This window comes from Dermochelys coriacea, chromosome 4 (assembly GCF_009764565.3).
Source record: "Dermochelys coriacea isolate rDerCor1 chromosome 4, rDerCor1.pri.v4, whole genome shotgun sequence".
Lineage (NCBI taxonomy): Eukaryota > Metazoa > Chordata > Testudines > Dermochelyidae > Dermochelys > Dermochelys coriacea.
Window position 1 is genome coordinate 81,417,926 of NC_050071.1, and position 71,722 is coordinate 81,489,647.

General features: G+C 43.2%; 2 protein-coding genes and 1 long non-coding RNA gene across 19 annotated transcripts; 2 read left to right on the top strand and 1 right to left on the bottom strand.

Annotated features, from left to right (window-relative positions):
* The first annotated feature begins 14,585 nt into the window (after nt 1–14,585).
* LOC119854968 (CDKN2A interacting protein) lies at nt 14,586–19,842 on the top strand. 13 transcript variants are annotated; one of them, XM_043513551.1, is made up of 5 exons: nt 14,586–15,148; nt 15,272–15,402; nt 16,583–16,947; nt 16,981–17,013; nt 17,056–19,842. In XM_043513551.1, exons 1-5 carry the CDS (start codon nt 14,928–14,930, stop codon nt 18,568–18,570), a joined length of 2,265 nt encoding a protein of 754 aa, XP_043369486.1. In that variant the 5' UTR covers nt 14,586–14,927; the 3' UTR covers nt 18,571–19,842. The 13 variants fall into 13 exon arrangements, with proteins under 13 accessions (XP_043369486.1, XP_043369483.1, XP_043369485.1 ...); XM_043513557.1 differs by having other exon boundaries at nt 14,596–15,148; nt 17,827–19,842; XM_043513548.1 differs by having other exon boundaries at nt 16,981–19,842.
* A 15,248-nt stretch (nt 19,843–35,090) lies between these two features.
* On the top strand, nt 35,091–57,315 carry ING2 (inhibitor of growth family member 2). Of its 5 annotated transcripts, none has more exons than XM_043513561.1 (2): nt 35,091–35,110; nt 56,047–57,315. In XM_043513561.1, exon 2 carries the CDS (start codon nt 56,193–56,195, stop codon nt 56,712–56,714), a length of 522 nt encoding a protein of 173 aa, XP_043369496.1. In that variant the 5' UTR covers nt 35,091–35,110; nt 56,047–56,192; the 3' UTR covers nt 56,715–57,315. The 5 variants fall into 5 exon arrangements, with proteins under 5 accessions (XP_043369496.1, XP_043369494.1, XP_038256723.2 ...); XM_043513559.1 differs by lacking the exon at nt 35,091–35,110 and adding an exon at nt 35,262–35,298; XM_038400795.2 differs by lacking the exon at nt 35,091–35,110 and adding an exon at nt 47,644–47,821.
* Nucleotides 44,616–47,605, bottom strand: LOC122459980. The gene is made up of 2 exons (XR_006280976.1): nt 46,809–47,605; nt 44,616–46,039 (listed from the first exon to the last, which is right to left on the bottom strand). It is a non-coding gene; the product is annotated as an uncharacterized LOC122459980 (long non-coding RNA).
* Nucleotides 57,316–71,722: the final 14,407 nt, after the last annotated feature.

The following is a 71,722-nucleotide window of genomic DNA, read 5'->3' on the forward strand; positions in this document are numbered from 1 at the left end:
ATGTCATACAAAAGGATTTGATTAGCTGTGGAGTTTCAAGGAACTGCTTCAAGACCGACTGGAATGGAAGAGAAGGACTCAAAGTGCTAACCCCATATTGATGAGACTAAGGCTAGAAGAAGAAGATGATGTTTATAATACATGTCTGTTATAAGGTTAAAGAGGAGACAACACAGATAAGAACTAGGTGAAAGGAAATCCTGTAGTTGGTGTACTATGTCACTGACGCCCCATTTCCCTGCCCCTTGTATAGTCATTTAAACTTAATCATAAAATCATAGAATCGTAGGCCTGGACACACCTCAAGAGGTCATCTAGTCCAGTCCCCTGCACTCATGGCAGGATTTGTGCAAATTTGGTGCAAGATGCTACCATTTTTTTCTGGTGGCATGTTATGCCCACTTTGCATTGCTGTGAATGACTACATGTGGTGCAAGGCACTGGATAATCAAGCCTGTGATATTCATGAGTGATTTTCTTGGGCAGTTCAATTTCCCACAGTTCCTAGCTTTTGGGAGTGTTTTGTTTCCCAAAGCCCAGATTCTGTATCAATTCATCATTGTATACACATAAACTTGAGGTTTCAAGTTGACACACATAAATATATACACATAAAGGATGCCATTTGTCATAGGTAATATGGTAGAAGTAGGTCATGAGGAGAGATCTGACAGACAGAGTAGTGGAATAGTTCAGTGAGGGCACTGTGTGTGTGAAGGGTGGCCTATTGGGAAGCATGACCATGCTTATGATAAAAGCACAGGCTTGGGAGATGGAGGCTGGCACCATAGGTTGAGAGTGGAGATGACAGATGCTGACACAATAAGATACAAGAATGGATAAGCAGGAAAGGGCTAAATTGTGAAGGGCCTTAAAGGTAAGGACAAGAAACTTGCAGAAAAAGGGGACTACAGGAAGAGATTCAATGGGAGGGAACGTGAGAGGGAGAGAATGATATAGTCACAACAATAGGCCAGGAAGATAATCTTAGCAGTAGTGTTTTAAATTGACTTGAGGGAGTCAGGTGAGTAGGGTAGGACAGAGAAGAGAAGGCTACAAGTACTCAGGGTGGAAGATGATAACGACCTAGATGAGAGTTGTGGTGATGTGGACAGAGATAAAATAGTAGATCATAGAGATGTTATGGAGGAAGATGACATAAGATTTGGCTGAGGTCAGGATGTGCAGGTTAAGAGAGAGGGAGGAGCCAAAGATGACTCCCAGGTTATGGGCCGGAGTGACTGGGAAGGACTGAGTACCTTCAAGGCATGATGTTGCAGTTCCTAAACAGAGAGGCCCTATGTAGGAAATTGTAGGACAAGGTCCCAAATGTGGATGTTCTCCTAAATACTGCACTACTTCTCAGATTGCAGGTCGAAGTTTTTAATTCAAGGAGATTCATAGCTGCAAACTCTTATGTATTTGTGAAAAAGATGTGATTACAAGCTAATATCCTTTAAAATTAGTCCATTTGTAAGTATAAGAGTCACTAATTTTCACATATTTCCTAAGTGTCATGAAAGACATCTTAAGTTTTCAGTGCAAAATCTTGAAATCTGAACCTAGGGGCGGGTCAAAATCAAATCCTTACATCTGCATGCCCATTGGGGAGGAATATGTTTAGATTCAGGGTCCCAGTCTCAGGCTCAACTCTGCAACTTTGCTTCTTCCACAAACTTACTTGTAACTACAGTTAACAATGCTTAAGAGATGGCTTTGATTACAAATATATCAGAACTGAAAACTATGCCACATTTGCCTAATATTTCAGCAGTAGCTTGAACAAGGAAGCCACTGTCATTTTTAAAAGTTATATTGAACTTCTAGAACTGCTTACATGCGATCTTGTCTCCTTCAGTGCCATCCAGTGGAATAAATGTGAAATACCACTGTTAAACGGAAGATAGAAAGAAATATTATAGTATACAAAACAACCCTTTATCTTCAGGATGTTCATGGCAGGTAAATTGCAGGTTGTCAGGGCTATTGGTATAACACTGAAAAACAGAACCATGATTTTCTATAACAATAAATTAAATTATACCTGACATCTTTGCCTGGAGTCCCAATAAAACTCTCTATACCATTTCTAAAGTAGGTATTTGTGTCCACAAAATATGTGGCATATACAAAATTCATGATGGTGCAGTGTGGTATAAAGATTTAATAGCATCCATTTGTGTAATGCAGCCATCCTCAGCTCTTGCCAACAAAATATTAGTTATTTTTCTCTTCCTCCAAGAACTGGGCAGTTTAACTCAAGGAACTAAGGGGTCCAGATTTACAGGTACTCTTAACCTCATACACTATATGTATGAAACAAGTACAAGAAGGTATGGTGTTGTATTACTGTGATAACCAGGGTCCCCATACCCGATGAGGAGAACTTGGAGTCTAAACCCTGAAGTATAAGAAACTGAATCAAGAGATGGTATACAATATTATTGTACTATTAAAATGTATTGAGTAATGTGTCATACAAAAATTGGTAACACGCTGGTCATGAAAATCATTGAGTAATGTAGTAACTCCTTGCTTTACGTTGTAGTTACGTTCCTGAAAAATGCTACTTTAAGTGAAATGATATTAAGCGAATCCAATTTCCCCATAGGAATTAATCTGAATAGGGAAGGTTAGGTTATAGGGAAATGTTTTTCACCAGACAAAAGACATTATATACATATACATTATAAGTTTTAAATAATTTTAAACAAACAATTTAATACTGTACTCACCAATGATGATTGTGAAGCTTGGTTGAGGCAGGGGCATAGTGGGGTCAGGGTACGGGAGCTTGTCCTGCTCTGCCTGCTCGGTGCTCCTGCTGGGGAGAAGAGTGGGGATGTGGGGACTTGCCCCATTCCACCTGCTTGGCACTCCTGTCAGGGAGCAGGGTCAGGGGCTTGTCTGCTCCCCAGCTGGAATGCTGGGTGGGCAGAGTGGGGTAGGCCCCGGGCAGGTGGAATGCGGCAGGGCCCCACTCCCTGACCCTGCTCCCCATCTGGAACACCAGATGGGCGGAGCGGGGCAAGCCCCCGCACCCCAACCCCACTCCACAGCAGGAGCACCGGGCAGGTGGAATGGGGCAGGCCCTCACATCCCAACTCCACTCCCTGGCAGGAGTGCCGGCAGGCGTGCAGAGCGGGGCGAGCCAAACACCCTTATAACAGAACGTTGCACGAATTTAAATGAGTATGTTCTCTAATAGATCAGCAACCTAATAACGAAACAATGTTAACCGGAATGACTTTAAGTGAGGAGTTACTGTATGTATGGGTTGTGAACAAAGAGTTATATATGTTCTTGCAAATATGTTCTTAAAATGTGTTTGGGAGGCCATGCATACATCAAGTCTGCACCAGACAAAGGAAAGTGGATTTCTCTGTCTGACTGGCTTGATTACAGCAGAAGCTAATGAAAATACATGTACATGTAAATTAAACAAAGTAATCAAGTTAAGAAGCAGCAGAGGAAGGAGCTTAGTGAGCTCACTTCAGGGGTCAGAGTCTGCACCCCAGGAAGTCTTCCTGGCTCTTGAGGCAGAGACAATGGGCTTTGGTAACATAAGAGGAGCAAAAAGATGTTTCAGTTATCCATCACTTAGGAGACATTGGGTACAGCACTCCCTGAGCCTGTGAAAGTTGGATCCTCTTGCCTGGAAAGTTAGAGATGCAGATAACTTGCTGTAAGTAAGAAAACTGCTTAAGCAAAGATTGTAACTTGCTAAAATTAAGTTTTAGACACTAGAAAATCTGTTTAATTTTCATTTGTAAGTATCATAAATACCATTTAAGTGATAATTTTCTCTTGCTTATTATCACTTAAATCTCTGGTCTTTGTTAACATACTTATTCTTGTTTTATTACAAAATCTTCTGAGTTCTGTGTATCAAGTTGAAGTGTGAGTCTTCAACTAGCCAACAGGCTGGTGTATATAAAGTCTCTTTGGATGCAGCAGAGAATAATTACTGTGAGTGTCACAGTGAGAGGGACTGGACAATGCAGTCCAGATGTCTCTCGGGAACTAGGGTTCACTGTATGTTACCGGCAATGCAAGGTTTAGCCTGGAAGAGTCTCAAGGAGTTTGTTGGTGATGCAGACAGACTGATGTGGCAGGGAGCTGATGCAATCTAATTATCAGTAAGGCTCTCACCTGCTGAGGCAAAGGTGTGACAGGGATGTATGCCTACACTGCAGTAAAGAAACCTGCTGCACCAAGTCTCAGAGCTCAGGTTAATTGACTCGGTCTTGTGGGGCTTGGGCTGTGGGACTAAAAGTTGCAGTGTAGACATTTGGGCTCAAGCTGGAGCCTGGGCTCTGAGACTCTCCCCCCACCGGGGTTTCACAGCCTGGGCTCAAGCTCAAGCCCGAACACTTACACTGCAATTTTTAGCCCCACAGTCCAAGCCCTGTAAGCCAGAGTCAGCTGACCTGGGCCAGCCACTGCCATGCCGCGGGTCTTTTAATGAGGTGTAGACATACTCACAGTGGTTTATAGTTTTGGGTGTCATGAGTAGACCAACACTCTTTATTCCAATTTTGTCAGAGAGAACCTTCTTGCCCTTGATCTTACTCCTGATTCCTGTTGGGTTACAGTGATCTCATTCTCCCCATTTTAATATTTGCATTAGGAACCTTTGGGCCTTTTCATCTATTTCTTGGATTCTCTGGTTCTGGTATACAGCTGTCATATGAAACCCTAACGTTCTATCCGCAAACCCTTTAAAGGTGACCTGCAAGAAAAAACATTGGGCTTGATGTCTTTTTTGTTTCTTTATGATGTATGAAGACTTTTATAGATAGAATATAAGCTCTTATATAAAAAGTATCTTCTCGTTATTTTTTTACCATTCAGATTCAGGTCTTGTTGACCCTAAAAGAAATTATGGCCCTAAACTCTTTGTATACTTTTGCTAACTCTATTAACTCAAATGCCAAATGAGCACTGGGAAGAAGGGATGTCTTTGTAGATTGAGCTCCCTTTCCCCAACTCACTGGGGAGTGGTACTCTGCCAGGCTCTGTCCACAAATAAGTTATGCATGTGGATTGCCAAGATGAGACTGCTCACAATAGATGGCGCAATGTTCAGAATATGATTGTGCTGCCACTTGGTTCCACTGGGCTCCATTAGCTTGGCTCCCCTTTGATGGGGCTTCAATAAGCCCATGGGCTCAAGTAGGCTTCTTGGGGTTGGCTTTGCCTTGATTGATGAAAAATAAAAGTTGTGGAATTTCCCAAACACCCCTCACTTCAGGCACCAAAATGAGACCTCACTCAGAGTAAACGGGGCAGCTCTATAGCCTCCTTCTGCTAGTAACTTGGCATGTGAGATCACACCTCATTGAGATGAATGGGTACTTCACACCTCTCAAAACTATTGTTCCAGACTTTTTTCATTTTTTATGTTTTTTTCATAACCATAATGGCAACAGACTTCTTTCAAAAACAAAAAACAAACAAAACAAAATCTGAGCTTCTAAAGGACAAGTTCTGGTGCAGTAATGGTCATCTTTGCCATCATTCTTCATATCTGTAAGTTTCTCCATCAGCAGAGACTTAAGAAAAATGTTCTACTTCAGAGAATTCCACAAAGAACTGCCTTTTTTCAAAATGGCCACTATCTCCTATTATTCTCTGTGACACAGAGGCCACAGCTTGTCTTTAGTAAAGATGGCTACTGCTTCCATTTACCTGCTCCTTCCAGTGGCCCCCTCTGACTCCTGACAGCATAGGAGGTCATAATCTTCCCTGAGGGCAGCTTGACTTCACTCTCATTGTAAACAATGGAAGACTGGTCATTTTGAAAGAGGGCATTTTAACTAAGGGCCATCTGTAGATTCAGTCTCATTGAGAATGCATTTTTGGTATGTAATTTCCTAGGTTTTTCAAAAAGAGAAAACTGAAAAAAAGAAAAGAAATGTCATCATGTGGCATCATATTGACACCTACACAGGTCATCAGTAGGGTTGGAACTTTAGATCCACCTCATGGATCTCTGCCACTTGAGCTAGTGGAATAACTGACAGCAATAGTAGGTTGTCATATCTATGTGTTCCAGCACTAGAGGGAGATAGGACACATTTTGCCAGTGAGTTTCACAGATACCTACTGATGGCAGAGGAATGATGAGATTCAGCAATCTTGGGTTCCATTCCATGCTCTGGAGGATATTGTTCTCTAATGGGCATAGACTCTTCTGCCCATTTCCCCCAAAGTTGACACCTGCCCTCTCCACGGCTGGCTCTTCATCCCAGTCACAATCTCCTTGCCAATGCAATACCAGCCATCACTCCTCAGGCTTCTCGCCTCCGTTCCAGACTCCTTGCCCAGCCAGTCCCAGTTCCCCAGTCCCAGCTTCTCATTTGACTTGTCTCGCCTCTCCTCCACTCACTGGCTCCCAGTACCAGTCTCTCTCCACAAGCTCCTCATCCAATCCCGGTCTTCCCTCCCTGACTCTTTGTCCCAGAGCCTTTGCCCAACCAGTCCCAGTTCTCCCCCTACATCCGACCTCCTTGGCAGATCTGGCTCTCCTCCCCCCATTTCATTCATCCCTCCCTTGCTGACTTGTCCAGCCAGCCCCAGTATCCACCCTTTCTACCAGCTCTTCATTCACTGTGTTCCTCTCCTTCAGCGGACCTGCCCCCATGCATTTCCAGTCCAACCTGCCCCCATGCATTTCCTTCACCAGCTGCCAGTCCCAGCCTCCCCTGGCTCACAGTTTCCTTGCTCAGTCAGTTCTAGTTCTCTCCAATTAGCTCTTCATCCAGTCTGTCTCCCTAGTCCCACTCCCACACTGGCTCCAATTCCCAATCTTGTCATTCAATCTCAGTCTCTCTCCTACCCCCCTCTCCCTCTCCCTGCCGGATTCTTCTCACATTCTCTTTGCTCAGCCAGTCCCAGTTCTTCCCCAACATCTCAGCTCCTTGGCAGATCTGTCTCTCCTCTTCTCTTGCCCCAGTTTCCCCCACCCCAGCAATATTAGTTCCTATCTCCAGTCTCTTTCTCCAGTAAGTCCGTCTTCCCCTCCTCTCATGCAATTCCAGTATTCTCCCTGTGACCCAGGGACTTCTTGATGCCAACTGGCAGTGGACATAAGAGATGAATAAGGGTTACAGGATCCCCCTCATAATTACATTCTAGTTCACCAAAAACTGTCATAGGAGACCTCTAATAAAAGCCTGAGTCACACTGGTCATCAATATCATTGCAAAATGCATGTACAGATGTTATCTAAGGAGCTATGTACGTACACTGAAAATTATGTTCTGAAGTCTGTGTCTAGGGTCTGATTACCCACAAAGGTGAAAAACAAGTTTTATTTCAGACAAGAGATGTTTCTGCCATCTGTTTACATGTAAACTGAGTATTTCCTGGTTCACAATGGGCCTCCAGTCTTAGCCGAATGCTAATGAAGAATTGTGAAAACTTCAGTGAGAGGATAACTAACAGGAAGAGATAAACAGCAGCGAGTGGTACCCTGTCCTGAGATGCACATCAAAGGTTTGTTCTGATATATTTATGGGCCAAAGCCTTCAGCTAGGAAATAATTAGATGAGTTTTTTCTTCATGAAAGAAGGATCTCAGCCAGCCTTGACTGAAAATGCTGGAGAGAACTTTGGGAGAGAGAGAAGCTTTTTTAGACAGGAGGATAACTTGTTATTTAAATTAAGTCTCTAGAAAGCATGTTATGATTTTGTGTTATATGTAACCTTTTGTTTCCAATATTCTTAATCGCTGTCACTTCAGTGTCTGTTCTTTGATAATAAACTTATTCTTGTTTTCACTATAAATAATCTAAGTGCTGTGGTGTTAAGCAAAGTGGTGATCTGAGTTGAGTCGTACAAACTGGTGTGTACTGTTCCTTTGGGACTAGTGGATCTAAGAGTTCTGTGAGTGCTCAGTGGCACAGGGACTAAGCACTCTAGAGGGACGTTTGGAGGACTGAGGGGTTGGCATGTACCTATTGCTTATATGGACAGAGTGAGGCCTGTGGAGACCAGGAAGGAAGTGCTTGTGTTGCCAAAGACAGGTGGTTTCAGGGAGCTGATCCACAGCAGGCACATACTAGACTTTTTCACTCCTTCAAGGCAGGCGGTTGTGAGGTGCGTCACAACCCTGGGTGATCCTGGGAAGCATCACACTTCCCCCAACCAACTGCCTCCTAGTCCCCATTTCCCTGGCTGGCTCCTATCCCCAGTCTTCTTGCTCAATGAGTCCCAATCCCAGTTTCCTGGCCCAACCAGCCCCAACTTGTTCTCTCTCCCTGCTCCAGCTCCCAGTCACAGTTTCCCTCCTGTCCCTTCCAGTCTCATTCTCATCAGACTCCTTGTCCCAGTCTAATCCTTTCCTTCCACCTGGTCTGGTTTTTGTCCCCTCCGTATTTGAATCACTCAGCACCCTCCTCTGTTCTATTCAGGTTTATATACTGTTTTCATCACCTCCATGCTGCCTGTGTGCCAGCAACATTGACAGCACAGGAGAGAGAGGCTCCCAAGCTCTCAGTTCCACTGGCTGGCCCCACCATGGCCTGGAACAGTAATTACAGTGAAAGCCCTTCTTAGCCCTATTGCTCTGGAATGGAGCATGCTCTGTAGGGATTGTGCATGTGCAGTCCTGACACATCGGAGTGATGAGGGGATGGTGCATGGACAGTTGTTTTGTGGGGATAGTATGTGCACAATTTGCTCAGCACTAGGAGCTGTGAGAATCTTCAGAGACTTTAGCTACTAATATCAAAGACATGTCTATTGAGAATTTGCAAACTGCAATTTTTCACAGGCTGATATCTTGGCCACATAATGCAGATTTTCACAAGGATGTACAAGGCACATCCCTGAAACAAAGGCCAACCCTCCTGCCAAATGTCAAACCCCAGCTTCAAACCAGGTTGGCAATGGAGCTTTCCAAAGGAAGAGTCTCAAGAATTTAAGATGGGCAAAACATATTTTTCCCGTTTCATTCTCAGAAGCAAACATTTAAAAAAAAATCATACTGAGGCAGACCCCCAGCATGGAAATTTTCAGCCCAAATAGTGGAAATTTAGCAAAGTTATAAACAGCTGGAAACAGGTTCATATAATGGGAAGTGTCAGGTAGCCTTAGTAACAGGTGGTATTACCAGTCCCACGTATAAATTTGTTGTTATTAACAAAAGAATATTTAAAGCAACCATGAAGGTGTTGAGAACACACACATATGCACATAGGGAAGAGATTCAGTTAAGACCTTCATTTCTCTCTGTAATTTTACTCTCTAAGCTTACACTATGTGGTTCTTGATTATGACGAAGCCTCACAACAGAGGGTGATGTTACACTGCAGAGTTGTGTACAGTGGCACAACAGAGGGAAGTAAGAATTTTATAGTAGTCTTCATCCCTAATTTCCATCTGCTGATGGGATTAAATAAAGTCCTTGATGTTATTTTAATAAGCATTTCCTTTTTGTATTGAGGATTCTTTGCGGATGTTCCATGGTCTGAGACAATTAGATTGGGAGAATACAAATTACTGTTTCCATGTTTTCTGGTCCATTGGCTGGAAGACAGTGGGAGGGAGTGTACACCCACACATGCATCAGTAGAATTGAAATACACTGATGTCACTTGCTTGACTGTTAGGATTTTGATGTGCTACGCTAGTGGAACATGAATGCCATCTTGTGTGATGGTGAGATGTCGGTTGCAATTTTGTTTTCCTGGTGATGGTGTCAAGTTGCTTTTTTAACACAATCCAACCTGGATATTTCATTGTAAGTGCCTGATGATAATTACTTCTTCTTTCAAGGACCCACCCATGGATGGCGCTCTGAGAATTTATTACAGTGTGGTGATAAGAGCCCTTAGTTCTCACCCTACTCTGATAATAACTCTGAGCTCTCTTTACTTTGCTGTGCTCTTAGGTGCAGACTGCTCATATTAAGCTGTGTAAATAGTATCACGGCATATTATCCTTATAGCACAAAATATAATTGAACTCAATGGGGAAACTGCCCTGTTCATTTCAGTGGGACTTTGCTTCACAGAAATAATTGAATCTGGCCACACTCGTTTCAAGAGCAGAAATAAACTTTCCTGATATAGCAAGTGAGGGTGCACTGGTGTGACAATAGCCATTGGAGGGTTTCACCTGGAGATTTTAAGTTTTTTTTACCAAGAGAAGCTATTATGGAGCCCCAAATGACTAACAATACCACCATCAATGAGGTGTTTAAAACTGCTTTGCCTAGTGGGAACAAAAACACCTCTCCTTTCTGTTCCTACCTTGAAAATTAAATGCACAGTATTAGCACCATCAATGAGGTGTTTAGCTTCAGAAGTGCCTTCCCTGGTGAGAATGAAACATTGCTTCTTTCTTTCTTTTTTCTTCCTCTTTTTTTTTTTTTAAATTAACAGCACATTCTTTCTTTCTTTTCTCTTCTACGAACACTTCCTTAATCACCCTACCTACACACTTATGTGATGCTGTATGGAATCTGGGGGACACTTTGGGATTTTGAGTACCAATATTGTAAAATTGCAATGAGTTATGCCAGATATGTTATGTAAGGTATCTGCAAAAAATTTATAATTTGCCAGTTATGATAATCTTGTTTATGTGTCTGTGTCACCTTCGTATTGTAAGTTATATGAATGTAACATATACATGTATGTCTGTAGTTCCAAACTTGTGCTATGCATCTGGATGGCATCCCCAGACAGTTTGGCATCAGCACTGCCTAGCCTGCTTGACTTCCCATCCAGAGACATCAGCTATACAACTGACCCATTGGGAGAAGGCAAGGGATACACCTTATGACTCAGCAAGGCATGCAGGGGCATGCCTATGGCCAGAACTCTAAGGCTGCCAGGCCATGTGCTGGGCAGTTTGTTTGGAACAAAGGAAATACAAGCTGCATCTTCTCCATTTTGTCTTCATTCCTGCTTCTACTGGAGTAACCTTTCTACAAACGAACCTCTGAACAAAGGACTGAATGACCCATCCAAGCTGTGGATGTTTTCCAGAGGGACTTTCAAGCCAGCAAACTCACCAATAGGGATAGGAACCTGATATATGGACTTTGAAATCTTTGTATGTATGTGACTGCTTTACCATTTAACATCTCTCTTCTTGTTCTTTCTTTTTTCTCTATAATAAACCTTTAGTTTTAGACACTAAAGGATTGGCTGGCAGCATGGTATTTTGGGTAAGATCCAAACCTATACTGACCTGGTAATGTGGCTGACCCTTTGGGGTCAGAAGAACATTTTGTATTATGTGAGCAGAGTTTTTTAAATAGCGTCTCACTGTACAGGACCTAGGTGCTGATTGGGGACCAGAGAACTGGAATGCAATAAAGTGGGCTATGTCATTACTTTTTTGCTTCTTGATAACCAGTATGGGGGATCAGAAGCACAGTTTGTGACTGGTTGGGGAGTTTAACTTCAGCATTACCCACCAGTCTTGGGAGTATCTGCTCTCCCTTTTGCAGCTTGCCTCTGACCTTGGCATTTCCAATGAGGGCTGCCCCAGGCACACCAGGTCACAAGCTATACAAGGCCCAATTCATCATTACCCTCAGCCACTTTGTACCAAAGAAGAGGCTATGCTCAGTCCTTAATTTGTGCCAGGGCTTCCTATGGCTGAGCCCCAACACCTCTAGGCTTGACAGTTCATAGCCCTGGCACCTCTGGGCTTGTCGCATCAGTTATGAAAGTACAAAAATTGCTTGAGCCCCAGCACAACTTTCATTACGAATTAAGCACGGGCTGTGCTGGTGCAAAGAGACCAGCTACATGCAAAGCCCTTCCCCAGTGGCAACTACCAGCACTCAATCAATATGAGCCTTCAGCACAGTAGATATTCCTGGAGCATGTCAGAGGTGCAAAAGGCAGTCCTGTGCTCTACCTCTTTCCTAGCTGTCACAATGTCTTTGGGGGCCAAGCCAGTCAGTGTGCAATCAGATAAAATGGACAGTATCTCCAGAATTGGGGAAATACAAGCTGTCTCCCTCCAGTTTAGGCATCAGCCTGGTACCAGAGAATGGATGAATTTCCCCAAATAGAGAGTAACAAAGAAGGGATTATAAAGCCATATCTACACTACAAGCTTTGGTCAATGCACGTTACATTGGTGTAGAGCCACCAAAGTTTGTATATCGCTTCTGTGTGTACATACTTGGCTGCTTGTGTCAGCGCTGTGCATGCTCACCAGGAGTGTAGTGTTGATGTGAAATGTGGTACACAATAGGTAGGTATCCCAGTGTGTAGCACGCTGCCCTCTGGAGTTATGTCTTTTGGAACTTTTTTGCAATTTGTTATGGGGTAAAAATGACTCACCCGGGGATCTTGGGACCTAAGATCCTAGTTCCCAGCATGAAACTTTCTCTATACTATAATAGCATCCATATCTCATAATTTTTGCACTTTTTTTTTAAAATCCACAAACCTGCATAGCAGTTTTCAGTTTCCGCCATCTCTGACAGAAGAACGGAGCCTGCAGAGATCTTCAATATTCTCATGAACATCGCAAACACAGGATGCACAATTCTCCTGTGTATGCAGACCCATGGGAAGTACCGCAACAACACGAGACACAAGAATTTCTTGGAGGACAGCTGGCTGAGGGACATAGCAAAAAACAATCAAGATTGTTAGTGGCATTAACAAAGCAGCTACAGATGGTGGAATGCTGAGCAGTGGGTGCAGAACTATCAGACATGAAAGACCACACTCCTGAATCTGTGTGCCCAGCTTGTCCCAGCCCTCCAGCGCAAGGACACCAGAGTAAGAGCAGGTTTCAGAGTAGCAGCCGTGTTAGTCTGTATTCGCAAAAAGAAAAGGAGTACTTGTGGCACCTTAGAGACGAACAAATTTATTAGAGCATAAGCTTTCGTGAGCTACAGCTCACTTCATCGGATGTATTTAGTGGTTTTTTTTCCATTAAATGCATCTGATGAAGTGAGCTGTAGCTCACGAAAGCTTATGCTCTAATAAATTTGTTAGTCTCTAAGGTGCCAGAATAAGAGCTGCATTGACAGTGGAGAAGCAAATGGTGATTGGAAGCTTGCAATGCCAGACTGCTACCAGTCAATGGGGAATCATTTTTTGTTTGGAAAATCTACAGTGGGACCATTGTCATATAAGCGTCTAGAGCCATTAATCAGATCCTGTTACACACAGCTAGGACTACAGGCAATTGCAGGACATAGTGGATGGATCTGCAGCAATGGGATTTCCCAACTCTGGTGGGGCGATAAACAGCATGCACATGAATATTTTGGCAACAGCCTACTTTCCACAGACTTCATCAACAGAAAGGGCTATTTTTCTATGGTTATGCAAGCATTGGTGAATCACTGGGGACGATTCATCAGTATCAGTGTGGCTGGTCAAGAAAGGTGCATGAGGCTTACATCTTTAAGAACACAGGACTGTCCAGAAAGCTGCAAGTAGGGACATTCTTTCCCAACTGATGGATTACCACTGGCAACATTGAAATGCCAATTGTGATTCTAGGGCCCCAACCTAGTCCTTGCTCTCCAGGCTCATAAAACTGAACACTGGTCACCTCAACAGTATGAAGGACAAATTCAACTAGCTGTTCAGCAGGTGCAGAATGACTGAATATGCTTTTGGTAGATTGAAAGGACCCTGGTGGTGTTTACTCATCAGATTGAATCTCAGTGAGAAAATTATCCCTATGTTTATGGCTACCTATTGTGTCCTGCATAATATCTGTGAGGCAAAGGGGAAAAAGCTGCTGCCAGGGCAGAGGTGGAGCTGCTGTCTGCTGACCTTGAAAAGCCAGACAAAAGGGCCATTACAAGAGCTAAGCATGGAGCTATGCCATTGAGGGACATTTCCAAGGGACACTGAGTACATTTCCAAGTACTGTGTGCTATGAGTACGGCTATGCATTCTGCAACATGAGTTGTGAACTAATAAAGATAGTTATTGTCTCCAAAACCAGAAAATTATTGAGTGGCAAAACCAAGGCAGAAAACCAATGTGAAAGACAGGCACTGCAATACAATCTTTTAGCATAGATTAACAGAACTTAGAAAGGCAGCAAACATTTCTGTCCATTTCAGTGCACAAATGTAGGCTGTTGCAGCTACAAATACACCAACCATGGTTCTAAGAGGCCAGTGATCGTGAAGCTGTGGACTTGTCTGCTCTTTCCTTCTCCATGCCATCTGCTATACTAGCCCTCCAAGCCATTTATTTGCAGTCCAACGCAGCACAGAGGGGACCAGGCTCTCAGGGTGCCCCAACAGTGGGAGACCCACGTTTCTATGAGCACCGTGACACAGAAGGACACGAAGGCATCGCCCAGGTTCTTTCCTTGGGGGGTCTCACAAAGGGTCTCGTGCAGTCCCGGTGCCCGGGCAGGGACCCAGGGGCCACGCGGTGGGGCGGGCAAATCCCGATCCCCGGGAAACCTTCTCGCGCTGAACCAGTCCCTGACCCTCCCGCCGGGTATCTTGGGCATGGAGCCTGGACAGCGCCCCCAGCGACGTCATAATCCCTCGTGGAACGGGACGGGACGGACGTTCCTATTTAGGACGGCGGTGCCAGCGGCCGCTTCCCTAAGTGCTCCCGGCTCCTGGTGGGAGGGCCCAGGGGAGACAATAGACACCAGTTCGAACCGCAGAGCCTGCTGGGAAGGCAGCTGCTTGCGGCGGCTCGCTTTCTCTCGCGGAGGAAAAGGGGAGGCCGCACCGGTAGTGAGGTCATAATCGACAGACGGAAGGAAGCGGCGGATTGGCTGCATCCGTTATTCTTGGCTCCGAGAGCGGTCCCCGCGCGCCCGCTGCAGCGGCTCGAGGCGGGAGGGGGTCAGGGCTCGCCGGTGGTCGGGCTCGCGACGCGCGTGCAGGCGGGAAGCCGCTGCCGTAGCGGCCTCGGGCGGGGGCGAGGCGGGCAGGCGCCGCGGGGCCGAGCCGCGAACATGGCGGAGGCCGCGGCCTCGGAGCCGCTGGGCCGGAGCCGGCAGGAGGCGGCCTGGGTGGAGACGCTGCGCGGGGACTGCGAGCCCGAGCACCACTGGCGGCACCGCCGCGAGTTCCTGCTGCGCAACGCGGGGGGCCCGCCGGCCGGGGACAGCGGGGTCCTGCAGCGCCTCGTCTCTCTCTCCATGGTGTGGGCCAACCACGTCTTCCTCGGCTGCCGGTGAGTGGCGGCGGGGGGGGGGCGGGGCTCTGGCAAGGGTCGGGGCGCCCCGTTTGCGGGCTGACGGGCGCGCGTTTCCCTTGGAGACGCGCCGAGCTCGCTCCCGTTGTCTCCCCTGCCCAGGTACCCGCTGTCGGTGATGGAAAAGGTGCTGGAAATGGCTGAAGGCATCAAAGTGACCGATGCGCCCGCCCACACGACGAGAGATGAACTGGTTGCCAAGGTGAAGAAAAGAGGCATATCAAGTAGCAATGGTTAGCAGATCATAGCTGTGACAATTCCTAGGAGTCTAGAAAACGATTTTCAGATGTTGAGAACTTGCCTTTCCCCAACTTTAAGAAAGTAATCGCTGAAATAACCAGGATTTAAAACCTCCCAGGATAATGTCAGTGCAAACTCTCGTTTGTCTGTCTCAGTGTTCAACTTAAACATGAGAGTACGGTATCTTGCTAATTTAAGCAATAGTGTTGCTGTTTGGGCTGCATCAAGTGGGTCTGAATTACTGAGTTAAAAGTTTTCTTTAGATGAGTTTGTTGCAGGCATTTGTGCTCTGACCTTTCACCCCATTATATTGTGCTCACAGTAGGCTTTTCTAATAGAAATGACCAAATGTGAAGCATATGCACCTTTATACTCATATTGGCTGTAAATGTGTCTAGTTTTAAAGAAATTGCCAAAAGAAAACAGTGCTTTGAAGAGCTTTGTAGTAATAGTAAATAAAATAGAGAGGTGTCCAAGTCAAAACCTTGTATTTGAACCCTGGGTCTACGTTTGTATCATAGTACCCAGTTTAGCATATCTCTCTGAGATTGAAATGCCTTGGAATTTCAAGGTAACATTTGGAATCAGATTTCAAACTCTTGAGTTTGTGGGTGTTTTAAACTAGTGGTTCTCAACCTTTCCAGACTATTGTATCCCTTTCAGGAGTCTGATTTGTCTTGCATACCCCAAGCTTCACCTCACTTAAAAACTGCTTGCTTACAAAATCAGACATAAAAATACAAAAGTGTCACAGCACACTATTACTAAAAAATTGCTTATTTTCTCCTTTTGTCTGTATGAAATTTAGTATGTACTGTCTTTTCTAGTTCTTTTTATGTAGCCTGTTGTAAAACTAGGCAAATATCTAGACGAGTTGATATACCCCATGTAAGACTTCTGCCTAGAGGTACACATATCTCTACTTGAGAACCACTGGATGCATCCGATGAAGTGAGATGTAGCTCACGAAAGCTTATGCTCTAATAAATTTGTTAGTCTCTAAGGTGCCACAAGTACTCCTTTTCTTTCTGGTTTAAATTAATCAGTTTTAGGGCCAGGAGAGATTTTTGTTTGGCCTAATCTTTCTAGAAACTTTAAATCAATTGCCAGTAGACAGGGAGCTATGCTTCATTGTTATGGAAGTAAGGACATAACTCTGTTTGTGTTTTTTAGAAGGGGTAGAGGAACCTTGCAAGAAACGAGCTGTTGACAAAAGCAGAGATTCTAAGGATGTTGGAAATGATGCTAAGTTGACAAAGACAGAAGTTTCCAAGGAGACAGAGAGCATGTTGCCGAAGAAAGAGGAAAAAGATGCGGGAAAAGATTCAGAACGTTCACTGCCATCCTCAAGCTCAAACCAAGAAAAGAGCACAGTGCCAGGAACAGAAACAGAAACAAAAGCAGCTAATTATGAAACCACTGCCAAACATAATTCAGCTGCAGCATCTGCTTCATCTGGAACGGAATCAAAAATGAATTATCATTCAAGTATGGAAACTAAACATGAAAAGAAGAGTACATTGCCTGGTGTTCCGCCGGCGGCTACCAAAAGCAGCTCCCAGGCCAGCACTCCGGCGGTGGCAGCTACCAAAAGCGGCTCCCAGGCCAGTGCTCCAGCACCGGTGGCTGCCAGAAGCAGCTCCCAGGCCAGCGCTCCGGTGCCGGCGGCTGCCAAAAGCAGCTCCCAGGCCAGCGCTCTGGCAGCTGCCAAAAGCAGCACCCAGGCCAGCGCTCTGGCGGCGGCAGCGCCGCCAGCGGCTGCCAAAAGCAGCACCCAGGCCAGCGCTCCGGCGGCTGCCAAAAGCAGCACCCAGGCCAGCGCTCCGGCGGCTGCCAAAAGCAGCACCCAGGCCAGCGCTCCGGCGGCTGCCAAAAGCAGCACCCAGGCCAGCGCTCCGGCGGCTGCCAAAAGCAGCACCCAGGCCAGCGCGCCGGCGGCGGCGCCGGCGGCTGCCAAAAGCAGCACCCAGGCCAGCGCGCCGGCGGCGGCGCCGGCGGCTGCCAAAAGCAGCACCCAGGCCAGCGCGCCGGCGCCGGCGGCTGCCAAAAGCAGCACCCAGGCCAGCGCGCCGGCGCCGGCGCCGGCGGCTGCCAAAAGCAGCACCCAGGCCAGCGCGCCGGCGCCGGCGCCGGCGGCTGCCAAAAGCAGCACCCAGGCCAGCGCGCCGGCGCCGGCGGCTGCCAAAAGCAGCACCCAGGCCAGCGCGCCGGCGCCGGCGCCGGCGGCTGCCAAAAGCAGCACCCAGGCCAGCGCGCCGGCGCCGGCGGCTGCCAAAAGCAGCACCCAGGCCAGCGCGCCGGCGCCGGCGCCGGCGGCTGCCAAAAGCAGCACCCAGGCCAGCGCGCCGGCGCCGGCGGCTGCCAAAAGCAGCTCTCAGGCCAGTGCTCCGCCGGCGGCTGCCAAAAGCAGCTCTCAGGCCAGCGCTGCGGCAGCGGTGCCGGCGGCTGCCAAAAGCAGCTCCCAGGCCAGTGCTCCGGCGGCTGCCAAAAGCAGCTCCATGGCCAGCGCTCCAGCGGCGGCTGCCAAAAGCAGCTCGCTGGCCAGTGCTCCGCCAGCGGCGGCGGCTACCAGAAGCAGCTCCCTGGCCAGCGTTCTACTGGTGGCTTCCAAAAGCAGCTCTCAGGCCACCGCTGCACCAGTGGCTTCCAAAAGCAGCTCTCAGGCTAGTGAAAATCCTGCTAAAGTGTCATGGAAGCCATTAACAAGTGAAGATGCAAAAGAAAGACAGCCTTTTTTCAATAGACTGTACAAAGCTGTGGCCTGGAAATTAGTTGCTGTTGGAGGTTTTAGTCCCAACGTGAATCATGCAGAACTTCTAAACTCATCCATTCAGTCTGTGAAAGCCACTTTAGATGTAACTTTTGTTCCACTGAAAGAACTTGCAGACTTACCTCAAAATAAAAGCTCTCATGAAAATATAGTTTGTGAACTGAGGTGCAAGTCTGTTTATTTGGGTACTGGCTGTGGAAAAAGTAAGGAAAATGCCAAAGCTATAGCTTCCAGGGAAGCTTTGAAATTATTTCTCAAGAAGAAAGTTATTGTAAAGATATGTAAAAGAAAGTACAAAGGACGTGAAATTGAAGATTTGGTACTACTTGATGAAGAGTCAAAACCCTCAAATTTACCCCCAGCTTTAAGAAATCCTCAAGAGATCCTGTAGGACACATAGTAACTAAGGGTTACTTTTGTACTCTGAAAATGTAGGCTTCCAGAAATTTTGTATTTCTCAGTTTTGCAGAACAATTACATTATTGTTCCTTTCACGCGGTAGCAATTGTAAAAAACTTCTTATAGATCACAAGAAGTGTGCATTTAAAAGTATGCCTTAATATAGAGCACACTGGCGTGCTGTTTTATTTGCTAAATAGTCTACCTAAGTCTTCTATTTTTAATTAAAAGATTAAGGTACAATCTGATTAAAGTCTAATAATTTTGTAATTCTTACGATTTGGTGGTAGTGTGCTCAGTTGTCTACCATGTCTTTTTAGCTGCATAGGAGTATATATGGGACCATAGTACTTGAATGGTTGAAAGTTGTTACATTTCAAGAAAAAGTTTATCTGTTTGAAATTTGTTGCCCATAATGTTCACTATTCCTGTTGAAAAGAGAGAAAATAGTTGGCTGACTATTTTTATGAAAAGTTGTAACATTTTAAAATTAATCCTAAAATAATGTGATCCTGTTTAACATTATTACAATAGCAAATTGTCAGTAAACAAGCAGGGTGATTTAAACCACCAAAACTCTAAGCAAATTAAACTTACCTTTTATGAAATACCATTTACACTGTTTTTCAGATAAATGTGGATTTCTATATAAGCATATTTTATGACTGCTACTATTAAAAACAATAAACTTCTGGGATGTCCTCACTTTTAATATTTTGTTTTAGCTATTAAATGCTTTGAAAACTGACAATTTTGATAAATGTTAGTAACATCTTTTTTGAAAAAAAATCTTAGACATTAAACTGGGTAAGGAACATCTGTGAAAACGATCAACAGAGCAGTACTTTTTTAATATAAAAAGAAAAATGTACACTGTCTTCAGTGTGGATGGGTTTCAAGGTCTAGTTACTGGTGGTTCTTATTGTTTTATTAAGATGCACAAGAGATACTCATGTAAAACTAGAATAACAATATTTTCCAATAAATAATGGAATGTATAGTATTCCCACTCTGCTATCATCAATTAAATGTGCGGGCAGAGGAAAATGCAGGTGCTTCTGTTGAGTTGAATGTGTCTTCTGAAATGAGTTTACACATATTTTGAGTCTTATTTTACTCTGTTTACACACTCAGTACTCACACTGATATCTGGAAGTTTCATACAAAGATCATGGGAAACCATGGCCCTTTAGGTGCAGCAGTCTGGAAAGAATTATATAAATGTGGTGTATAAAACACTGGGTAATAAAAGTAATGGCTGAGAGCATGTTGTTCATAGTATTTTTTCAATGCAGTGAGAGGAGTTCCCCAAATTTAGAAATAGTGGTAGTTAGGCACTTTTTCTATGTAAAAATGGTGCATTCTTACTCACAGATCTGTTCTATATTGTCAACATCAAATTCTACAACTATTAGCACTGTAGAACTAATAAAAGTTGATGAATAATCTGCATGGTTCTCTTCAGTCCTGTGAATTGACAAAACTGAACTACTTTCTAATTCCTGAATCTCTGATGGTATAGAAGGCAGAATACAGCTTGATGGTGAGTTTGCCGCACCAACAGTTGGAAAAACAACTTGTCATTAGATACATTTTCTTACCTATCAAATTTTATTGGATGGCTGGTGTAGTAGTTAGGGTACTAGCTTAGTCTAGGGGAGACTGGGTTCATTTTCCTGCTCTGCCACAGGCTTGGTGTGTGACCTTGGACAAAGTAGATTTCTAAATACCTTTGAAGATCTGGATCTTAGTCTCTGTCTCAGTTTCCCATTTGTAAAATGGGGATAATAGTGGTTCCCTACTTCAGAGGGTTGTTGTGAGGATAAGCTCTAGACACTTGATTGCAATACGTTAAAGTGATGATTCTATAGCTATTTTGCATAATGAACTAATTGGGGGTAAGGTATGTAGCTTTTGATTTCAACAAGATTTCTGTGTGCAGTGCAGCTGAAGAAGTGGCCCCAACAAACAAGTGCTTGAATAAGTATTAACCAAAGCTACAATATCACTCCACTTTTTAAAAGGTTGTGGGGGGTCAGTCAGAATTTCTCCTAACTCATCATGGAAGGAAATGGTGTTTACTGAACACATCACAGCACTGAGTCAGAAAGTTGTATTTTGTTTCCTGGTGTTCTGATGCCTTTGTAAACTCCCCCAGTTTCCTGATCTGCAATAGATGATAAGGGTATTGAGCCTTGCTTGTTAAACCCTGTGCAATTCTTAAATAAAAACATACAGGACATGAACGATTAATTTAAAAAAAACCCAACCTTCTGTAACCATGGAGTGTATAAAATAGGTGGAGGATCACAAAGTAAAGATCTGTGACTTGTGTGCAGAAATGTGGGAAAGAATATAGTGGGTTAGTTAAATTGCTTTAAATTAAACTAAATCAAATCAAGGACACTAATTCAAAATAAGTGTTTACAAGGGAGTTCATACTTTAAAGCCTTGTCTGCACTTAAAACTTGAAGAGCTTTCCCTGATAGTGTACAGCCCCTGACGTTGGACGCACTCAGTTAATGACCAAATTTGTTACTCCCAAGGGAATAGTGTGTACACATTAGCTTGTTTGATTGAACTGGGTATCAGGTCCATACAATAACTGAGCACTGTAATTTATAGTGAAAACAAATACAAGTTTATTAACAAAAGTTAACTTAGTGAGCAAGGGTGATAAGAATCACGGGTTACAAATAAAACAAAAGTATAATGCTTTCTAGAGACTAAAACAACAGACTGTATTCCTTGTCTAAAGCAGTCTTATCACATCTAACTAAGGGCATGGCTACACTTGCAGATGTAGAGCACTTTGAGTTAAACCTGCCTTCGGAGAGCGCAATAGAGAAAGCGCTGGTGTCTGTCCACACTGACAGCTGCAAGCACACTGGCATGGCCACATTTGCAGCACTTGCTGCAGCATTGGGAGCAGTGCATTATGCGCGGCTATCCCACAGAGCACCTCTCCCCTTTCTGGTGCTGTGGCTTGTGGGAAAGGGGCGGGGGAGCAGTCCATTCTGGGTCCTGTCCCAACGCCCCATGATGCATCGGTTCACATTCCAGCAACCCCTGTGCTTCCATCCATGTTTGGCACCGCCTTTCAACGTTTTTTTGTACTTCGTGCTCTGTCTTCCCTTTCGGTCTGCGGGAATGGAGCCCGAACTACTGAGGAGTATGCGTTGTGTTTGGCAGTTGAGTTATTCCTTATGATCCAAAGTGACAGTGAGGGCTCCGACGATATCAACTTGAGTAACTCATATGACACGAGTTTGCTTGTGGCATTCACAGACATGCTCACCACCGTGGAACGCCGCTTTTGGGCTCGGGGAAACAAGCACTGAGTGGTGGGATCACATAGTCATGCAAGTCTGGGATGACAAGCAGTGGCTGCAGAACTTTTGGATGAGAAAAGCCATTTTCATTGGACTGTGTGAGGAGCTCGCCCCCACCCTGTGGCGCAAGGACATGAGATTGAGAGCTGCCCTGACAGTGGAGGAGTGGGTGGCTGTTGCAATCTGGAAGCTGGCAACTCCAAACAGCTACCGATCGGTCGCTAACCAGTTTGGAGTGGGGAAGTCAACCGTTGGAATTGTGTTGATGCAAGTTTGCAGGGCCATTAATCGCATCCGGCTCGGAAGAATCGTGACTCTGGATAACGTGCATGACATTGTGGATGGCTTTCCACAAATGGGTTTTCCTAACTGCGGAGGGGTGATAGATGGCATACACATTCCAATTCTGCCACCAGCCCATCTAGCTTCCGAGTAGGTTAATCGGAAGGGGTATTTCTCTATGGTTCTGCAGGCGCTTGTGGATCACCGTGGGCGTTTCATTGACATTAACGCAGGCTGGCCCGGAAACATGCATGACGCACGCATCTTTCGGAACACTGGCCTGTTCAGAAAGCTGCAAGCCGGGACTTTTTTCCCAGACCAGAAGATCACCGTAGGGAAAATCGAAATGCCCATTTTGATCCTTGCAGGACCCCGCTTACCCTTTAATGCTGTGGCTTATGAAACCCTACACAGGAAGCCTTGACAGCAGCAAGGAGTGGTTCAACAACAGGCTGAGCCGGTGCAGAATGACTATGGAGTGTGCGCTTGGCTGTTTAAAGGGCCACTGGCGCTCTCTGTATGGGAAGCTGGACCTGGCCAATGACAGCATCCCCGTGGTTATATCCGTGTGCTGTACCCTCCATAACATTTGTGAAGGGAAGGGTGAACGATTCACTCAGGCATGGAACTCGAAGGTTCAATACCTGGAGGCTGAATTTGAACAGCCAGAGAGCAGGACTGTTAGAGGGACCCAGAGTGGGGCTGCAAGGATTAGGGATGCCTTGAGGTAGCAATTTGAGGCTGAAAGCCACCAGTAATGTCTGGTGCCCTGCACAGGAGTGAAGTGCAGTGGTTCCAATGTTAGTAGGAATCTGTGTTTGCTATGCTAACTTGCAGTGCCTATTTCTTTCCTGGGCTAAACTATCTTTTACTTTATGCAATAATAAAGAATGTTTGCAAAGCCAAAAAATCCATTTATTGAAAAGAAAATTCATTTATTGAAAAGAAACACAACTGCTTGGGAAACAGAAAGGGCAAGGGGGTGGGGTGAGGAGTGATTTGCTTATGTCCTGTTATCGTACTCAACCTTCCTGGCTGGAGTGCTGTGCAATGAGTGCTGCACTTTAGGATGGCTGTACTGCATGGTGATGGGGGTTGAGTGCAGTGGGCAACGGTTGTAGTTTTCAGGGCTGGGTGGTGAAGCTACGTATGTTGGAGGCAGCTGGTGGCGGTAAGAACCCGGATGTTGGGGAAAGTGGGTTGGAGGTAACATGGGGGCACAAGAGAAAGAGTTTTTTGGGACAAGGGCTGCGGGGGGTAGCGGAGGTAATGGTCCGTGTGCATTGCTACGAGCACCTGGATAGAGTCCGCTTGGCGCTCTATTATGCTTATCAGCCAATCCATGCTTTGCTGTCAGAGCACCGCGCTTTTGTGCCGGTGCTCCTCATTCTGCTGGCAGATCCTCCTTTCACTGTCCTGCCACTCCTACACTTTCTGATTTTCATTACTTGAATGCTACATTACTTCACACAACATGTCTTCCTTGTTTCTACGTGGCTTCTTCCTGATTCTTTGCAGTCTCTTGGCCTGTGATAACATGGACGGCTGAGATCTCAAGGTTGCATCTGTAAAGGCAAAATGCAACCCTGAACAGAAGCACCATTGTTCACACCAGACAGAGCAATAAATCCCCCATGCTTTAGGGCAAGCACAGTCTACACAATAGCATAATTTTCCCGTCCCAAAGCGAGCGCATATAACCCACAGGAGCCCCAAAATGGTGAGTAAGCAGAGGATCAAGTGTGCCTGATTGTTTCATGGCTGTACCGTCCTCCGGATTTCTGTGCCCGCGGGAGAGCCAAAGCTGCAGGGGGCCCCTATACTGAACACTGTCCCCACATTTTCCACAGGAGTTCATCTTGGAAGATATCTCGCTACTGAGGGTGACCTGGGAAGCAAGGGAGGGTCTTCTACAATGCGGCTTCAGCCCTGGCCTATATGCAGCTTGCCTGTGTGCAGCAATGATCCCCTCACGGCACAGTGGTACGGACAAGTTATCCTTACTGCGACAAGGACCACAGTGGCTCTCCCGAGAAACTTGCGCAAGTGCATTGCCCAAGTTCTGGATGAGACCTTTGAAGAGATCACTGAGGCCAATTACTGTGATGTGAGAGAGCACATCAACGCCCTATTCCACATGTAGGCATGCGTGCAGCTCTAACCCTCCTCCCCACAAGAGCCCGCACCCAAATAAACTTCCTTCCCAAGTAAAAGCCGCTTATTGGGAACCGTCTCTGGTGTTTGTCCTTCCCCAAGTACCAGCTGCTGCAACTGGCTACCTTCCTCCTGGCTTGAGAACAGCTCTGGGCTGCATGCATCTAGGGAGTCCGGGGTGTCTTCCTCTGCCTCAGCATCCTCGCTCCTGCTTTCCTCCTCCTCCTCCAGCCTTGTTTAACTGGGCTCTGAAGTGTCCATGGTGGTCCTCGGAATGGAGGTGGGGGTCACCCCCAAGTATTGCGTCCAGCTCTTTGTAGAAACAGAAGATCACAGGGGCAGCAGGCCTGGCGGGCTTTGCGGTAGACATTCTGCAGCTCCTTCACTTTAACCCTGCACTGCATGGCGTCCTGGTCGTGGCCCTCGATATCTGCCTGAAGGTATTGTAATTCCTACATCTGGAGCGCAACTGGGACTAGACAGCTTCTTCCCCACAAACACTGATGAGGTCCAGCACCTTGCCGTTGCTCCATACTGGGGCTCGCCTGGCGCGTGGAGGCATGGTCACCCGGAAAGATTCGCTGAGAGCACTCCATGCCTGGCTGAGTCAGGCTGAGCAAACAGGAAGGGGATTTTCAAAATTCCTAGAGAATTTAAAGGGCGGGTCTGACAGTTGGTCACCTGAGGGCAGGGCAGTAGAGTTCAAAGTGATGACCAGAGTGGCTAGAACAGGCATTGTGGGACACTTCTGGAGGCCAGTCAGAGCGCACCAAGAGACTAGGGTGTCCACACTGGTGCTGCGGCACTCCAGCAGGGGTGCACAAAAAGGTGGAGGACCTGGAGCGCTCTAGCTGCAGAGTCAGAGTCCTCCACGTGCCTTGCCAATGTGGATAGGTAGTGAGCTAGTGTGCCCAGGGCTCCTTTAATGCGCTCTAACTCGCAAGTGTAGCCAAGCCCCAAGTCTTTTGTGAAGCATTTCAACGCAGGATTGTTGAGAACTTGTTTTCATGGATGTTACTACACTACCTGATTACCACTTCAAGTGCAGGATAAACAATGTGTCCTTTTGCCTTTATACCCCAAAGTTCATTATCTTTGCACCCTAGAGATGACATCTCCCTGTGGTTTAGTTTCTGGTGTCTTCCCATCCCGTTTATGCGATAATGGCTTACAATGCTTAATTTATATTTCACAGATCCACATCTTATTTCCTTTCTGGAAGAAATCTTTTCAACTGTCCCTGGTTACAGACTTTAAACGTAATTCTAGTAAGTCACATAATCACCAGTACATACCTTTCACAATAATATTAATGATCTGTGTGATCCCAGCTTCCATTTGATACCTTACAAGACACTATTTATGGATAAATACTATGAAAGAAATGTTTGGTGTAGTGAGTTTGTCAGGCCTGTTAAGAATTGCTGATACAGAGTAGTGAAGCCTTTGCCAGCTGGCACCAATGGTTGTGTCACACTTATGTAACTCAATCTAACGTATTCTACAAAACTAAGACTAAGGAAACCAGACTCCAACATGAAGTTGTAAAGTTCATTGGCTGAATAGTGAGGCAGTGCTGATAAAAAGGATCTGGACTTGATGTCTTCAAACCCTAACATTAAACCTTTCTTTGTTTTTAAATAGTTGTTTTGAGTTAAATTTGTCACAGTCTATTCTTATGTGCTTGTAGCATGTGGCCTCAAGCTTTTCTGCAATATCACAGATGGGAAATGACTGCCTCTGCAGGAGTGGTCTAGATAATACTTAGTCCTGCCATGAGTGCAGGGACCTCTTAAGGTCCCTTCCAGTCCTATGATTCTATGAAATGTGTGATGTTACGTTTAGGTAGGTGGCTCAATTGAACATCACAAATTTAAGTCTTAGGCTATGTCTCTACTGCAAAAGGTGTGTTTTTAACTTGAGATAGATATCTTGATGTAAAATCCTAGTGAAAACAAGGCTCTATAACTTTTATCTCAATTTAACTACTTGAGGCTAACCCCCCCCCCAGGTATGTGGGAGGGATGGGGGGGGAATAGGGGTTGAACTTGACTATATCAAGGTAAAAACTACTGGTGCCATGTATCCACTAGAATTTTACATCAAGATAGCTGTCTCAGGTTAGCTATCTCTATGTAAAATCACATCTTTTTTGCAGTGAATGAATACCCTTGGTCTAGACAAGGTTCTAGTGATTAGATGTTCTAGTCCTGTCATATGTTACATGGCTATATATTCCGGTTGTTTATCCTATTTAAAATTTTACTGGACTCTTTCCTTTACAGAGTTGTCAGATTTCAGCAAATGGTTTGAAGGAGGCTGTACAGGACCAGGGACCTACCTAGGCAGGTGATAGCATGAGGCTTGTGGATGAATGGAAGGTAGATCCCCGATGCAGGGTACTACTTCTTCAGGTGGGAGCCTTGACACCTAGTTAAACATAGACCTAGTAGATAATCAAGTCTATTCCTTTGCCAGGGCAGGATATTGTTCCTCTCAAACCTTCAAGGTAATTGCCCCATATTCCCATTCCGTGATGCACTCTAGGAGTTAACAATCAGGTCTCAAGTCTTCTGGCCATTACTTGTTTAGGGACAGGGACCCATGTCCTACTCACTTCTTACCAAAGTTTTAAGGCTACACAGTCCCCAGCCATACATTTTTATATCCCCAGAAATCAGTGTGCCTAACGGCCAGTACCTGTGCTGTGCTGTTGCCTCCAAGGTGAATAACAGTGATGATTTACCAGTGACCATACAACTCTTTCTCAGCAGAGTACGTTTATTCTTAGGACAAGAGCATCACAGAAAAAAACATACAAAAAAACAAAACAAAAGGACTTAAATACACACTAAACATACCATGAAACACCCATCTTCTATACGGGAAGTCTGGAAGACCAATATAATTTCAACTCTTCAGCACAATTGGGGCCTCCTTGGATAAAAGTTCATTTCTGTTTCCTGGATCAGAAGGAAAGCGCTGAGTCTGTTTAAATACAGCCTTTTATACCAAAGCCTCTTTCTTTGTCTCCTAGTCTTTGGAAAACCCAGTTTTAACCCATATATGCAAAGGGCTCATATACCGTATACTGTTCACATACACACGTACTGTTGTTCATATACTATATAGTTCTTTATTAATTAATAACTGTTCCACAGTCTGATATCTTTCAAATAGGAGACTCTAAGTCTAGATGGAATTATTGGTTACAGTGCAGGATTGTTTGAATGTAGAATGTCTGTTTGGAATGGGTAATATGAAAAATGTATTTTAAAAAATTAACTATTTTGAGCATCAGGCAGCAGAAACCATTTCTAAACCCATAATTCATGGCATTCATGGCCTCGCTACTAAAAAACCCAGTATGTGGTGTATAATATGCATAACATTGCTAAGCTGTTTAGCAAACACAAGTAAAACTTGATAAATTAATTGCAACAAATAAAAAAAAGGTAAAGGAAAATCAGAAAGGTAAATAACTTATTTGTATATGTTACATGTTAACTACCACAACCAGCTCATTGGGGAACATTAAAAAAGGAATATTGCTTGCCCTTATTAGCAATAAACTTAGCTAAATCATATTGTCCTCCTTGTATAGGAGAAACAGTGGTAAATTGGCAATATGTTAAATTGTGTAGGCAAATTCCCTTTAGCACAATTTGTAATTTGGGGTCAGTGACACCGTATCCTACTCAAGGCACATATTATTCAAATCAATTTTACTCAGTGTCTGGTCCCATATATATCAATATTGGATCACAACACAGCAATATTTGACAAATAAGCTACTGTCTGTTCAGTAGGTTATCTGGAAAACAGCAACTACAAAGAATGACTGGCTCTACCTCAACTAGAGGTGTAACATGCAGCATGCAAACTTGAAGAGCACTGCATATAATTTGTTGTGCCAGGAATGTTTTAGTATTGCAACTTCAGTGTGTGGCCATGATGGCTTGAATCAAGAGCTAAGCTGCTCCTGTCTCCTGCCCACTAAAGTTTACCACATAGTGACAACCAGTAGGAAGGGTAACCTATCATATGGATGGACAGGACTGTGTAGTAACTAATTACAAGGAATTTATAAATGGAGGCCTCATTTGTAATGTCATTATTCCATATTTTTGTTTTACGCCTCATGTTCATAGCACAGTGGGGCACACTGTAATAATGCCTATTCCAGTTTTCAAAATTAATCTATGATAGGAAGTGCAGCCCAATAACAGGATGAAGTTGAAACTTACCTATCAGTTTTTAATGGGCATATTGATCCCTCACTTTACATTTAAAATTATTACTAGACAGAAAAGACACACATTATTCAGATTAGCAATGATATGCACAAGGCAGAACAAGCCTTAAATGACCTTATCCATAACGGGGAATCTTGAAATACTGATTTCCCACACTTTGCTTGTGTTATAAGGTGTATTCATTTTAGTTGTGTTAATTATGTGTTGTCACTTACGCAGTTTGGTAAAACAAGTTACATATAAAGGCCCTCACCACTGTTTTACATATTAATTTAGCAAAGGTATTGCCTTAACTATAACAATTATCAAGGCAACAAGCAAGGATATGTTGACTAATATATGCTGGCTAACATGCATCTATCTATCTATCATATTAATATGTCCACACCTTATATATCTATTCGTATGGAGTAAGCACAAACAGCATAAACACAAATATTATAGCAGTTATATAGGTTAAATTGACCTATACTTTTACTACTAACCAATTCACTTATGCTGAGTATCCCATAACACCTTGTTTTAGCTGAAGTAGATTGGAAAAATGTCAGAATCAGGACATACGATGATTTTACCAAAGCAATAGGCAGGGAGTTATTCTCACAGGCCTGTACTGGAATGTCCCAAAGGAAGAGGACAAAACATATGATTGTTCTACCGTAGTACAGACTTAGGAGGTGCCTTCACACTCTGTAGTACCTGGAACGCATCTGTTCAGAACAAAGAGATAAGATGTACACCATGGTACCCAAAAACCAAAGTAGAAAAATGACTGGTTAAATCTAATTTTGGAAGATGTACGCAGTATCTTTCACTTGTAAACAGGGTACAAGAAGATAACTTTAAGGGTATAACTTTGGGTGCACACCTTTTGAGTAAAGCAAATGTATAGGGCCCTACCAAATTCATGGCCATGAACAATGCGTCACTGACTGTGAAATCTGGTCTTCCCCCATGATATCTGGTCTTTTGTGTGCTTTTAACCTATGTTATACAGATTTCACAGGGGAGACCAGCATTTCTCAAATTGAGGGTCCTGATCCAAAAGGGAGTTGCAAGGGGGGTCACAAGGTTATTTTAGGGGAAGTCACAGTGTTGCCACCCTTACTTCTGCACTGCCTTCAGATCTGGGTCGCGGGAGAGCGGTGGCTGTTAGCTAGTAACCCTGTTCTGAAGGCTGTGCCCCTCTAGTAGCAGAGCAGAAGTAAGGGTGGCAATACCATACCATGCCACCCTTACTTCTGCGCTGCTGTCTTCAGAACTGGGCAGCTGGAGAGTAGCGGCTGTTGACTGAGGGCCCAGCTCTGCAGGCAGCAACACAGAAGTAAGGGAGGCAATACCATACCATGCCATCCTTCTGTGCTGCTGCTGGTGGCGGCACTGCCTTCAGAGCTGGTCTCCCAGCTAGCAGCCACTAATCTCCAGCTGGCCAGCTCTGAAGACAGTGCCACTGCCATCAGCAGTGTAAAAGTAGGGATAGTACCACAGCCCCCTCTACAATAACCTCCCCCCCCCAACTGCTTTATGGATCAGGACACCTAAAATTACAACACTGTGAAATTTCAGATTTAAGCAGCTGAAATCATTAAAATTACTATTTTAAAAATCCTATGACCATGAAATTGACCAAAATGGACCATGAGTTTGGTAGGGCTCTATGAATATAACAACACTGCACGAGATGGCTTCCCAGAAACTGGTATCACATAGAACCTGTACTACACTATTATTGACATATAATAATAAGCCTGACTAACATTGGTTATTTGGTCTCTTACGTTTATTTCATAATCAACCAAAGTGTGGTCATGCAATTGACTATACCATTTACCAATACACCCAAGTGGGTGACATCTCTCTGGAGATGTTGGCACTCCTTAATCACCCTCCACTATTTTTAGTTCCTGGAGGAGCTGTAGTAACCCATTTCCACCATGAAGCAGAACACAATCATATATAAACCATTCATAAATTTAGTGGTCCCCAAAGATACTGCATGGGATATCAATATCTGTCATAGTCCCCAGATATCACATCAGACAATATACTGATACTAGAGATTTGTACATATTTTAGCTTTTGCAGGTCAAAGTCACTGCATGTACCAGGGGCTCCCTGTATTCATCCATTTCCCTTCAAAAACTCCCGGGGTGTAACCATCCATTCCCTTTATTTCAGGTACTCTCTAGAACACCACTTCCTCACTTCATGCCAGGGGCCCTGTGTCCCCTATTCCCCCAATCCCTCCATACCAAAATCCCCCATTTTCCTTCCATCCATGCTTAGGCTGTGTAAAGCTTCCTACTACCACCATTCCTCTTCCCTTTCCTCCCATGCTTCCTCCCCTGTGCCCACCTTTTTCCCCTTCTACAAATGCAAGGGTCCCCTTTTTGCATCCCGCCTCCCGCGCCAGCAGAGGTTCTGTATGTATCCCCCAACCCTCTACGCCAGGGGCTCTGTGTGCCCTCATTCCCCTTCTCCCCATCCCAGGGGCTCCCATTCTGCCTCATATGACAGGAGCTCTGTGTGCCCTTCCCCACCCCATCCCACCAGGATTCCCCATTCTCTGACTTACACAGCTGGCACATGATGGCATATATCACATTGGTAAATGTGCAGGTGAATGAGCCCCTGATGGTGTGGCTGATGTGATGTGATCATAGGATCTAACCAGATCAGCCACACCATCAGGGGCTCATTCACCTGCATATCTATCAATAAAAAGAAAAGGAGTACTTGTGGCACCTTAGAGACTAACAAATTTATTTTAGCATAAGCTTTCGTGAGCTACAGCTCACTTCATCGGATGCATTTAATGGAATGTGATATATGCCATCATGTGCTAGCAATGCCCCTCTGCCATGTACATTGGCCAAACCGGACAGTCTCTACGCAAAAGAATAAATGGACACAAATCTGACATCAGGAATTATAACATTCAAAAACCAGTAGGAGAACACTTCAATCTCTCCGGTCACTCAATAACAGACTTAAAAGTGGCAATTCTTCAACAAAAAATACTTCAAAAACAGACTCCAACGAGAAACTGCAGAACTGGAATTAATTTGCAAACTGGACACCATCAAATTAGGCCTGAATAAAGACTGGGAATGGATAGGTAACTACAAAAACTAATTTCCCCCTTCTGATACTCACACCTTCTTGTCAACTGTTTAAAATGGGCCACCTTGTTTACATTGGCCTCATTCGCACTACAAAACTGATTTCCACCCCTTGTCAACTGTTGAGAATAGCACACTTCCACCTTAATTAAATTGGATCCTTAGCACTGACCCCCCACTTGGTAAGGCAACTCCCATCTTTTCATATGTCATGTATTTATACCTCCCTACTGTATGTTCCACTCACGCATCTGATGAAGTGGGTTTTAGCCCATAAAAGCTTATGCCCAAATAAATTTGTTAGTCAGTGGCCCAAGGCAGGTGCAGCTGGGCCCTCTGGGCGCCCACGTTTCAAGGAGGGAAGGCTGACACATAGAATCATAGGTTTCAGAGTAGCAGCCGTGTTAATCTGTATCCGCAAAAAGAACAGGAGTACTTGTGGCACCTTAGAGACTAACAAATTTATTTGAGCATAAGCTTTCGTGGGCTACAGCCCACTTTGTCGGATGCAAAGAATGGAACATATAGTAAGAAGATATATATATACATACAGAGAATATGAAAAGGTGGAGTCAGAGGCTAATTAATTAAGATGAGCTATTATCAGTAGGAGAAAAAAACTTTTGTAGTGATAATCAAGATGGCCCATTTAGACAGTTGACAAGAAAGTGTGAGGATACTTAACGTAGGGAAATAGATTCAATATGTGTAATGACCCAGCCACTCCCAGTCTCTATTCAAACCCAAGTTAATGGTATCTAGTTTGCAAATTAATTCAAGCTCAGCAGTTTCTCATTGGAATCTGTTTTTGAAGCTTTCTGTTGCAAAATTGCCACCCTTAAATCTGTTACTGAGTGGCCAGAGAGGTTACAGTGTTCTCCTCCCGGTTTTTGAATGTTATGAGTCCTGATGTCAGATTTGTGTCCATTTATTCTTTTGCGTAGACTGTCCAGTTTGGCCAATGTACATGGCAGAAGGACATTGCTGGCACATGATGGCATAGATCACATTGGTAGATGTGCAGGTGAACTGATGCCGTGGCTAATGTGATTAGGTCCTATGATGGTGGAATAAATATGTGGACAGAGTTGGTATCCGGCTTTGTTGCAAGGATAGGTTCCTGGGTTAGTGTTTTTGATGTGTGGTGTGTGGTTGCTGGAGAGTATTTGCTTCAGGTTGGGGGGCTGTCTGTAAGTGAGGACTGGTCTGTCTCCCAAGATCTGTGACAGTGAGGGATCATTTTTCAGGATAGGTTGTAGATCTTTGATGATGCACTCGAGAGGTTTTAGTTGGGGGCTGAAGGTGACAGCATTCTGTTATTTTCTTTGTTGGGCCTGTCCTGTAGTAGGTGACTTCTGGGTACTCTTCTGGCTCTGTCAATCTGTTTCTTCACTTCAGCAGGTGGGTATCGTAGTTGTAAGAATGCTTGATAGAGATCTTGTAGGTGTTTGTCTCTGTCTGAGGGATTGGAGCAAATGCGGTTGTATCTTAGACCTTGGCTGTAGACAATGGATCGTGTGGTGTGTCCTGGATGGAAGCTGGAGGCATGTAGATAAGTATAGCGGTCAGTAGGTTCCGGTATAGGATGGTGTTTATGTGACCATAGCTTATTAGCACAGTAGTGTCCAGGAAATGGACCGGTTGTGTGGATTGGTCTAGACTGAGGTTGATGGTGGGATGGAAATTGTTGAAATCAAGGTGGAATTCCTCAAGGGCTTCTTTTCCTTGGGTCTAGACGATGAAGATATCACCAATGTAGCGCAAGTAGAGTACGAGCGTTAGGGGACGAGAACTAAGGAAGCGTTGTTTTAAGTCAGCCATAAAAATGTTGGCATACTGTGAGGCCATACCCATAGCAGTGCTGCTGACTTGATGGTATATATTGTCCCCAAATGTGAAATAGTTGTGGGTGAGGACAAAGTCACAAAGGTCAGCCACCAGGTTTGCCGTGACATTATCGTGGATACTGTTCCTGATAGCCTGTAGTCCATCTTTGTGTGGAATGTTGGTGTAGAGGGCTTCTCCATCCATAGGTTTCAGAGTAGCAGCCGTGTTAGTCTGTATCCGCAAAAAGAAAAGGAGGACTTGTGGCACCTTAGAGACTAACAAATTTATTTGAGCATAAGCTTTGGTGAGCTACAGCTCACTTCATCGGATGCATTCAGTGGAAAATACTACATCCATAGTGGCCAGAATGGTGTTTTCTGGAAGATCACCAGTGGATTGTAGTTTCTTTAGGAAGTCAGTGGCGTCTCGAAGATAGCTGGGAGTGCTGGTAGCGTAGGGCCTGAGGGGGGAGTGTACATAGCCAGACAATGCTGCTGTCAGGGTGCCAGTGCTTGAGATGATGGGGCATCCAGGATTTCCAGGTTTATGGGTCTTGGGTAGCAAATAGAATACCCCTGCTCGGGGTTCTGGGCATGTGGTTAGAAAGGACCATTATAATCACCTAGTCTGTCCTCCTGCACATCATTATGGTTCCCGCAGAAGAAGGATTCTGAGTGATGTGTAGGAGAAGGCAGAGGGTCTGACGACAAGGGACAGAGGGGAGAGGACACCTGCATTGCTACCAGAGCACACCACAGTGCCCTGCATCCCCGAGTTGAGCAGAATTACGAAGCTGTGCTGCAGCCCCGACCGCTCTGACGTAACTCGACCGCACTGGGAGACCAAAAACGTCCCGTCCCCGCCCCCTCCATTGCAGACTCTACTCTGCAGCTCCGCCCCATTGGGAAGGGAGGGGGCAACGGCGACGTTAATCTGCATAATATATTCATACATGATGTGCACAACAAGCTCTGAGGTAAATGTTCGTCTGTAGCGGAGGCAGTGGCTTGTCGTTTAAGCAGGGCGCGGAGCAGGTGGAGCCCCGCTCTCTGTGTGGGTCTCTGGGGAGTGTACGATAAACCATCTCCCTGTGTGGGGTTGTGGCCCGTTGCCGCACTGCTCACTGTGAGTCGGAAGTGCTGGTACATGCAGGGCGATATAAGGGAGCCCGCCGGAGCTAGACAGCAGGGCGTTCTGAAGACCTGCTCTCTAGGCCACGTGCGGAGGACACGGTTCCTCAAGGGCTCCCGAGCCCGCCTAGGGGAAAGTCCCCGGACCCCGGGCAGAGAGTGCCGCGCGCTCCGCAGCGCGCAGTGACCCGCCTCGCCGGCTCACGTTCTCCCCGCCAAGAAGCCCCCCGGGCTGAGCGGGTGGGCGCGGGATGGGCTGCCCGTCACTCCCACAGGAACGCAGGTAGTGCGCAGGCGTGTTTCCCCCTGGGGGCTCCCGCTGCTGCACCAACAGAACGGGGCTCATTCTCAGAACGCCCAGCCTTTTGCCAGCCCCCCTCCCGAGCACGAGCCGCGAGCAGAGATCGGAAGCAACTAAATCTAATAATAGTAGGTGACCGCGCAGTGCTGCACGAAAACAGGTTGTCTGTCGCGATTTTTTTGGCACACACTTGTGATAGCAAAAGTGAAAGCTTAGTGTAAAGAGGACACAGGTGGTTTTATCGGGGCTAGATGACAAGGTGGTGAAAACCCCATGGGCTTTCTATTAATTTGAATGGACACGGGATTTGGACAAGGTACTAGGTTGATCTAGTATCAGAGGGGTAGCTTCAAGGTATTAGGTTGATCTAGGTTTTATCTTTAATTATAATGGCTTTCTTTACCTTAGACTACTAACAAGTAACTGAACTGCTCCCTTTTCTCTGTGCCAAACTTCAATGCTGTCCAAATTCCCTTGTGCTTTCTCTGGTTCTGACTTTTTCTCTGGGGTAGCACTCAGAATGTGGGAAGAAAAGTGGTGATACTGTTCCAAGCTAGATCCACAAAATAAGTCCCACCCGTGTGAATCTCCAAAATGAGACACCACTCACAATTAATTGTATAGGTGATCAAAATATGATAGTGTTGCTATTTGATTCCCCTTTGGTGGGGCTTCTATATGCTCATGGACCCTGCCAGACTCCTTGGACTGCGGTCCTTCCTGATAGGGGAAAAACAAAAGCTAGTGAATCTCCCAAACATCACCTAGCACCAAAATGATACTTTACACCCAGTAAATTATGCAGACGTGTGATCTGTCCTCTTCTAGGTTACACTATCTTACACCAGGAATAAAATAGTTAACAATGTTAACACTTAGATGATCATCATGACTTACCAAGATTAAAAAAAGGAATGGATATTTATATGGATATCCATATAAGCAGAATATCCAGAGTTATAATTACTTATGACAAATTCTGGAGGGGATATTAAACCTGTGCATTAGGGCTTAAATCAATCTATTAACTATTGTAGTATGAGACCCAAGGGGGGCAGACTACTTCTACTTCTGCCTACTATAGGTTTTTACACATTCCTCTTAAGCATCTGGTATTTACCACTGTCCAAGATACTGGATCAGATGGACCTTGGGTCTGATCTAGTATTGCAATTTCTGTGTTCCTATCATGGGGCATCTGCCTTAGTTTCTCACTGAGATGAATAGGGCAGTTCAGATCTCTAAAAGCTGTTGTTCCAGGCTCTCTGCTGACTCATCTCTGCACTGAAAGATTTGCATTCTGAGGTTTTTCACTTCAACCATAACAGATAGAGATTTTCTTTAAAAAATTAAGAAAACAAGCTGAAATTCTGAAGGTCAAGATAATATCTTCAGATAATTTCTGGCTGTTCCTGAGCCTTGGTCTGGGCCTGGGGCCTCTCTGAGATGGAGCTTGTTGAGCTTCTAAACCAATAGTATATGTAGCAGACATTTTTATTACAATCTGGAAACTCATCCACCATTTTATACTGTTTCTTTCTTTACCTCTTTTCTCTTCTGATTTGTCATACTGAACCGCCATATGTTAGTGTAGCTATGTTAAATGAATCAAATAACAAAATTCTGTCAAAGAACCATTCATAAAGAAAGCACTGAGGGACGACATGGATCTGTGAAGTTATTTTGGGAGAAACTGTAATGAAAACTCAGTATTTAGATGGCTTTGTTATTTGCTACAACTACAGAGGATGTGTTCCCCTTTTCTAGGTTTCCCTTGAAATGTATTCTAGTCATTTAAAATTGTTTTCATATTTCATGTAATATTTTGTAATCTGGTTTCAGATTGTATAGATTTATCTAGAAAAAAAATATTATTCCCCTCCCTTGTAGGAATAAAAGACTGAATTGACTGAAGACCTATGGTGACATTAGGAAAATGAAGAGTTTATTCTGAGTGATCTAGGATTATGAATAACGTACTGCTTGCACATGACTAATCAGACACACTCAGTTCTACCTGCATTTAAGATAACTCCATGTTTGAAAATAACTGCTACCTGGTAATATTTTCATCATTTATAAAAATCAGTGAGAGAGGAGTGGAAATATTATACTGAGTGCTGTTCCAGATAGATGACATGAAAATGGTGTGCGAGGATTTGCAAGTACCACATATAGTTGTCTATAAATAAGGCCAATACATAGGTGACTTTCAATGAGTCCAGTTAAATATTTGTCCCCCATCAGCAATGTTCCTGTTACAGAAAATGTATTTCAGCTCTGACATCTGAAACTAGAGCCTTTTAAAGAATTGGAGTACTTGTGGCACCTTAGAGACTAACAAATTTATTTGAGCATAAGCATAAGCTGTAGCTCACGAAAGCTTATGCTCAAATAAATTTGTTAGTCTCTAAGGTGCCACAAATCCTCCTTTTCTTTTTGTGGATACAGACTAACATGGCTGCTACTCTGAAACCTTTTAAAGAATTGCCGCCGCTTGCAGTCGACTGAGTGTGGCTCTAGTAGGCTGTGCTCAAATAGGCTGCAAAGTTACTTACTGTGCTGTTATCTTAGATGAGTTCACTTTGAACAAAAATATTTGTTACATAAGAAGAAAAACAGATTTAACCACCTTCTCCCACTTTTCTAACTCTTTTTGTGTTTTTAACATTAATTGTGTTTTAAGAGATGTAATGATGCTGAGAAACTCAGTGTGGTGTTGCCAATGTTTTAATAATCTTCTGCAAAAAAATTCCCTCCTTGATCTGTGAGGAATATCATGCCTTGGATTAATATGTTTGGGTAAAGGAGGGATGAAGGGCTGAGGAATTATTATTATTTATTATGATGATTTGTATTACCTTAGTGCCAAGGAGCTATAGTCATGGACCAGGACCCCATCATGCTGGATTTCGTACAAATACAAAACAAAAAGAGAGTCCCTACTCCAAAGAGCTTAAAATCTAAAAAAGAAAAGAGACAACAGAAGGATATAGACACAGTCTGGAGAGTACAAGGAAACAATGAGACAATAAGGTCAGCATGCTAGGCCGTGGTCTCACACCAACAGCCTAACAATTGTTGAGCAGTTTGTAGGCGTCATGGAAAAGGAGAATTTAAGGATAGTATTGAAGGAGGATAATGAGGTAGGTTTTGCAGATGTTTACAAGCAGCTCCTCCCAAGAGTGAAGGGAAGCATGGAAGAAAGCACAAAAGTGCTTGTTTGAAAGTTGAACAAGTGTGTGGTGGAGGCTGACATCTTGACAGAGAATCAGAGATGAAAGCCAGGGTGGGGGGTTGACTGTGAAGGGCCTCCAAAGTGAAAACAAGTTGCTTATGTTAAATGTGACCGAGAAGGGGGAGCCAGTGGAGGGATCAAAGGTGACATGGTCAAAGTGATGGGCTAGGAAAATTATCTTTGCATCAGTATTTGGAATTGACATGTGTAGGGCAAGATTGCATTTTTCAAGGCCGGAGAGGAAGATGTCAAAGTAATCGAGATTAGAGATAACGAGAGCTTGGACAAGAGTTTTAGCTGTGTGGATGGATAGCAAAGGCCACATCTTAGAGATGTTATGCAGAAAGAATCATCAAGATTTAGATGTAGCCTGGATGTGAGGACCTAGAGAGGTCCAAGTTGAAGATGATGCTCAAGTTACAGGCTTAAAGTGGTAGACAGAATAGTGGTGGTGTCCACAGTGACAGAGAAAGAAGGTGGCAGGAAGGTTTGAGGGGAAGCTTATGAACTCTCTTTTAGCTATTTAGCGCTTGATCTGACAGTTAGACATCCAGGAAGAGATATCAGAGAGATTTTTAGTTTGGACAGAAGGAAACAGGTCTGGAAAAGAGAGATTTGTGAGTCATCAGCATAAAGTTGATGGTTGAAGGAAGTTGTGTTTACAGAAGAGATTACCCAGAGATAAGGTGTAGAGGGAAAAAAGAAAGGGACCAAGGGCAAAGCTGTGTGGAACCTCCACAGACAGGTGGAAGAGGGGAAAAAGAGGATCCTCCAAAAGACACCTGAAGAAGTGATTGGACTGGTATTAGGAGGAGAACCAGGACACAACAGTCACAGAAGCCAAGGGAGGACAAGATTTCAGGAAGAGCATGTCTGATTGTGTTGAAGGTGGCTGACAGGTCAAGGAGGATGAGGATGGAGTACAAATTCTGAGATTTTGCTATGAAGAGGTCATTCCATTAATTGTTTTCTTGTTTAAACAAAAATGTTTTGTCATAACTAGAACCCAAAGAATAAGACAAAGCTATACTTTATTGAAAATACTAATAAATTTTTTTTTGAAAAACATGCATATTGGTAATATAGCACAGTGTTCCACTTGGGTAATTTGAAGTGGTGGTAGCAGTGAATGCCTCCCTGGGAACTATTTAAAGATACCTGCCAGTGAGGGCTACTTGATTATTTCATTAGTAAAAAGTGCTCTTCAACAGTACTTTTAGTTACTCTCTTTTTCATCCTCATCAGGGATGAGTCATCTCTGGAAGGGATGGTTCAGCATTTTCCAGAAGGACAATGAATTGTGAAAGTTAAGGAAATTGCCTCAAGTTTCATTTCAAATTGGTGGCAAAATTTTAACAAGAGTTCCTGGGAACTTCCAAGAATCTTTAACTCATCAGTGGAGTGACTGTAATATTTGAATTTAGTAAATGCTGACCATTGACTCAAAATAGTACTCAAATTTCAGGATACTTATTGCCTGACCTGGAGGGAAAATGAACAGAAGCACATGCAAATATCATTATACGGGTCCAGAATAATCAGTCATTGAGTCTTCCTGAAGTTGCACAGCATACTTCTTACCAACTTGTTGAGTTTCCCTTTGTTGCAGAGGTGTGGTTCTTTGTATACGTCTTTGTTCCCCTCAAAAAGGGACTGCTACTGTAGAAACATGTCAGCAAGATCCTTTTTTTCTTGAGCAAAAATGGCTTGCTCCTTTTCCATATGAAGCCTTCTGTCTCAGGAATCCAACCTAGTCAAAACCATAACCTACCCAGACTGAGTATTGAGACTCCTTTTGTAATAATCTGGTAACAGCTTTAAGTTTAAATTGGTTCTTCCTTTAAATCAAGTACGTAGTAGCAGTTAAGGCAGAAACATTTCTATATGAGATGATGTTCAAACTTTCCCCATCTGCCATTATACCAGTATCCATATATTCCATGCTGTTATCAATCATCCAAAAGTGTGTTATAAGACACATAAGACACAGAAAGAGTCAATCTCTGCCTCAGATAAATTACAATCTACATTTTAAACATGACAAGCTTAACAAAATTGGCAAATAGTAGGAGGTGATCAGGCAAGGAAGGCCAAGGGTTGTATCAATACAGTTGCATAATTATTTGATTTAGGTATATTCATCTCTTAGTGGTTAAAATTAAACATAAATAAATATAGTTAATATTATTTACTCTCTTATAGTCATTGCAGATTAAATAAATTTGCAGGATGGATTTAGATTGGGACAGAGAATTGTCTTAGCAAACAAGAGTGGAGGAGGGCATTTCATGTACAGGATGGCCTGAACAAAGGCATGGAAATGCTCATGGCAGAAATAGCAACCGTCGTTTATGGGGCTCCTGAGATGATGGATTTAATCAGTTCATCATTTGCTGCTTTGGCAGTGCCTCTTCTCCAGACAGCACTATGCAGTTTTGGGGTTGCACTGGTCCTCTGGTACACTCCTATCAGAAAGGATGTTGTGGTTGTTGCTGTCATCATAGCTTTCCCCTTGGTGGATTTTCTCCCAGATGGCCTTGTGTTTGGTCTTCTACTCATGGAAGTCAGTATAAACCTAGGCTGAGGCTGGTCCAATGTCTTGAAACATCAGTTCAATGGTAAAAAGTGAACTAGAGTGAATCTTGCAAAAGGTTTCATCCTGATTCAAGCTTCAGTCTATGAGAAACTAGCTTCATTTTCCCTTCAATATGAGCTGTGTTTACCATCACAAAGTACCCAGGCACATTGGAATTTCCAGAAAAGTGAAACTCCCACAACTCTCCTCCTGCTAATTTGAACACATTTTAGAACCACATTTGTCATCTAAAGGATGAAACATGAAACTAAAACAGCTAACACAGATACAGATGTCTTCTTAGCTTTACAAATCAGGCTCAGGTATGAGCCAGGGACAACCTGGCAAATAATTCTGACAGTTACTATAATCCATTTGTTAAGATCACCCAAGAATACTCAAGTTAAACATTTTAGCCTGGTTTCCCATTTGTTTTACAGGAAAACAGGTTTACAGAAAAAAAGGTTTACATTTGTTTTACCCAAACTTTCATTTTGAAAACATGGCTGGCCGGTGTTTATTCATCAGTTTTAGCCTCTGATCAATCCCCTGGAGCCTACCCCACAGAAACTTCCATTTTTAGTTCACTGTGGTTGCGTGGCTTCACAGAATATCATCTGCAATTCTATTCCGTATGGCATTACCAGCTTTAGAGCCCAAAAGCAAGGCTCTTAACTCGTGTTCTTTGAAATAGCAGGTGAGGAAGGACTAGAGTCCCATTTTGAAAATCACTTATATATAAAATAATGATAGATTCCTTAATGTAGTTCAACCTACATTTGGAATCTCTGAAAACACTGGAGCACCTTGACAAATGCAATCAAGCCAGAACATAGAACTAATGTCAAAAGAACTACAGTATTCAAATAGAATAAGCAGTTATTGGGAGACGGAGCATCACATAAATATGATTTACTGCCATATTTCCACACAATCAGTTTTTAATTCTGTCCCAGAGAATACAGACAGAATTCACTTAACCAGTATCTGAGGAAAAAATGGACAATTACTTGGATATTAATCATGGATTTCTCCTCTCATGAATATGAACTCAGGAAGGAATTTTTACCTAAGGCATTGTGATGAGATATATCTATGCCAAACTAGCCCAGCTGAGATTAACCACACAATGTTGGCTGAAGAGGCCAGCAGCCATTCCCCCTTGCCTCTGCTGGGCATGCTCCAAATAGAGACGGGATATAAAAGGGAGCAGCTCATCTCAGTCAGGGCTGACTGAGGAGGAGAGCAATTGCATGCTGCAGACATTTGCCAGGGAATTGCTGGAGTTCCAAATGGCGGGGACTGAATGAGCTAGAATCAATGGTGGAACCCCAACCAACCATGGAGGAGGGAGTTTGAAGAACATCACTCCCAGAGGAACTGGCAGAGCAGGAAACAAAGGTAGGAAGCAGCCCAGAGAACGCAATTGTTGAATCAGAAACCCAAACCTGAGTCAAGAATTACCGATTTCCCAGGGTCTTGGGTTGGGACCTGATGGAGTAGATTGGGCTCAGGACCCCTTATCCTGACCTGCACCTACTGCTGGGTGTGGATACTGCTGGGAGAGTTGGGCACAACTGTCCATAGGGCAGCTTTAAGGACTCTGACCACTAGGTTATGCTACCCTGAAGCTAATGTAGCCATTATGACTCTAGCAATTAGGCCCAGTTGCCCTGCAGATGGGTGGCTCCAGCGACAATTGCCACACTGAAGCAGTTGCTTCCCAATTTTTGGTCTTCCTTGACCCAACACCCCATGATAGGGTGTCTCTATCCCATGACAAGCATATTGGTAGACACCTTGGAGATCAAATTCCTGAAACGGTAGGAGACAGGCATTGGTAGCTTTTTTTGCAAGAGTGTTACAGAAGCAAAGGGTGCCCTCAACCTCTGCTCCACTACTCGGTACTGTGGAATTGGATGGTAGGGCTGACTAAGAAGGGCACCTGGCTGGCTACCCAGAAGAAGTGCTGATGTAGCACATCTCTTGGGCAGCTTCATCAAGGGGTTCTTTTGGTGTCCCACATATAATTTTAAAGCTGCCCTCTACATGTGGAACCCCAGAAGAAGGTGATGATATTTGCTGAGCACCTGCCTTTGTGGATGAATCCCTTTGTGCCACCCAGATGAATCAAGCCCATTATGATGTTTAAAAAGAAGATATCCATTTTTGAAGTTACAGGCAAGCATGTTTTTGGCTGACTCCATATTGAAAAAGTTGTTCAAGAACAGCGATCAGTAGTAAAATAATAGCCCTGTTGCACTGCAAAGGAAAACATCTTGGATTGTCAGCTAAGTGCCAAGTATATAAATTACATCTGCCTGGGGGCTAATCTATCTTGATATACTGGACTCTTGAGTACAAAATTTAGGATTTTTTTTTAATTAATAGGCAAAACTTGTTTGTGCAGATTCTTTGTTTTTGTTTTTATGGTCATTTTTTGGTTGCATGGCAGCCTTCTGGATTTCTTCACCAATGATGTATTGGCATATAAAAAGTCCTAGACTTTAAGCCAGAAGGATCCACTAGATTATCTAGTGTAACCTCCTGTATATTGTAGGCCACCAATACCACCCAGCACCTGCATACTAAACCCAGCAACTGAAATGAAACCAAAGTATTATAGCCCACGGTAGACTAGACTGTTATGTGTCACAGGAAGAGAATCGAAAGGAGGAAGATGTGACCAAGAAATCTGTGTAGCTATTAATTTCTTTTCACTTGCTTGGAAAAAGCATATTATGTGATCCTTGGGACACTTCCATTTAATGCTAAACATGTCTTTCGTGACTGGAGCCACTTATGCACTTCTTCTAACCGATGATCTTGCTTTTGGTTAACCTGTCGCATATTGCGACTTTTTAGAGGATTAGAGAAAGGGCTGCATTCATCAATAAAAAATCCTTAACGGATTATTGCACTACTTAGTAACAGAAGTCCATCATTAGATAGAACATGATAACTGTCTACTTGTATTTGGAGGGTGTAAGAAAGTGATTGTTTAAGGATTGTTTACAGTGGGATAAAACTGGTAATGAGATGCAAATGAGAAAAGGAAAATTTAGGACTGTAGACCTGGAACAATTTTATCATTGTGAGGTCTACTAGACAGTGGGATAATCTCCCTCGAGAAAGGATGGATGCAGTGCTTGAGACTCTTAAGACTAAACTGGACAATGACTGAACAAATATACTGTTGGGAACAATCCTGCGCTAACAATCCTGGGGGTGGGCTGGGTGACTTAGTACCTCTTCTCCAAATCTAAAATTCTCTGATTTCTACTATGTATTATTTCAGTACATAAGATAAACATTTAATTAGGTTTGATTACTGCAGTGCATCCTACATGGGGTCATGCGTGAAAATCACTTTCAGTGTTCAACTTGTACAGCATGTGATGACTTGTCATCTGCTTAATGGAGTGAATCAGTGTGAATGCATTACAGCTGTGCTCTGTAAGATGTATTAGTATCTAATGTGCTTCGAGAGTATCTACAGGATTTTAGTTCTAATCTTGAATCAGATATAGTTTGGGACCTGTCTTCCTTCGTTACTGGTAACTCAGCATTCTCAAAGTCAATGTAAGCTAGGGGGCTCAGCATCTTTAGGGACTGCTTTTCTCCTTCTGCACTAAATGGACCTCTAAAAGACATTTGACTTAGTACTACATGACATTATGATTAAAAAAGTTAGCAAAAATCAATATGGGACATATTAAGGATGACTATTAGCTCTCAAAATATAATTATTAATACAGAATCATCATTAAATGGATTTATTTCTACTGTAGTTCTGCAGAGATCAGTTCTTGGCCCAGTTATATTTAATATTTTTATCAATGATCTTGAAAAAATATAAAATCATTGCTTATAAAAATTTACGGATGACACAACGATTAGTGATGTAGAAAATATAATCCTGAGGACGGGTCAATTATGCAGTGCAATTGGTATCACTTGGCAAACTGGGCACAAACTTGCATTTTAATATAGCCAAAGACAAAGTAATATATCTAGTAACAAAAAATGTAGGCCAAGCCTACAGAATGGGGGACTGAATACTGAAAAGCAGTGACTGAAAAGTATATAGGGGTCCTGATGGAAAAACAAATGAACTGTGCAATGCTCTAGTCAATCCTTAGATATGTAAACAGGGAAACACTGAGCAGAATAGGAAGGTGTCATATCTTTTTACATGGCACTGGTAAGGTTACTACTGAAACTCTGCAGTGTCACACAATTTGCAAACTTTTAGCAGTATTAGTAAGATTACACAGAAGATAGCCATCTATAAAACAATTTTCATGCCCTCTCTGAATTATTCAAAACTAATTTTATTGAATATTACTCTACCAATGGTGCATGTATAATCCTAGATCATAAAAATAGATTGGTATTTAGCAGTTTAAACATGCTGTCATCGACATAAGAGAAAATTACGATTATGGCTTTATTCATGGGTCTTCAATGGAAACTTGTATTTTTCAGTTGCATTCTGTTATAAGATTGCAGAATGATACAGATGTCCATACTCATTACAAGTGTAACTACAACAGCTCAAAATATACAATTTTTTTAAAGCGTTTTTGTACTAGTTCAATAAATCTAGTAATTTTGCATTGGAAGAAAAGTACATAAAGTCCTCAATTTACACTATAAATGTTATTTATAACACCAGTAGATATTGCATTGACAATGTGGACTGAATCATCCATAGAGTGATGATCAGTGCCATAAAATGAAACTGTTTAACAACTTACCACAAATTAAAATGAAACTGGCTAGTTTATTTCACTTTCTAAACTGATTTGTGAAAAAAATCCGTGGTGGCTTGGATGGTGTTCTGAGGGAGGTTGTTAATGTTGTGGAGTTTCTGGTGAAAGTTGGTTGTGTCTTAGAGGAAGTTGGCCCTTTGTGTGGTGAGTGGTTTGAGTTGTTTCTATGAGTCCTGATATTCCTTCAGTAAGAGTGCCGCAGCCACGTATGATGGAGCTGCCTGGGTTCCCTTGTCTGTATGTCGTGGGAAGCATGTAGAAGGTCCCTGGTGGAATTGTGGGAGATGAGGTTGTAGAGTTTCTCTTGGAATTGTTTCAGGCAGGAGTTGATGAAATCCTTAAATTCCTGGGTAAACTGTGCAGTTGAGTCTTCCCTGAGTTCTTCACAGTAGGTGGAGTTGGAGAGTTGTCAGTTGGCCATGTTGTGATGGCAAATATTGATAATGTAGCAGAGTTCATATGAAAATGGCTGAAAAGAGTTTTGTAGATTTAAATCCAAATTTCTTCGTAACTAAATGTGCATAATGTAATTGTTCCAAGTCTTTCACTGCTAAGAAATGTAAGCCTATGTTTCTTGTCGCCAATGTCTGAGACAAATTCTGCATCACACTTTGGGGAGACAAGAAGCTCTATTAAAATTTGAGACTTTGTTGGCAGGCAAGTGGATTTTAAAAGACTAAATTTCTTTGAGGCTTTATTTATAATTCTCTGAAATTACTCCTGGGGATAAATTGTCATTGAACTTTTCTAAATAATAGTTTTTAATGAATTGTTATATTGATTTTCTTGACGAAGAAATAAGATAACTCTTATTGTGGGCTAGAATGGCCTAAGATAGAGCTACGTGCAACTCAAAGACTATAATTAATTAGAGATCACATCATATAAATAGCCATTGTGAGAAAAGTGTGCTTTTGGAGCATATTCTAGTGTAGCGGAAGTGTATGGTTTGCCTGCTTATAGCCTATTAATATACTACTGGTACAAATCTCTCCCCATTCTAAAGAATGCGTTTCTGCTTAGAAATAAGTTAGCCATAGCTGCTGGAGATGTTTCGGTAATAAAGGTACCAGCTACCCACAAACACTTTTTACCTGCATATACATTGCACTGCAATAGAACTTCCCTCCCCCTCTCCAATGTACCCCCAATGTAGTGCATTTGGAAACCAGAAATTAAGTTTCAGCATGGTGAATTATTCTTTCAGGTGCTGAAATGGTTCCAAAGAGGATACTTACAGAAAGGAAAGTGCAGTGGAAGAAGCATCAGTTTCCAAAATATATCTTATAACAGCACCTCATCATCACCAGGCGCAGCCACGGCATTCCCCTGCTTTGAGACAAAATCTGTACTGATTTACACCTGTGCACCTCCTCTAGAGAAGGGCAGTGGTGTAACCCCACTTACATTTAAAAAGTGGGACACGCCTCCTTCTTCCCCCCAGCTCCCTGCAGCCTGGCACTGTCCCAGTACGGGGCAAGCCGCAGCCTACATGGGACGGGTGACGCTGTGACACAGGGTCCCAGCGCCCACGCGCTGGGCGCGCCCCCTGTCCGCCAGCCACACCGTGGGCCAGAGCCCCGCCGAGAGCGGGCGAGAGAACGCAGTTCTAAGGAGGAAGGGGCTGGAAGGGGTGTTACTTTCCCTTTAAGGGAGCCGCGCCTCCCCACTCACGTCCAGTCCCCGAACCAATAGGAGCGGCCCGGAGGGGAAGGCGGGAGAATGCGAACCCCTCACAGCGCCGCCAGCCGCGCCTTATTAGGGCAGGGCCTCGCGCATGCGCAAAATCCACTGTGCGGTCAGGGGCGGGGGCTCAAAGTGGTTTGCCTCGCCGGCGGCCGCGGAGCTAGGGCGGGGGGAAGCCCAGGGACCTGCCCGCCCTGTCGGGGTAGCGGCGGGAGCAGAGCCGCAGCCGGCCAGCCCCGTACGCCGCCTGCAGGGAGCCGGGGAGGGAGGGCGGGCCCGGAGATCCGGCCCAGGGGCGCCCCCCCCGCAGGGTGTGAGCGCCGGGAGGGAGGGAGGGGGGCGGCCGGGCCCTGGGGCCGGGGGTGCATGTGCTGCTGGCGCGGGGGGATGATGCTGGGGGGGCCGCAGCTGGTGCCGGGCCCGGCGGCGCTGGCGGGGCCCGGCGGGGAGCGGGCCCGGCTGCTCTCGCTCTACGTGCAGGACTATCTGGAGTGCGTGGAGTCGCTGCCGCTGGACATCCAGCGCAACGTGTCCCTGCTGCGGGAGCTGGACACGCAGTGCCAAGGTGAGCGCGGGGCCGGGCCCGGCCGAGTCGGGGCTGGGAGGGGGGAGACGCGCTCTCCGGGCCGACGGGGGCGGAGTCCGGCCGCGGGGGGCGGGGGGATGCGGGGCCCGGCCGGTCCGGGGCTGGATATTGGCCCCAGTGCGGGCCGGGCTTGGCGGAGCCGACCCCTCCCGCCCGCTGCCTCAGCCCTGTCACCCCGCCCCCCGCGCTCGCGGGCGGGGTCACGGAGAGCCCCGCGGGGCGGGAGGCTGTGCCCGCGGGAAGGATGGAGCCTGGCAGAGGCTCCGGGGCCCGCGGGAAGCCGCCCCCAGTCTCCGCAGGGGAGGGAGCGGGCAGCGCGGGGCTTCAGCTCCCCGGGGAGTCGAGGGGCGCCGGCTCCTGTGTCTCTCTCCCCCGCCCGCGTCCGGTAGCTACGGGAGCCCCCGGAGCTGGGGATGGAGGAGCCCTTCTGTGTGCGGCGGAGCTGGCGGTGAGAGGCCGAGCCTCTGAGAGTGGCTGAAAGGGGTCTCCGCTCTGCCCCAGCCTGGGCAGGGTGACATGTGCTGGCCGGCGACTCGTGCGTGGGCAGGTCTCTGAGCTGCTCGATGTTATGTCGGTGTTCCGGTGGGAAGATCATCGGCCGAGGGGGAGTGCTGTGGAAGGGCAAAATAGCACTTACTCTGGGCCTGGAGCAGAGAACCCGCCTCCTTAGAAAGTTTGGTTTCCGCTTGGCTGTTTTGAGTGGATGCTCGAGAGCCTAGGTCTTTATCTGCAACTGCAAAGGCACGGTGGACTTGAGACATCCCCTCTGAGGATCAAGGAATTGAGGTTAGAGGTAATGCTGCAAGCAGGTTCGACTAATTACAATATATTTATCTTTCTAGAAAAGAATCTGGGGGAGGGTCACCTTATTGAATAAACTGATGCATAGGTAGCTTATGGTGAATTTAGCCATGTTTGGTAATACCTTCTAAACGGCTAAGATTAATTTAAAGCCTTATTTGTTCATTTTAACCTTTTATAGCTTTCCTCCATCTCTTCATTCTGACAAGCTGTTCTTTCCAGAATCCCATCCTGCAATGATTTTACTAGATTGCAATTCAGTTCCCAAGGTATATGCTGGCTGGGGTTTTGTACCCTGTAGTGTGAGGCACACTAGGCTGTGAAATTGCTTCTCGAGGAGTTGCTTGTCCCTTACCACACTTGGAACCTCACATTTAGCATGATCTGCAGGGCAAAGTGAGCTGTGGGATGGAGATATGTGAAATTCTTGGATGAAAGGTAATGTAACTTCTAAGTGTTTTACTGAGATACTTAAGTGTTATCCTAGTTTTACAAATGGGGGTGGGGACATTTTGGAAGTGGCACAGGGTTAAGGAATTGACATGGGTCTCAGTAAGTCAATGGAAGACTTCCGGTTCTATCTACTAGGCTGTACAGTGCAGCATGACCTGAATGCACAACTGAATAGTTATGTTCAAATGAAACTCTCTGAATGTGGACTGCACCAGAACTTTTTTGTTTTATAAAGAATTTATTTGTATTATCATAGTATATAGGAGTCCATCTTACAGGCAAATGTTTCTTAAATTGATCAATAACGTAGTATTGGGACTCCTAAAGTCATTCATAGTTCCCATGTCAGCTGTAAGTTAGTTACTCTGTATGTTGAGGCATTAGTTTATCATAGGGGTTGGCAGCCTTTTAAAAGTGGTGTGCCGAGTCTTCATTTATTCACTTGAATTTAAGGTTTTGCATGCCAATACTACATTTTAACATTTTTTAGAGGGTCTCTCTCTATATATCTATATATTATATAACTAAACTATTGTTGTATGTAAACAAGGTTTTCAAAATGTTTAAGAAGTTTCATTTAAAATTAAATGCTGATCTTACAGCACCGGCCCACTCAGCCCACTGCCGGCCTGGGGTTCTGTTCACCCAGGCCGGCAGCGGGACCTGCGGCCGGGACCCCAGGCCGGCAGCGGGACCTGCGGCCGGGACCCCAGGCCGGCAGCGGGACCTGCGGCCGGGACCCCAGGCCGGCAGCGGGACCTGCGGCCGGGACCCCAGGCCGGCAGCGGGACCTGCGGCCGGGACCCCAGGCCGGCAGCGGGACCTGCAGCTCAGCCCGCTGCCGGTCTGGGGTTCCGTCCGCCGGCTCCTGTCAGCCAGGATCCTGGCTCCTGGCCCCACTCAGCCCGCTGCCGGTCTGGGGTCCTGGCCCTGTACACATAGAGTAGGTACCTCCTTTCTCCCTGGTTCTGGCCCATTCTCTTATCCTCTCTGCACTGAGAACAGGGCTGGGGATGAAGGTGCAGGGTCTGGCCAGGAGCTAGAATGAGGGAGGGGCTCAGGGTTGGGGCAGGAGGTTTGGATGTGGAGCACTTACCTGGGCAGCTCCCATTTGGTGCGAGGTGGGAATGTGTGTGTGTGTGTGTGTGTGTGTGTGTGCAGGAGCTCGTGGGGGGTGCAAGAGTCAGGGCATGGGGTGTGGGGGGGGCTGGGTATGTGGGGGGGTGCAGGAATCGGAGCAGGGGGTTGGAAGTGTGTGAGGGGGGTCAGGGCTGGGGTGGTGGGGATGCTCCCTGAGTGATTCACGACAGGGGCTGGAGGGGATATGCTGATTCCACCCCCTTCCCCAATGTCCCTGGAGCAGAGAGCAGTGCTGTGGCTCTGCTTTTTCCTGTTCTGCTCCTTAGGGAGGGAGAGAAGGAGGGGCAGGAACCCTGCACACTGGGGGAAGAGGCGGGGGGGGGGGAAGCTTTCCTGCCTGCAAGGAGAGAGGGGTGGGTGGAGAAGAGTGGGTTGGGCCAGGCAGGATTTTTAATTGCATGCTGCTGTTCCCGGCAGACAACAGCGTGCCATTAAAAATAGGCTTGCGTGCCGTCTTTGGCACGCGTGCCATAGGTTGCCGACCCCTTGTTTATCATATAGTAATTCTCATTGACAAGGTAAAGAATCAAAAGTCTGTTTATAAAACTAGCTTGAATATAAACACAATTAACAATCACTGCTCTGGGATGTGATATCGCATGCTTGACCCTGGTCACTCCAAAGAATTGGTAACAAGGAATAATCAAACTAGTAACATTGTCTTACTCAAATCCTTCGTTAAACATTGGAAGCAATTTGTAGTACAGCAAAACAATCTGAGCTGTCATTAAAATGTTATCTGCAACTGAAGTGTAAATTAAACATAGATTTAAAACATTCCCTTCCAGACAAACTACTCAGATTCTTGTTTGGGCTATCCTAAAGCCCTTCATTCTAATTATTGCTGGGATCTGTAACTGGGTGGAGTTATCAGCTGAAAGATTGAAGAGATACCAGATTGAATCAAAAATTTATTGCTAGGACAGGGGAGTTCCAATCCTTATGATGTATTAACTAAAAGGCTAGAGAGAGCACAACTGGATACATGTTACCCAGGTTTGTAACAAAATATTATTCATCCTTTTCAGTTTGCCTGAAAGGAGATATTTCAGTTGTCAATTCCCTTAAGGTGGCCTGTATGGCAATTGAAAAGGTGTTCTTTGAATTTATCATTCTAATTAATCAGGAAAGATGCATGAGACCAGGCTTTTGTAAACTTTCTGGAATCCAGGAAGTTTACAACTATTTTTTTTGCTGAGGTATACTGAATCCTGTTGTAAAGGTCAAACCGTTTAGCAGTTTCACTTAGCCACACAAACTTATGTAGATGTTCCTGAGCAACCACTTTCTGAATCTTTGGTAGATTCAATCTCTAAGAAATGGTATGTATTCTTGTTGCATACGTTAATGTGAAATTCTTTTTCTCTGTTGGTCTTATAGCTAGTTATGGTTTTTTATGTGTTTATTGCTTTTTGAGGACATTGAACCTCAGAGGATTTTCTCCAAATATTCCCAGATGAGTTTGAAGACATTTTGATATCCTAGCTAGTATAATTTAGACCATTTTAAAGTGGTTGGTGTTGCGTCATGGGGGGGAAGGGAGGGTGTCTGACCTCTAGTCAAACATTATCTATTAGATTTAAAGTATCTTGCATGATGATCAAACCTTCAGTCTAAAGTGATCTCTTGGGGGGAGGGGGAGTTAAATTTATGACATGAGGCAAGCATTTATTCTGCTCTACATGATGGCTGAATTGCAGTTGCCAAGAGCCATAGCTCTGAAAACCCTGATTTTTATGCTTTTTCACTTTTAACCATAATATTTCAGTATCTTGAATTTGTTTTTCCTCTGAATGTTTTTCGCTCTTGCTTTTGCTATAAAGAAGCAGCATCGGTGACTGGTGGTGGTGGGTTTGGAGTCTAGGAGCTTGGGAAAAGAGGGAAGGAAACTGGTCTGGTGTGTGTTGTCCCTTGTCTCAAACTCCAAGAAATAAAGAGAATGTACGCTTTTTGTAAATTGCATTGCAAGAATAAATTTAAAAGCTACCTTATATCTGGCTTTTGTTTCCCAAATCAGCAATATATACAGGTTGAAAAGGCTCTGGGGGGGGGGGGGGGGAGATGGGACTCTGGCCTTTTACAGAAATGCTACATTATGAAAAATAGCTTAACCTGTAGTGTAAACTGAGGTACAGCATCAGGTAATCAAATACCATCAAATCTAACCCAAGGAAGCCTAGACAAGTGGTCTATCGAAGTCTAGTAGAACGGTACCACGAAGTAAACTGGCTTTCTGATTTGGTTTCCCGTAACTAACTGTATAGAACTGACTTTAGTAAGAGTTGACTGAATGTATTGCATCCCTCACCTAGTCCTCCAGGAAACTAGGTTAGCTATTTTCCCCCAGGTCCAATTTAGTGTCTTCCCTCCCCATAAAAATAACGTTTTGTTAGTTTTGAGAGGGCTGAACCACCAAGTGCTACAGCAGCCTCTTATTGGGGGGGAAAAAAGCACAACTTTGTCCAGGCTAATTTAAGTTTAGAAAGTCTGGAGAAATCACACTGTTTTGAATAGGTGGGGAGCTCAGGTAAGTGAGGATTGAAGTCCTGTTAAATTTGGTTAACCTTGAAGAAACTGTCTGTAGATAAACATGGGTGGAGTAATTAAGGTATATACCCAAGGGAAAAAAAAAATGGACATCCTAATTTTGTGGTGGTCCCTTCCTCTACCCTTACCCATTCATATTTTAATATCAGGACAAGGTCCTGTGTTAGACCTGGTCTGCGTGGTTTTTATAATGACATTACTATGTTGGTTATAAGTGAGATCTTTTGTCTTACCAGTATAGATGCAGTTATACTGGTATACTGTGCCTTATACTGGTATATCTTATTTTCTTCCCATATGGGAATAAGCTATATAAGCATATTTATACTTGGTATAATTGTGTCCAGACTAGGAGAGTTGTACTGCTTTAACTATACTGGTATTGTTAAAGCTATACGATTTTTGTGGAGATTTGACTTATTGTTTCTATACTCTGGGTCAGAACACGGTGTATTTACCCAAAGTAGTTGCATATATTCAGAAGTGTATACTGTCTCCATCCCTCACCCCGTTTCAGTTAAAAGTTGCACTAAAGGAACACTGTCAAATCAAACTTATAAAAAAACTTCTTAATGTTACCTAATGCCTTACATAGTTAAAACTGGATTGTTTAAAAACTGGTGCTTGTATGGCTTGCTTCTTGCATTTGTCACATGAGCAACTGAAATACTAGTCCCATAGTTCTTAAACTGTGGCACCCTTCTTGGGGAGAAATCTTACAAAGTGATCCAAGGAATAAAAAATGGAGAAACGGAAGGCTAGCTATTTTCACTCGACCTTCACATGCACTATGTTTCAATGTCTGGGGATGGTCTACACTAGGAACTTACATTGGTATAGTTATGTCTCTCGGGGGGGGGGGGGGGTGAAAAATTCACACAACCCAGAAGAGTAGGTATACTAACTTACACCCCGTCTTCCCCACCTGATATAGACGGTACTAGGTTGACAGAAGAATTCTTCCTTCGACCTAGGTACTGCCTCTTTGGAAGGTGGATTATCTGGATGATGGAAGAACCATGCCTATCTGTGTAGGTAGTGCCTACAAGGTGCCACTATAGCACTTCAGTGGAAACACCCACTCCACAGGATTTGCCCATATCCCCATTGGGGACTTGCAAGTGATATCTCCTTCCCATTTCACCTGAATGGCAAAGGGAACAGCACAGGACAGAGAATCTACTTCCGAGCATTGACTGCAGCCCCATGACCTTTATGAAGTAATATGTTCAGCCTTTGGGCTGAAGAGATTGGACTCCACTCACTTTTTTTGGATGACACTGCTCTAGGATTTCAAGTCCTCTGGGTGGAATAGTGTAGATGACACAATGTCTCATGTATAGACTTCAAAGGGATATTGTCAGTTTAAGTTTAGATGTTTCAGAACATGTGTGGTCTTTTTATTACAATGGGAACAGTTGTTACATACGCTATTTACCTGCATCATTTGCAACTCGGTATGTTTACATTGCAAACACTACAGACAAACAAAATATTTATTTACAGGATAGTTGTACCTGTACTCTTTTCCATGGACACTTCAGTTAAGTCACAGCTCTGTATCTAATATTCCCACAGTGACACACTGTACATAAGACTTTGAAGATACCATATTAGCAGTTGGCTATTCCATGTTTAGCAAAGCCTTTATCATTGTTTTAAGTGTAATAAAGGTTCTAGGTCACCATTAGTTTGGGGAAGAATACTTCTAACAGAACGAAAGAAGAGAATTGAAGTTCAATGCACTCGTAACTTGCACTGAAGATTCTTTGTTGCCATTTTGGAAGAGGGAGGCATGATAGTGCATGACTTGCCAAACCCAAAAAAAGGGGGGGGAAATAAACCTAAGACATGCAAATGCCTCAAAGTTTAGTGAACACTTAATTAGTAAAATTATCTTTGTACTGTTGTTGAAAATCTTCTAGGATACACCAAACATAGAAGATGTGGCCCTGCCCTGAAAAGATCACAATCTAAGGCCTTGTCTAAACACAAGTTTAACCAAAATCTGTTTTAAATTGGGTCTAGTGGAACAATGGAAAAGCTTGTGTGGAAAAGCCTAAATTGACTTAGTTTGCCTACATCAAAGTAGCTTTGTTCATTCACTTTTCAAAGTGACTTCTCATAACTGAAAAGTAATAGCCTAACTTAGGGCTAAACTTTCAAAAAGTCTGTCTTGAACAAAATATGGTAGAAAAAAAGCTAAACTCATTGGTAAAACTGACTGTTCTTAATTTGGTTTCAGAGTAGCAGCCGTGTTAGTCTGTATCTGCAAAAAGAACAGGAGTACTTGTGGCACCTTAGACTAACAAATTTATTAGAGCATAAGCTACAGCCCACTTCACTGGATGCATAGAATGGAACGTATAGTAAGAAGATAGATATAGAGAGACAGAACGAACACACACACAGTTGGAAGTTGCCATACAAACTGAGAGGCTAATTAGTTAAGATGAGCTATTATCAGCAGGAGGAAAAAAAGCTTTTGTAATGATCAAGATAATTTGGCCCATTATCCCTAGACATTGTAGATGGACACTTTTCTATTATGGAATAGCCAAAAAAACCCACACCCTATATAATAAAGCAACACTCTTAATATTGCATATTTTAATCTACCCTATTACTGTTCATTGCCAAAAGTGAGCTGTGCACCACTATAATTCATTGGTGGATTGCTGTGCATTACAAACACTGCTTCAGTGCCCTTTGAGGTTAGGTTAATCATATGCAAAGAAAAACTGAGACACAGAGGCTGTTTAGCTAGTCTTTGGCAGAGCAGTAAATCATGCTTTAATCATTACAGAAATTTCCCCCTTCTATTGTCTTTACCACTGGATGGGCTAATGAATTGTTAACTCTAAATTCCTGGCTTGTCAGTTGGACTCTTTAACTGTTGCAATCTAGCGTGTACCAAGGATTCCTGCCAGTTGTGCACTAGTCTTTCCAGTATCTTGAATAGCTTTTTTTTGTTCCTTACAATTTGCAAAAGCTCTGTTGCAGCAGACTGTTCTGTTGGTCATTAAATCAGAGTTCCTTATCTGAGGACTTGTCTTATAGTAGCACTAAATATTGAATTTATTCCATGAACGTAGGCTATAGGTCAAGTTTTTTGCTAACTAAAGTATATGGTATGCATGTTAGACTGACCTACCGCTTGGAATAAATGTATCTACATTTTCTTGATGTTCCACTTTGTGATGCATAATTCTTCCTCCCTCCCCCCCTTACTAAAAACTTTTGTGCTGATTTATCTTTTATAGAAGCATTAAAAGAAATCGATGATGTCTATGAGAAATATAAGACAGAAAGTGATCCCATTCAGAAGAAACGGTTGCAACAGCATCTTCAGCGAGCACTAATCAACAGCCAAGAACTGGGAGATGAGAAAATTCAAATAGTTACTCAGATGCTTGAACTGGTAGAGAATAGGGCCAGGCAAATGGAGATCCACTCTCGGTGTTTCCAAGAGTCAGATAACGAAAAGCCTCTAGAAAAGGCAAAAGTGGAATCTTGCCAACCAGAAAGATCTTCACGTAGACCCCGTCGCCAGCGGACTAGCGAAAGTCGTGATCTGTGCCATATAACAAATGGGATTGAAGACTGCGATGACCAGCCACCTAAAGAAAAGAGATCCAAATCGGCCAAGAAAAAGAAACGCTCCAAGGCCAAACAAGAAAGAGACGTTTCACCTGTTGAATTTGCGATAGATCCCAATGAACCAACTTACTGCTTATGTAACCAAGTGTCCTATGGAGAGATGATAGGATGTGACAATGAACAGTGTCCCATTGAGTGGTTTCATTTTTCATGTGTTGGACTCACCTATAAACCAAAGGGGAAATGGTATTGTCCCAAGTGCAGAGGAGATAATGAGAAAACTATGGACAAATGTACTGACAAATCAAAAAAGGATAGAAGATCGAGGTAGTGAATGCTATAAATGTTTTAAAGGGTTCTGTCTCTTTTATATAAAAATTGTTTAATTTACAGAGAACAATGTTTTAGGAAAAATGCATAAGACTATGCAATATTTTTTAATCTATAGTATTAATGGAGTGTTAAAATCTGTTAAACTTTCTGTGATCTTTAACTTTCTGCACTGAATAACCAAATAATTAAAACAGGGTGGCCTAAGAACTGCACAGATGGAATTACAAGTAGTGTTGTGGGGTTTTTTGGTTTTGTTTCACTTAAACTCCCTGTTGTGTTAGCATTTAAAAAAAAAATCCTGAAATTAATGGTGGTGGGGAAGCACTGAAAGACTGGTCATATTACAGTAATGGTATTTAACCTCTCTAGCACTGTTTCACAACCTCAGACAGTTATTAGAATCTCCATTTGTTGTGAACATCACATAATATCTGGAGCAGGGGTTCAAGAATTCAGCTGTTAACTGTAAAATAGTCTTCCAAGCTAGAAAGCAACCTATTTCTTCAGTGGCTTTCATATGATGAATGTATTTCCAGGAAGAAAATGCCACTAATTTATGCTTTTTATGTCCATATTAAACTGTTGCCTTGGTGACTTTACATTTGGGAGTCGTTTCTGGATAGGGTAGCAATTATCGTAGTCTTGAACTTGACTGTCTTGTGTATACTTCTTTTGTGTCTTTCGTGGAAGGATTCTAGCAAGCATCCTAATGGGGTTTCCTTTGGTCTTGACTTTAAGTGGTGTGCAGGAGTGCTAGTCTGTGGTAACACTCTTTTTCTTGCACCACTGGAATTCTGTATCACTCTGCAATGCAGAATTTGTGCAGGATTAATATTTAGCATAAAACTTTAATTTTTCCTGCAGAATTTGTGATTTCCTCTGCCCCCCTGCCTGGGCTCCAATGTCAAAATTATGATTTGACAAAATATGCTTATTTTTAAAATATTCACAGAATTTATTTTTTGGCACAGAATTTCCCCAGGAATATCACTTCTCTGATATTTCTATGCTTCACAATTGCCACTATGCTATGTCTTGCTGCTATCTCTACAAGTCTTGAATTGGTGCTGGCAGAGGAATATTGATAAACTCAACTCCTCCTTAAGATTATGTAGATGTGCAAAATATGATTGCATATGCTTTGCTGGGCTCCTCAAACTTGACTTCCAATTTAGTGGAGTTAAGATATATCCATGGACAGACCTGGATTAAGGCAAAGGTGTGTGCCTATGGCTGCAGCTCCCAGAGTCATATGAGTGTGAGAGTGGAAACTTTTCCTTTTTAATTAAAGGTTTCCATCCCCCAGAAATATGAAAAGCTTGAAAATATGACCAGCAACTCTATGTAACATGTGCAATGATGTCTGTAGGAAACCTCCAAGGGCTTTTCTAGATTGCTTTAAAACGCTTCAGCCAGCATGGTTCTTAAACACCTCTTAGCATCTAGTATAGACAAAGACATTATGGCTTAAAAGCTGACTAACTGGCTTTACTCCTAAGGGAGGCTGGGAAGTAGGGAGGTGCAAAGAGCCGGTCTCTTTCAGGTGCGAAGGAGTGCAGCCCATGGAGAAGATAAGCTCATGGTGGGTCTTGTATTTGTCCAGGAATGTGGCAGTCTGAGGAGCCTTCCAAAGAGAGGGACCCAGAAGTTACTGGGTGCATGATATGGGTTTGGTATTCACATACCCATGAAGCCACTTTTCCAGTAGCCTGCTTCCTTGGTGACTTCTTGGTCCCTAATGAATTCCAAATTTCCTTCTAAATTAGGCAAAGCCAGCAGTTGCAGCCTTATGCTGCCAGTTGTAAGATGGCCACTTTTGTCTTTCCTAGCTGGTAAGTACCTATTATGTTTCTCTTTTTATTGGTGAGAAGATGCCCCTTTCTTACCCACAACCCCAATGCAACGTATGATGGTTGCAGATTGGCACTTCTCACAAGCTAAATAATTGTAAATTTAAATGGGGGTGATGGTCCAGGTACTTTTCCACAGGCTTGTCTTAATGTGTGGGTTAGTATGTATTCAGGAAATTTTCAAATACTATTGCTAGCTATATAAAATGTGCTATGATATTTTAGGTAGCTTAGTGAAAACATACTTCTTTTGGATTCTGAAAGGGGAAAGTCTTACTATTTGGATATTTCAGTTTGTTAAACTTTTATTTTGAAAAGTTTAACAGTAAGCATATAGTATGAGGAAAGCATTTAGCTACGTCAATATCCCCTCCAATTGTCCCCAGATTACTAAGAGTAATGAGTAGTGGTCTGAAATGAACAGTTAACCCCAAAATGCTACATTAACCCAGTTTAAGCAATTGTGCATCTTTTTTTAGTGCTTTGGCTGATGGTGCTTCAAAGGGAGTATGGTTTGTGAAATCAGAGTATATTTAGCACACTATTCAACTAATTCTTGTGCCCAAAGAACTGGGAAAGTGAGACCCACCTTATGCAGTCATGTATTTTACCTCACCTGCGGAATAGCCAATATAGGAAGCCTTGTTCGTTCTTAATCGCAGGGACACCAAATGGGTCATGTGATAGCTTAAAGTGTTGGTTGTCTAATACCCTCCCTATTTCCTAGTGTTCCGCTGGAAAAACCAAAGGATATATCCATTTGATTAGTTTCAAAGGGTTCAATCATCATGACTGCTGCAGAATTGGGGTTTTTACTTCATACCTTCCAAGCTAATGATATCTAGTGGATATGAAATAGGTCAGTAAACTTAAGGATACTGAAGATGGAAGTCCTTTCAGCTAACTGCTGCAGGAAAAAAGATATTTTGGGTCTACCTGTACTTGGATCTCTTCAGTCTTCAGAAATACAGGGTTTTTATCATGATGTGTGGCAGTGTGTCATAACCCATACTAAAAAAACCAAGGAGTATTTGTGGCACCTTATAGACTAACACATTTATTTGGGCATAAGCTTTCGTGGGCTAAAACCCACTTCATCTGATCTATAAGGTGCCACAGGTACTCCTTGTTGTTTTTGCTGATGCAGACTAACCCAGCTACCACTCTGAAACCTATAACCCATACTGTGATTCTAAAATTAACCTATTTTATTCTCTGGTTGTCACTGGAAACTTTCAGTGTCTTCAACTCCACTGTTACTGCAGGTGCTGTGTTCCCCAACTCAGTATCTGAGTTCATTTGGGCTTGGAAAACAGCTCTTCTCCATAAATGAACTAAGAGTAATGAGGTAAAATGATTAAGGCTGTACTTAAGCTATTCTTGTTACCAACTGGGAATGTTGTGTATGGGTAACTCATACTTCCAGTTGTTCTTCACAGTGCATATGAATGTGCACGGTACACTTTTGAGATGTATCAGTGTGAATCTTGTGTTTGAACTTGAATACCCTTTCACTTAGTCATATTTAAACTACAGTATATACTTGTACATACGCCAAATTTTTTTGGTAAAAAGTGAAGCATCAAAGAGTGGGTCTATACCAAAATTTGATGATTTTAAGCTCTAGTGAATTGAATATCTAATACATTGTCATTTTGTTTACCTGGAGTATTTGCAGGCATGGAGCCCCTCAGCTCACAGTGGCCGCAGTTCGCCGTTGCAGCTTCCATTGGCTGGGAACGGCGAACCGCAGCCACTGGGAGCTGAGGGGCTCTGTGCCTGTGAACACTCCAGGTAAACAAAATGTACAGGCCCACTAGCGGCTTACCCCGATGGGCTGGAAGCCAAAGTTTGCTGACCCTGAAGTATAGGGTTGGCTTATGAAAGGGTCATACCGTTTTTGCTATTTTTACCTATCCATCTTGAGGGGTCGACTTATAAATGAACAGGCTAATGAACAAGTATATACAGTAGTTCTTATCATAAAATGTGATCCTGTAAATGTAAGATGGAGGAAGAAATTTAAAGCAGGTTACATAAAATAAGCAGGGATCTAAGTACAAAATGTGGTGATGGGCTGGGAAAAATCCTCGTGAGCAAGGTCTTTGACTGCAGTGCATGCCCATCCAGATTATTGCACTAGAATACCGGCACTCAGTCCCTAACTCTTTCAGCAGAGCAGGGCATTGCTTCCCTAATGTGGAGGATCTTACACAGGCACTCCACCAAGAGTAGCATTTTAACTTAAGACTTATAGCTCTTTCTAATGATTATTCTTTTCATTATTTTAATTCTATTGCCAAAGAAAAACAGCACCCAGTGCAAACGCTAGACACTGACGTTTTCTTTAACAGAGGCACACAAAATAAATAACTGCATTTTATTTTCAGAACACCGTACCTGGTCCATGGCAAAGTGACTTAAATTCTCTACTATGCGCATAGAAACCCATTATACTCCCCTCCTTTGACCCAGCCTCTCCAGTCTCCTCTTTTATAATGAGCCAAGGGTGGGGGAAGGGGGAAAGAGAGGGGAACTTTGCATCACAGTTAAATTCTGGCTATTAAAACTACAAAATGATTGAAAGTTTATTAACAGTAACTTGTACTAGGAACTCATCTGTAATAAAGGAGTAGGTGTCAGATAAGTGAGAGTGGTTGATAGGCAGTTCTAACAATCTTTTTTTAAATAAGCCTCTAAAGATGCTTGGTGACAGCTGCTTCCTTGGAGATGAGTCTAAGAAGCCTGAGGAGACCTTAATAAATTTTAAAACTTGCTTTGCTTTTGTACAGCAGAAGTGTATCTATCCTAAACTGCAGGCAGCCTGACAATTAAAACATAATCCAAACCAATCAAACTCTACCTTCTAACAGAACAAATATTCAGAATTATTTAGAATCTACAAATACATTCTTTTGATATTTCAGTACCATACTCTCTAACTGTAATTGAACATCAGATTTGCTAAGCATCTCATTCAGCTGCCTGCACTGTTCATGTGTCTCTTTGCTGTATGCAGTAATTCCCATGTTTTGTTCTGGGCTTGATGGAACCCTGACAGTTAAATCTTGCATACTATTTTTCTAAGGCAGGGATGGATCTTTGTTTTGCATTTGGTTAGGCAAATTCTTCCTAGTGATGCAGAATTACTGGTTTTCTTCTGGGAAGGTTTTATGCTTGTGCTGCCTGTGCTTATTGGATTTTTCATTAATGTCCCAATTTTTGCAACATGGCTGCCATTTTTTTGTTTGACACTATACCAATGTACATGCACAAAATTGGTAAGTGCATAAGTGGTGTTTGCTTGTACAAATTGTTTGTATCAAAATTATCTTAAATTAGTTCCTTGTGCTGTGAACTCTACTTCCATCATGCTATAGGGGATTACACTGCATGTGTGGGTAGTGAACCAGTTAGAAGTGGTACTAAGCACCATAAAGCTATGGCGTAGAGAGGATGTGGAGTAAGGGGTTTTGATTAATATCCTAGTTCTCGATGAATATCCAGGGATTCCTTATGGATTTTAGGAAACCACAGGATTGGAGAGCGTCACTCCATACCTGCTGTGGTTGATGGAAATTAGCAAGTGCAGCTTTGCAGAAAACACCATATTGGGGAATGTACAGTTTCCTTGCCCTTGTGTGGTTATTTCCCTTAACAAGACATGCTCTGCCTCAGTTTAAGCCCTTGTGAGCCTTGATTTTTATCTCCTTTAAAGGGATATCTACTGCTTCCTAGGATGTCAAGCCTCCATGCTTGTCTCACTTCATTCACAAGCTAAGTAATTTGCATTAAAACCAACATCCAACAATACTCTTCCTCCCAACACACACATGTTCGTTCTCTCTCTCTCTCTCTCTCTCTCTCTCTCTCTCCTGTCACATGCCCTCAAATTTCAGAACCTCTTTAAGCTGAGGTCTGGGGATTTTGTGTGTGGGTCTTGTACCTTTTTCTCCCTACCACTGAGTAAGCTTAAGAGAAGTGAGGGAAAGTAATCCAGGCTGGGTCCAAGGACCAGGGAAATAACAGCAGAGGTTAGCAGATCAGGGAAGCTGAGGAATTTAGACTCTACACCTTGGCACACAATGACTTCACCTGACCTCCTTTATATATTACTCTTTGTATCACTTGGAGGGTAGCAGAGAACAAGTTAAAGGAGGAAAACTGCAAGCTTTGACAAGTCCCTACATTTAAAACAAAGATCTCATCAGTAGCTCTGTTTCTACCTTCCATCCCTTACACTGTCTGCAATTCTACTAGAGGAAAGAGGAAACATGCAATGTTTGCAATAGGGTAATATCCAACTGAAGAAGAGGTGAGATCATATTAATAGGTGTAATTCCTAGGTAGTTGTGAGATAGGTCTCAAATGTTTCACATACTCAAACTGCAGCAATTGTCCAAGTCACTTTACAAGCTATACAATGCAGTGCTTGTAAAACTGTTTAGGTATCTGACAAACCAGTCACTAAATACTCACATTTGAGTGTCAATGCTGGGAATTGAGTGGTGAATGATGCCACTTTTGGAAACAGGAATATGAAAGAAAGAATTGTTTCCAATACTAGCAGTTTACAAGTACATTATCTGAGTCCTTATACGTTTCTTGATGTAAGCTATTTTAACTTACATTTGGATGACCTTGTTCCATTTGGTTTTAATTTTGTGGCCTTTGCAATGCTTTGGTGTTCAGCAAGGGATTAAGTTGTGCCTGTCTGTCATCTCTGGGTGCCTTAAATGTTTTGCTGCTGTGGTTCATAGCTCTGACACCAACAGCCAGTATACAAGCATGCATGTCACATGTTGGCCTCCCTCCCCAGTTACTCTTTTGCAGGGGGACCTCGAGGATACTTTTAGCTCTGTCTGCAGCGTTCAGCCCCTATTCCTATAGCACCAACAAAACCTTAATAAGTTTTCTGCTCCTTTACAGAGAGTACACAGCAGTTTAGCTAGGGTTGACAACCATCTGCTTCAATCAAAGCACTGAGTTGGTAAAATTAAACAGGCTTATTAACAAAAGGATATAGGTTTAAGTGATCCTCCATATAAAAGAATAAGGATAGACATGATACAAAAATAAAAGTATGCTTAAGACTTTGAATAGTTGAGTTTTAAAGAAGGTTTTCTCACCAGTCCTTCAGCCAGGCTCCAACACATAGAGCTCCAAGTGCTTGGTTTCTTTGACTCCTTAGCTGAGGATAATTTAGGGGTTCACTCACTCTCTCTTTGTAGCCCAGGCAACCTTTGAAATGTGGTGTTCTGAAATGTATCCCCAGATCAAGTTCCTTTTCTCTCCTGGGTGCTGATACCATGCTAGTATTGTATTTTTTACAATACAAATGATCTTCCTGTAATCTCAGATACAACTGCCTAGCCCACTGTCTTTGGGTCACACCTGGCTTGAGGTAGTTGCCCCTTTCCTTTGTAAGAACCTGTTAATCAACTTCCCCTGACATGCCTGGTTTAAACACATTTTAGTCACATTTCCAACACATCTGTATAATGCTTTCAGTTAACCATACATTCATCATGCAAGAATGTTAGTGAGCTATTAGTTTTTTAATGATCTAATACATGCTACTTTCTGGATAAACATGATAACAGTTTTTTAGGGACAGTGAGTATGTCGGATCTGACTAGCATTGACACAGTAGTGAACCATCAGTAGGCCTCTGTCACACTTACTCACAGGAGTAATTCTCTTTTTTTTCAGATCTTGTCACATGTCTAAGGATTAATGGACTGGGATATGTGTGACTACTATTGTTATGCAAGAATAATTTACTGAATTGTGGAAGCCAGATGTATCCCTGGTGTAACTACCTACTTCAATTGACTAGTTTAAAAATGCATTGTACATAACTGGAGCCGCAACAACTTGTGGTCATTAGATGAATGTGATTTTTAAGTGTTGCATTATTAGTCTCAAAGGCAAAGACAAATTGGTTGAAATCCTGGCTCCACTGACCTCAGTGGAGCCAGGATTTCACACATTGTATGGCTGTAGATAATTCAGATAAACTAAATGTTTAAGTATCAATATCTCTAGATTTCTTAATTGTTGTTCTCTAGTTTTCTTCAGATTCTTCCCCACTGCTAGTAGATTCTTCTCCAAATAAGTCTCGATCAGTAGAATTCAGTGACTTTGGCAATTGATTTTTTCAAGATAAGAGCAGGGCTGTCGTTCATACCCACAAGAATTGTCTTCCTGTCCAGAGCTACTGTTAGTCAGGAGATCTTGCTGTCAGGTGTAAAGACAGACATAACTGAACAGTCATCCAAGTCCCACAGGCTTGCTTCACCTAAAAGAAATAGATGTCACACCACTGTACAGGTTTCAGAGTAGCAGCCATGTTAGTCTGTATTCGCAAAAAGAAAAGGAGTATTTGTGGCACCTTAGAGACTAACAAATTTATTAGAGCATAAGTGAGCTGTAGCTCACGAAAGATTGTGCTCTAATTTTAGTCTCTAAGGTGCCACAAGTACTCCTTTTCTTTTTACACCACTGTACGTAATTTGTCCTAATTAAAACAAATGCATTGTTTCTGGCTTGGCAGATATTGGTGGATTCAGAACAAGCAGTTTTGATATTTGCATCGTGACTCTTGCTAGACTGCTGACTTAAGACTCTTACCTGAATATAGAATTCCATTAGAACTAGACGGAAACTGACCATTCTGATTTGCAAAACTTCTACATAACAAAACCAGAACCTTGGGAAATTTTTCACAAAACTCAGTGGTCAAAACATCAGATTTTAAATGAAAATGGTCATGTTTCTGAGCTTTCCAATCCTGGACCTGTCACCTGGATTGGCTGAAACTGATGTCTTCTCAAAACCTTTTGGTTTTTGACAAAATTACTTATATTAAAAAAAAAAATAGGTCAAATTTATGCTTAGTCTTAAATTCCACCTCTTCCTTCCTAGGAAGGGCAATTCCATAAGGTCCTAGTCAGAGATGCAAGTTTGCCTGTGAGCCCACAGTAAATATTTTCAAATTGAGCTTCAAATACCAAGGGTGTGTTGTCCTATTCATAACAATAGTGATGGCTGAACCATTACTCCCAAATGAGGCAGAGCCTTTGAACAGCAGGTTAAAATCACTTTTCTCTCCTACCTCCCTATCTTCTGAATCAGAGATTGAGGGTGGGGAGGAGAAATATAGTTACAACTAACAATCTACTTCTGTGATCCTATGGCCCAGACTGTTACTATTTGCATTAGCTGGTAACAGAAGGCTGTGCTTTTTCCAGAGTAGGGGATGGATTGCTGGGTTGGGGTTAGTTGAGGGGGAGCCCAGTGTGGCTCTCAGCTGCCCAAGAGTGGGAAGTTCCTGTCTTCTTACCTCAAAAAGAGGGGATTGGCACCATGTGCACAGACCACCCCACTTCCACCTGGGAGTTGGAAGAAGCTTCTGCTTCATGTTCCCTTGCGGGAGATGTAAAATGGGTTACTAGAGCCACATGCTGGGTTCAGGGGCTTACGAGGGCCCTGCTCCCTTCTTACCACTCAGACCTCTAGTAATCTCACTAGCTTTACAAGAAGTTTTTGGCTTTAATACCATTAAAACAAATACAATTAAGAATTACAGTAAAGTCTTTTCATATTTATCATTGTCTTGATAGTACTTTTTAGAACAGGATGGAGAACTATAGATGGTTTAACTGCGGAATAGTAAGTTTCACAAACCTGCAAGTAGTACTGCTTTTGCCCCTCTTTCTAACATATGCAGTTTGCTGTTTATAGTGAGTTGAAGATGTTCATAACCTGGAATAATCTTGTGTTTATGGTGAAATGTATCCCAAACTTTAATCCTAGGAACAGTCAACCAAAAAATATACTTGGTTAATTTTGTAAGAAAAGCCACTCATGAAATATAAGTGACAGTTTTCCAGTGACCTAATGTTATGAGGTGGGGAACACTTGCAGCTCCTATTGAGGTCAGTGATCAACAAGAGGAGTAACCTGTATTTGATAACTGAACTGTGCTGCCTAACTCTTATCAAAACGGGTTGTGGAGCATCTCTGAAAATTGGAAAACTGAAATTTTGATTTTGGGGGGTTTCTGAATTTCAGAGATCCCAAAATTTAGATAACTGGGATTTCTCTGTATCTACAGAGAACTGTTCATGATTGTTTTACCTTTAAGATCGTAATGAGAAATAGAAAATCTGAGAAATTCAGTCCATTCAGGACTTTCTGTAAACAGATTAAATTTGGACATATTTGGTTTAATTGTTACCCACATGAAAGAGCAACTACATTTAGTTAGGGTTGACTGTATAAAAATGGTTGATGTCAAGTATTTTGAGGCTTTTCCCTGTAGTAACTAAATCACCCAACTCTTGCATTGCAAATGTAATGACCTCTGGAAGATTATTGGTAAAGAACCTTTATAACAAATCTATGGTAAAACTGGATTTAGTGATTGTCATATTGTTGAATTCTGGGACAGAACTGAGATCCCTCTGCTCTGAATGCTTCAGCTAAAAATCTGTATTAGCAGTCATGGCTCTGAATCATAAGGCTCATAAGTGTTTCTGTCCAGCATAGGGAAGGGGGTACCCAGGCACACCACTAGCTTATTACAGAAATAAGGAATTTTAAAATAGCTTTTCAAACCTTCTGCCTTACTATAATGTGCTACAGACTTCTGAAGCTTGCTTAGAAGATGAAATCTGGTGCTTCAAAAGCGACACTTCAAGTGTTTCAGTTTCTCTGGAGATGAATTCAGAAGTGTTCTATTGCATACCTGTGACTGTTGTCATGGAAACAATACCAGCTCAGGGGATTCAGGTCAGACAAAAGTCTCTTTATTAAATGATTTCTGAAAACTATCTGCCCTGTTTTAATGATCTGTCATCTGTGCTTGTCGGCATGAGCTACAGGGACAGTAATGAGAATACTTGTAGATTTCAAAAGTTCTGCTCCTCAAAGAGCAAGAGAGTATTTGCACTATAAAAGGCTACTGAAATTTGTAGTTTTCATTAAACTGAAAACTTTTCCTAATCTAAGTCTGTCCTTTCAACAAAAAAGGAAACTACTGAACGTAGACAGTTTACTGAGGATGGGATGCCCCTTCCTGGCAAAGTTCTGGGTAATGCAGAATAACAAGACTGTTTTCAGATACATCCTCTATGTAGAAACTTCTACAGTAAAGTATTGATTGCGGGGTGAAACTACTGTTTGTATAACCATAGGACCTAGAGGGCCCCAACTAAAATCAAGTTCCCATTGTTCTGGCAATATATAAACATATGGTAAGAGAGAGTCTCTGTCCCTAATATCTTACAATCTAAATAGACCAATAGTGGCCAGTGTCACAGCCGTGACAGAGCCAGACCCAGGTCTCCCATGACTAGGCCACCTCTAACTAAACAAATCAGATTCTGAAATGGAATAATCTAGTAAAGAAGAAATTGACAGACATGCTTTCCTCAAACTATTCTTCCTAGAGACTGATGGCACTGTTATGTTTCCTACTTTTTCTGATATAAACACAACTAGCTTCATCCGATGAAGTGAGCTGTAGCTCACGAAAGCTTATGCTCTAATAAATTTGTTAGTCTCTAAGGTGCCACAAGTACTCCTTTTCTTTTTGCGAATACAGACTAACACGGCTGCTACTCTGAAATCTGATAACTTCGACTCTTTCCCCATATTACTGTACAGACTTTGTTTCCTTTTTCCTTGCTCTAGCGGCTTCATTAGCTACATCACTGAGTGCTCTATTTGTTGTTCAACATAGAAGGTTAAGACTGAGCTGTAACTAAGTTTAAATTAATTATATTTTGTCACAATTAGCTATACTATAGATTAATATCTATAGTATATTTTGTCCAGTCGCTATACTATAGATTAACATCTACTTGTATTTAATAGCTAGCTTTATATTTAAACATTTAATTTTAAAAATCCTACACAAATAATCTTGGCCTGGATCCCCAAAGGGACTTTGGCATTGCTGTGCCTAACCTTTAGGCACCTGGAACAACACTGTGATCAACAAGGCCGGAGTTAGGCACCGAGGCTACCTATACAAAGAGTGGGAAGAGATAGTCACCTCAAAATGCAATCAGCAAAAGCAAGCACCCTACCGTAGGCAACTCCCTAACCAATGGGGTATGCTAATGACAGAGGTGTGTGCACTAATCCTTGCCCCTCTTGGAGACAGGGGCCTATCTCTGCTTAGTGATCCACAAACGGGAACCTGTCTCCTTAGGTGCTGTCAAGGTTCCTTCCCCACTCTGAACTGTAGGGTACAGATGTGGGGACCTGCATGAAAACCTCCTAACCTTATTTTTACCAGCTTAGGTTAAAACTTCCCCAAGGTACAAACTATTTTACCTTTTGCCCTTGGACTTTATCGCTGCCACCACCAAGCGTCTAACAGATATATAACCGAGAGAGCGCCTGCTTGGAAACTTCTTTCCCCCCCAAAAATCCTCCCCAAACCCTACACCCCCTTTCCTTGGGAGGGCTTGATAAAAATCCTCACCAATTTGCATAGGTGAACACAGATCCAAACCCTTGGAACTTAAGAACAATGAAAAAGCAATCAGGTTCTTAAAAGAAGAATTGTAATTAAAGAAAAAGTAAAAGAATCACCTCTGTAAAATCAGGATGGTAAATACCTTACAGGGTAATCAGATTCAAAACATAGTGAATCTCTCTAGGCAAAACCTTAAGTTACAAAAAGACACACAAACAGGAATATCCATTCCATTCAGCACAGCTTATTTTCTCAGCCATTTAAACAAACAGAATCTAACACATATCTAGCTAGATTACTTACTAAGTTCTAAGACTCCATTCCTTTCTGTTCCCGGCAAAAGTATCACACAGACAGAGAGAGCATTTGTTTCTCCCCTGCTCCAGCTTTTGAAAGTGTCTTGTCTCCTCATTAGTCATTTTAGTCAGGTGCCAGCGAGGTTCTTTAGCTTCTTAACCCTTTACAGGTGAAAGTTTTTCCTCTGGCCAGGAGGAATTTTAACGGTGTTTACCCTTCCCTTTATATTTGACAGGTGCCTACGGCATTTCTTGCAGAAATGAGTTAGGTGTCTGTCTTGCTCCATGCAAAATGGCCAGAGGAGGAAGGTAACTTTTAGCCCTGTAGTAGAGCACTCACCTGGGATATGGGAGACCCAGGTTCAGTTCCTTCCTCCTCAGGCAGAAGGGGAGAGAAGGTTTGAACAGGGGTCTCCTAGTGCCCTAACCACCGAGAGATGGGCTAATCTGAGGTGGGGGCTACCTCAGAGAACATAATGATGCTGTAGTGCAATGGTTAGAACACCCACCTGGGAGTGCACACAGGGTTGCCAACCCTCCAGGAATTAAAGATGTGTCAAGTGATGAAACCTCCAGGAATATGTCCATTCAAAACTGGCAACCCTAGGTGGAAGACCCAGGGTCTGGTCTCCTTGCGCCAATCACTCTTTCAATATTTATCCACAGTGGAACAGTTTCCACAGGAGAGACTGAGGGAGCCCCACATTAGAATATCCCATAACTCAATGGTCAGAGCACTCTCCTGAGAGGTGGGAGACCCTGGCTCCCCTGCTGCCTGAGTGGAGAATGGAACCTGGTTCTACCACATTCCAAGTGAGTGCCCTAACAATTGGGCTAAAAGCTATAAAGGGGGTAGCATCACCTCCTGCTCCAGCCAGATTCTCAATGGGATCTAATCTGGTAGGTGGCCTCTGAGCATGCCAATGGATTCCAGCCCTACATGCGACATAGGTGGCTGAATGCCTATTCTTCTCGTCTCCCCTGCACCTTCAATCCGGTTTGTGAATCACTCTGGGGCTTAGGTGAGAGAGAGGTGCCCAGATACCTAGAATGGGGCAACGGTGCACATGCCCAAAGGCAGAAACATTAGCATCTAGGGAACTTTTTGCTATGCCAAGTGAGTTTAGATGCCCACAGGATTTCACAATGGCCTGCAGGATCAGGCTGCTGGATTCTGAACAGCTGGAACCCTTTGCCAGTGAACTAGAGGTCTCCTTATTTTATTCCTATTTTCTTGTCACTGTTTCAAGCAGTGATGAACAGGAAGCAATTGAAGTGCTCACTATTGCCCTTTCCCAACAAAGATTTTCACCAGACAGTGCATTTTAGCTGAGTGTACCACTACTATAAACAAATCCAGAGACTTTTGGATAGCAGAGCTCACCACTGAAATACAGTCTGCCAAATAAACTTTTGGTTTGTGTGTTATGTGGAGACAAAAATACAAGCACTGGTTTTAATTTAAAATTTTTAAAGAACTAGAACTATTTGGTGCCACGGGGAAGGGGAGAGGGGGAAGCAAAATTGTTTGCATGTAGTAAAGCAGAATTCCCTTAACTGGGCACTGTGATAAACAAGAAGTGAGATGAGGGCACTGATGTTTTCCTCAGCAATGCATTTCAGTTACTCAACAATCAAATGGCGCACTTTGCTCTGTCTGAAAATCTATCCAATGTAGTTTACTCCTCCTTAAAATTTTGGCATTTCCCCAGAGAATAATATAAATGGAGTTTTGTTCTCAGTGGGGTTTTTTTGTAATTGTGGTCATGAATATTTGCACAGGAAGCTTGATTTGATCAGTTATGTTTATTCAATCAAGCAGAAACATGCCCTTTTACTGCTGTCTAATCCAACCAGTTTGAATATTGAATAATCACAATGCATGCTTTGTTTATGGAAACTTGTGAACATCATAGACTGTTACTATTTATGTGCCCAATTCTATTATATAAAATAACTATCTGCATCAAGCCACTACTTTAACCACTGAAAGGTTTCTGACATCAGTCTTATCACAAGGTACCGCTAAGCCTTGAGCATTGCTAACAAAACAAATGTAGGAATTCTGAAATTGGAAGAATGCTGTTTGTATGACCAAACAAAAAATCACATGACACATTAACTCTTCTCACTTGCTTATTACACAGTGATAATCTCCATCAAGAATGCCAACATAATATTCAGGCTCTGGATATGTTATAAGAGCCATAATTTTTTTTTAAAAGAACCAAATTCTCTCCTTAGAGAAGTCATTCCATTTACTTTGAAGTAATTAACATATTAGCCCATTGAAATCTTACACTAATGGCTAAAGTAAAGTGGTTTTAAAATATTGCGGTTTAACATCATTCCTGTCATTTTTATGGTA

What these genes read in the sequence shown, in the direction of transcription:
- LOC119854968 (XM_038400264.2), top strand. Translation starts at nt 14,928, where the DNA reads ATGGCGGAGGCCGCGGCCTCGGAGCCGCTGGGCCGGAGCCGGCAGGAG. An exon ending in CACGTCTTCCTCGGCTGCCG is followed by an intron (nt 15,149 to 15,271) that starts GTGAGTGGCGGC and finishes TCCCCTGCCCAG; the next exon opens with GTACCCGCTGTCGGTGATGG. An exon ending in AGGCATATCAAGTAGCAATG is followed by an intron (nt 15,403 to 16,582) that starts GTTAGCAGATCA and finishes TGTGTTTTTTAG; the next exon opens with AAGGGGTAGAGGAACCTTGC.
- ING2 (XM_038400795.2), top strand. Translation starts at nt 47,644, where the DNA reads ATGATGCTGGGGGGGCCGCAGCTGGTGCCGGGCCCGGCGGCGCTGGCG. An exon ending in GCTGGACACGCAGTGCCAAG is followed by an intron (nt 47,822 to 56,046) that starts GTGAGCGCGGGG and finishes TATCTTTTATAG; the next exon opens with AAGCATTAAAAGAAATCGAT.